Raw genomic sequence first — 72,089 nt, forward strand, 5'->3', positions numbered from 1 at the left:
AGTGAGTGAGAACCCCCAAAACAAAACTCCAACCTTAACAGCTTATATACCTTGTTCAGGGTCAGAGGGCATCACAACCATGTGACTCAAACCCTCCCGTGGCTTAAGCAGGTCATCAAAGACTCTTGATCCAACCAAAGACTTTTGATTGAAACAAAAGCAAGACTCATCAAAGGCAAACAAAAGACAGCAAAAAGTCCACTTTGCTTGCTATTACATTTGAAAGGCAAGACTAAAAGGTACTTGATTACCTCAAGGCTGAGAAGCACTCAGAGAAGACAAAAAACGAAAGGTCCCACTTTACCTGTCTGATTCAAAGGCAAAAAGTCCCACCCTGCTTACCATCCGAGAAGGGAAGGGGCATCCCTAGGATCATATAACTAGGAATTGGTAGAGCCAGAACTCAGGCTGGGGTCTTGTGACTCCAAGCTACAACATGCTGCTTCTCAGTGGTGCAACTCCATTGGCCTGATTTTAATTATTACTAAGTAAAAGTAATTATTACTGATTAAAATCAGAGACAATAAGTTAAAGTGGAAAGCATGCTAGACTGGGAAATGGGACAGATCTGGGTGTAAATCCTGCTTCTCACACTAGAACAAGCCAATCTCATTGAGCCTCAGTTTCCCCATTTGTGCAATGAAAGGTAATAATAGAACCTACTTCACAGAGCTACTGTAAGACTCAAAGAAGATAATATACACAAAGTGCTTGCAAAGCTTACAATGGTTTATTTCCAGCCTTTTTTTAATTCCAGGCAATCTCTACAAATATCAACTAATTTGTTAATAAGGCATATGCACAGTGGCTTCCGAATAAATATGTATTTGAATTTTTTAATCAGACCAATGGAAGACAATTATAATCAATTGCCTTTTTATCATTTCCTTCAGGAGTAGAATGGCATACAAGGCAAATGTGCTTCGGTTGAGTGGTGATGGTTGGGTTACTTTTTTTCCTATTACAGAGGGATACACATGAGTTAGCAGTATCTTATTTATAGGTAATGACAGAGGCATTTATTATACATTCCCTTAATCTCCAGCCCTGCCGAATAACAGGATTAGGAATTGAGCCCCATATGTAGATGTTAGGGTGTGTGTCAAAATTGAGATGCTTCAATAAATTTACTTTCAACTACAAGAATGGGTCCTTGATGTACCTGTTTGATTATTCTCAATGTCTAGAAACCGAATCTCAGGAATCACTTTAATGGCAGTCTTAGGAGGCCTTGCCTATGATTACATCACATTTGTACACATCTGCTATCTCCTAAGAAAACAAATCAGCATTGTTATCTTCTTAGCTCCCATCTTCTTAAATGAACAATATTTTAATTAATGACACAAAACCCAGCTCTCCTCAAAGATAGGATATTTGATATATTTTAGAAATATATTTTTACAAGAGGACCAGGAACGACCAGTGATTGTATTGTTTGTATTATTATCGTTGATAATGATAATGATTGGCTTTAGAGACACACTATTGCCCAGGGGATAGAGATCTAGCCTTATAGCAAGGGACACCCAAGTTCAAGACCTGCTGAAGAAAAAAAATGGCAAACCGCTCCAGGATCTTTGGCAAGAAAATCCCAAATGGGGTCACAAGGAGTCGGACATGACTGAAACAACTCACAAAAACAACATCATCTCTATTCTAGAGCCGGTATGCTCTTTCCACCAGACTATGGCATCCTGTCTCTTACTAGTAGTACCTTCTAGTAATTGGTAAGTGGCAGAAATTAATTAATTAGCCTTTGAAAAGATTAATATGGTTATTCACAGCTTCAAGAATGTAGAGCTATGTTCTGTTTTAGCTATATTGATCAGTGAACACCTGGAGGCAGAAGACATGAGTTCAAATCCTGCCTTAGATTCTCACTAGTTATATGACCTTTGACATGTCTTTCTTAAACTCTCTCAACCTTTAAAATAGCATCTCCCTTACCAGGTCAGCGTAAGGATCAAATTAGATAAGATACATAAAGTGCTTTGCAAACCTTAAAGTGACATACAAATAGGGTGCTGTATAAATAAAAGTTATAGTTAGTTGTTTTTAATGTTATTATTATCACATCAACTCGACAAGCAGTTATCAAGGTCTTACTCTGTGCCAGGCCCTCTGCTGTCTTCTGGGGATAGATCAGTACAAAAAGAAAATTGTTAAGCCTGTGTAAGGGGCATTGTAGGGCATCTGCCATCTCTTCCATCCATACTGGACTCTTTACCTGGCATCAACAGTCACAAAATGCACATGCTATCTGCAAATCACAAATCCCAGATCTGAACTCCAGCGATTGCCCAGAGAGAAGTGCTGGTGGGCTCAGAGTGGCCACAGCAAGACTTCAAAGAACTGAGGAATAGGAGGAACAAAGAGGGCTGCAAATGCCTTGGAGCTGAAAATAGCCAGGAGAGAAAAAAAAAATCACCAGCTTCTCCATCATTTCTTTAAAGGTCAAATTTTTTGTAGGTGGATTGGGAGAGTAGTGGATTGCAGATACGTTTAACAGCAGGGTATTTTCCGCTGCCATGACCAGTTAGGGAAGATTTTCAAAAACATATCTGCTGGTAAACAGTTTGGCCTTACTCTGGGTCACCTGCCTGATCTGGGCTCTTTGCCTCATGGATTCTTACCTGGATAGAGTCCCAAACCTCACATCTATCAAAGTTAAGCTTTCAGTCCAGTCCAGCACATTTTTGAGAGAGCTGCCTTTGTGATGATTGGGGAAGCTTTAGGAGGCAGGTTGAGCTTCCTGTCCCAATGTATGAAGCACACATGCGAGGCTTGCTGGTCAGACTCTCCCGTTTCCTCTACATGCTGCTAGTTCCCAGGAGAGGATGCCTCAGAATCCCAGGGGAAGGTAAGCAAAGGCAAGGGAATTCTCAGGGACCACAATTACAATAAAAATAATAATGGTGATGATACCTGCTAGAGTTTATATAGCGTTTTAAGGTTTGCACAACACCATACACAGGTTATTTTATTTGAATTTTTTTTTTAGGAGGTGGGGGTCAGGACCTGTGATTTCATTAGTGGAATTCCCAGTGTGGAAATTCTTTCCATTGACTCAGTTTCTCTTCTGTCACTACAGTCTTAAAATTGCCAGTGAGATCAATGGGGACAAGTGAGGAGGCAAGCTGCCATTTTGCTGGCTTGTAGAGGTTGTCTAAATGTTTTCTATTTCTCACTGAAGTCAAGCTACCTCCACCCCACCGAAATAGGCAGTCCCTCCCTTCTTCATCCTTTCAAGTAATCAATCAATCAAGCACATACATTTATTAAGAATCTAACAAGAGCCAGGGATTATGCTGGGCACTGAGAATAAGGATTAGGATGAAGAAAAGGGTAAGGATGGTATTTAAACAGTGTCTACCATGTGCCACACATTCAGATAGTCTGTGATTCTGAGCTTGTCAGACCAGATGAGCATTGAGAACCCAGAAGTCTCAAGTTAACAACAAGTATTTATTAAAGCATTTATTATGGGCCTGATACTGGTAAGCCCTCAGGATAAAAAGGGAAAAAAAAAGTCCCCAAGAAGAATATCCCCTGCCACGTTTAAGTCAAATGAACCTAGGTAGACAAGTCAGTTATAGGATCTTTCCAGGGATTCCAGTCTAGGGAAAGGAGAGAAAGAAGAAATACTAGGTTATCGTGGAGCTCTAGACCTTCCTTCCCAGTGGATTTGGAATATCTGAGGATTCCAAAAAAAAAATCTGTTCTGTACCCATATACCTAGCAATTGAATAAGAAATAGCCTATGGCTTGCTGGAACACCTACTGTACCTTTGAATCACCTCCTTGCCCACAGCTAACCCAATATGAACCAACTACTATCGACAGTCCCACATCTGCCAACCCTGAAGGAATGGTAGGATGCCGATCTCTTTTACAATTAATTTGTGGATGCCATGCAAACGAGTAATATCAATTTATCCTTTCACAAAAAAGTTAACAAGGATTTTGTTTTTATTTGGGTAGAGAGATGTTTTCCTTATGAATGAATGAAAATGAATGAATGAATGAACATTTATTAAATGCTTACTATGTGCCAGGCACTGTGCTAAGGTATAACTAGGTATATAATTACAAAAGCAAAGCAGTCCCTGACTTCAGGGAACTTACATTCTAATAAGGGAATATAATTCAATTCAATAAATATTTAGTTAAGTGGTTACTATGTACCGGGTGCTGTGCTATGCTGGGGATACAAATAAGAAATACACAAAGAAGAAAAAGACAGTCCCTGTCCTCAAGGAGCTTAGAATCTAATGGAGGAAGACAACACATGAAAGGCAGCTGGAAAATGGGGGGAGAGGCGGACGCCAGAGGGTACCATGGTCAGATGCATCTTGCACCTTGGACTTGCAACCAAGCATGGTTGCAGAATGGAGAGTTGGATGAGCTGAAAATCCAATTTCTGCCCTCTATAAAGGAAAGCTTTGGGAGGAGTTTCATTCTCCACCCTCCAGCCCTCCAATCAGAGAGGAAGGGAGGCGGCTGGAGGTGGTGTCCAAGGCCTGAGTTAGCAGCAGCGTGATGAGATTATAAGGGATCAGCTTATCCTGGGAGGCATTTTGTCCCTTGGCGTTGAAACCAAAATGAAAGAGTGATGGTTATGGATGGATATTTTAGGCTGGGAAATGACAAGGCTGAGTCTAAGGAGTAGTTCCTAGTGAAGAATCTCCTTCCACCAATGCATATCAGTACCTACATGACAGTTTGTGGAGTCTTAGAGAATTAATTAACTGAAACAAGTAGCAAGAAAAATATCTTTCAGCCGTACTCTGTAGTCCAGGGTAGAGATAGTTGACGTGGGGCGGGGGGGGAAGAGGGAAATGGGTCGGGGAGAGGGTGCAGGGGGAATGCAGATTTACAGAGAAAAGAAATCTCTATCTGCAACACCAAGGACCCTTGCTTAGTTTCCTCTGTCCCACCTCACCCCATTCTAGTGACCAGGAAGATCTAAGGTACAGTGACTGGGTAGGGGAAGAAGGCAGTTCCATCAAGTGGTGATAGAAGAAAGACTTCAAGTCCTATTACAATCCTATACACACACACACACACACACACTCATTACAGTTATCTACATGCATGTATGCATACATATATACGAAAGACATAATGCTGAATGGACAAAAAACTGGCCTCAGACTCAGGAAGTCCTGAGTTCAAGATCCTGTTTCTGACACATACTGACAGTGGAATCCTAGGCAAGTCATTTAACTATTTAATGCTCCCGGTTAACATCCAAGAGGAGAAGTGACAGAGTAAGAGTCATTCTACATTTGCAGAGGGAGAGTCTTAACACTAGTTAAATCACAAGCATGATCAAATGTTGTGTGTATCCATGCCAATCTATATAAATGGACGTATATGTATATACATTCAGCCCTTATACTCACCCCTCAGGCTGCCTGTTGTTTTCTGCAATTTCTCTTTTCTCCATCAAGGGGGCTCTTGATGTTTGCTCTAACCTGGTTTCAACTAGATTAAAAGGTTAGAGGCTGGAGGAGAGCCTTGCAATGTGCTTTGCTCCAGGCCTACATCCCCAAAAGGATGGCCCCAGGCCTTGTAATCCCCTAAGGAGAAGTTCCATCTAGCAGGAAAAGCTCCTTCTTGGCTTACTCTGCCTTTCTGGGGACATAGGAGGCACTTTCTCCCTCTCCTAACACTCACCAATTTCACCTCTTCCATTTGTCAGGGAGCTAAAAAAGGATGAGAGTTTTAGAAGAACCATGCACATTTTTGCCTCAATTACTGGTCCTTCACACGCAGATGTGAAAAATCATATTCAAAAGGCATGAATTAACACAGCAGAGTTCTGCCTGGGTTTGGTCTCTAAGCAGTAATGACAGCTCAGTAAACCATGCTGATGGGTGATCATTGGAAGGAATGAAGGAATCTTACCACCAAAATATTCTAATTTCTTCAAACGAGCTAGAATCATGTAGAAATTTTAGAAAACTTGCCAATTGCTTGAATAGCTCTGGAATCCCAAGACCAAAAGGCTACTATTCCAGTCATTCTAGCTAAGCAGACACAAGGACACTTTGGACCACACAAACCGAAAGTCCCCTTCAGACGTCAAGAAACTCCTGAGTAGGTTAGCCAGCCAAAGGAGCTTTGAGGAATTTGAAAAAGACTCAAGCTATTTATTGGAGTTAGGGTTTTGTAAACTTCTTGCTAATAAGGATTTTTTCATTTATTTTATTTGTTCTCCATTCCAGCCCCCACCCAGCTAGAACCTAGAACCTATGGCCTTGGGACACATGTGGCCCTCTAGGTACTTGTTTGGATTCAGTCAAAGGGCTCCACTTGAGTACCTAGAAGGCCACATGTAGTCTCAAGGCCCCAGCTTCCCCACCCCTGGCCTAGCACAAATCTGGCATAGTGTATGTATCTAGCACATAGTAAATGCTTGATAAATTCTTGCTGATATATTGATATGAGCATGCCTCTGAAATCTTCTAAGTTTGCCCAATAGTTGCAGAAATTCTAGAACTCTCCAAAGTTGAGTCGCACATTATCCCTTTCATCTGGAAGCACAGTGTAGTGGAAAGAGGGCTTAGAGTCAGAAAACGAAAGCTCCAATTGCTATTCTGCCTCAGTGGACCTGGAAACCTGACTGACAGACACATAGCAAAGTATAGGTGAACATCTCTAAATTGGGTGTCTTTGCACAGGTGAGGTAACAATCTGCTAGCAGCTACTGCAGCTGTGTAAAACCAACAACAACCAGCACACAGAGGGCTGCCAACACAGGTTATTTTGATCTGCTTTGCTAAGGAAAGTAACTTTAAGGGGTTAACAATCTCACTTTAAGCAAATATACATATATAACTCACTTAGTTCAGGAAGGAAAAGCCAGCAACCTGAACTTCAGAACAAATACAAATAAATTACAATCAGAGACAATATAAACAGACCAAATCACAATTCATAGTTACCAAGGAGCCAATGGGTCTAACAAAGTCCCAACATCTTGGTTTACAAGCTGGGGGCTCTTAACAGTGGCTGCCCAGAGTCTCTTTGAGTCACACATCACTCTTCCAGTGAGTGAGAGCCCTAAGGGAAAACACTAACCTCTGGGTTTATATATTCTGTTCAGGGTCAAAGGGTGAGACAGCATGTGATTCACCCACAGTGACCTAAAAGCAAACCCATGCAAACTAGGCTTTCCCTTGAGGCAAGGAGGTCATCAAAGACTCCTGATCCAAACAAAGAAATGAAGGCCAGACTCTTCAAGGGCACTTGATTAAATAAGCACTAAAAGAGAAAAACAGTAAAAGAAAGTCCCACCTTAATTACCAATACAAGAGGCAAGCTCTCTGCCTGGCAAACATCCTACCTCACCTCTGCCTCTTAAAATCCCCATTCTCCTTGAAAGCTTGAAATAAATGCCACCTCCTATATAAGGCCTCTTCTAATCCTCCCAGATGTTAGCACCTCTGTCATCTAGGGTAATACAGTGGATAGAGTGCTAGGCCTGGAATCAGGAAGCTCTGAGTTCAAGTCCAGATTCAGACACTTACTAGCTGTGTGACCCTGAACATGTCACTTAACTTTTGTTTGCCAATGTTTGTTGTTTGCCAATTGTTTGCCAGTGAGGATAATCATAGGACCTGCTTCTTCATGGTTACTGTGAAGCTCAAAAGAGATAATATTTGTAAAGCTCTTGGCACATAGTAGGTGCTTAACATATGCTTGTTTCCTTCCTTCCCAAAGTATCAAGTATTTATTTTGTTTGTGTGTGCATACAGGCACACCTTATTTCATCGTGCTTTGCTTTCTTGTGCTTCACAGAGATGGTGCATTTTACAAACTGAAGGTTTGTAGCGCCCCTGGATGGAGCAAGTCTATTTGTGCCATTTTTCTAGAAGCATGTGCTTTCATCATGTGTCTGTGTCACATGTCATTCTCACAATATTTCAAACTTTTTCATTATTATTGAATCTCTTATGGTGATCTGTGATCAGTCATCTTTGATGTTACTATTCTAACTGATTTGAGGAACCACTAACTGTGTTCACATAAGATAGCAAACTTAATCAGTAAATGTGGTATGTGTTGAGACTGCTCTACCGAGTGGCCTCTTCCCCCAACTGTCTCCTATCCTCAGGCCTCCCTTTTTCACTGAGACAGAAAATATTGAAATGAGGCCAATTAATAACCCTACAGTGGCCTCTAAGTATTCAAGTGAAAGGAAGAGTCAATCAATTGGGTACTTCATTGTTGTCTTATTTTAAGAAATTGCCACAGCTACTCCCAGCCTTCAGCAACCACCACCTGATCAGTCAGCAGCCATCAACATGGAGGCAAGACCCTCTCTTCTAGCAAAAAAGATTATGACTTGCCGAAGGCTGAGATTATGGTTAGCATTTTTTAGCAAGTAAAGTCTTTTTAATTAAGATATGCATGTTGTCTTTTTTAAAGGCATAATACTATTGTATATTTAAGGGACTATAGTATAGAAGAAACATAACTTACATCAACTTGGGAAACAAAAAAAAATTCCTCACTTTATTGTGATAGTCACTTTATTGTGGTGATCTGGAACCAAACCCACACTATATCTGAGGTATAACTGTATATATGTACATGTTGTCATTTGTCTCTCATTTTCAAAAAAAAAAACAATGCCATCATGGGGTGGTGACTTGAGTGTGAATTGGATCTACGTGAGGGAGTGTTGTGTAAAGTCATCGACCTCACTTTCTCTTCCATGGTCATCAAAGTACAGTGGCAAGACAAAAGTCAGGGTGACTGGCTATGGTCCAGGATGACGGTGGTATCTTCGATGTCTCACCAAGTTCTACGTTCCACAGTGCCTGCTTCAGCTGCCTTCGTGGCTGTTGGAACGAATTGTTTTCACCTGTCCATTCCCATTTGGCAAGGGGAAGTCTTCACACACATGGGGTAGACGGTCTCCTAATTCACCAATGAGTTTGAGGTCTGTCAATTACCCTCAATGTATGCATATGCATATAACCATAAGATATGTATACTTATACATATGAATCTCTGGACAATTCTGAGGATGCTCAGACAATAGCCACCTCTATGTCTGATGGGTCCTGTCAGTAAAGTCATTAAACACATTCGAATATCTGATGTGTAGGTATGTTTGCATGTGTATATACATATGTGTATATGTATATATATACATATACATACATATACACACATATATTTTTATATATTTATGTACATATAAAATATGCATATATTTTATATACATTGTTATATACATATAACATATATATATGTATGTATGTGTATATATATATATATATATATATACTATATATATATATGTTATTCCCCACCCTTCCAGCCTCAATCAAATCAGTTAGCAAGAATTTATTAAGCAGTTTTCTCACTGATGCAAGGAGGCAGTTGGGGTTAGATCCAATGATCCTTAAGGTCCTTTCTGGGTTTAACTCTTCCTTTGATTGTATGGTTATAGATCTGTAACTGGAAGAGGTGTCAGAAGCCATCAAATGTAATTCCCTCATTTTACAAACTGAACAAAGTGAGGCCCAGGGGGTTGGGTCACTTGCCAAGGTAGTCAGCAGCAGAGGCAGAATCTGAACACAGGTCTTCTGACTCTATAGCCAATGTTGTTTCTCAGCTCATCAGTGCTTCAGAAATACAGAGACAAAAATCAAACAGGTTTGATGACTTTATGATAACTGGACCCCTTGGGCATAGAGATGGCTATTATCCAAGCATCCTCAGAAGAGTCTGGATGGTTCCTGGATGACTCCTCAGAGGATGGAGAGTTAACAAGGACCCGTTGCTCAACTTGAGCTTGAGCACCTCGAGTATCAATTTCTACCACTGGCCATGGTCAAGGCAAACCAGAAAGTATTTGAAGAAGAAAATATTCCATACATGATGAAGAATTCTATTTGGAATTGTTGTGCCTTCTTCTGCCGCACTAGAGAAATGTCCTATGCTAAGCAATACCTTTGAGGTATGAGACAATGTGCCCATTTTCACAGGCTTCTCTTTGACTGCTACCCTGGATAATGCTAAGACCCTGACTCTTAAATGAAAGCAAGAAATACCATTATATAAAAATAATAAAGCTATTTGAAAGCAAATGTGTGTAATGGGGAGGCTTTAAGCAGCCAGTGATGTCATTATGTTCTTTTCTCAAACAGACCTGTCTCCTGGTGACACCAATCAAAGAAGTGGGTCATCTCCCAACAGTAATTTTCTTGGAGGCCATGAAATTTTTGAGTTGATTTCAACCTCCTCTCCCTGAACATGAGCTGGAGAACAGAAAAGCTGGTGGGGGGGGGGTTCATCCAGACTAGCGTGCTTGTCATCAGCTCCATCTGAAGAGTTTATATCCTTAATGGGATCAGAGGTCTCATCAGCGATCTTTCATAACTGCAACAGAGAAAATATCTTTCTCTCACCATGGATTCCACACCTGACATTTCTTCTGTTTATCAGTTAACAATTATTGTCTGAAAGGTGGTCAATGATGAGTGAAATTTATGAAGTCCTTAACAATTGAGAGTGAGCTCAGGGACGCCTAGGTGTCTGTGATATTCGGCAAACAAAACTATGTCCCTGCCTCTGAGTAGGAAGCTGTGGCACAGTGGATAGAGTTCTAGGCCTGGCGTCAGGAAGAACTGAGTTCAAATCCATCTTCAGACATTTACTCTCTGGGTGACCCTGGGCAAGTCACTTCCCTTCTGACTACCTCAGTTTTCCCATCTGTAAAATGGGGCTAAACAGAGCATCTATCTCCTAAGGTTGTTTTGAAAATCAAACGAGATATTTGTAAAGTACTTAGCAGAGCGCCTGGCACATAGTAGGTACTTAATAAATCTTTAGTTATACAGGCAGTAGGCTCTTTCCATATGCAATGGAATTTCAATGCAGTTTATTATATTAGTTTGTATTTCCAAACATATACTACCTGTATGACCTTGGGTAGGTCAATTAAGATCTCTGGACCCCAGCTTCCTTTTCAGTTGGTTGGGCTCTGTGATCTCTGAGTTTCCTTCTAGTTCTAAATGTTATAAACACCAGTTCTTATGTTCCTATGTCTCATGAAACATTACCAGATACAAACAAAGCTCAGCATAATGCTACTACTCCAGGGTCGCTGTGAGGAAACCATTTTGCAAATGTTATTACTCAGTCAAATACATAGATGTAGGGGCTTGAGCTCAGGATTTCTGAACTGCTAAGTGGCTAAGTTGATGGGGATGTTCACATCAGGGAGTGGGATGCCACCAGGCAGCCTAAAAAGGAGCAAACTAAAAGCAGGAGGGCAGAAACAGAGATGCTCCAAGGTCCAATGCCAGTCAGTAGTGAGATTGGGCACATGAGTGGCCACTGAGTTTCCAGACTGGGTGAGATAGGGAATCTCAGTCTCAATTTTTTTTTACATCTGGAGGGGGATTTAGATGCTAATGAGTCCAGCCCTCTGATTTTACAGATGGGGAAACTGAGGCAGGGAGAAGTTAAGACATTTGTCCAAAGTCACACAGTTGTTAAGTGTACTAGGAGGGATTTGAATCTAGGTCTCCTGACTCCACATCTAGCACTGTCTCCATGATTTCACACAGCTTCTTTAAAAGGGGATGTTCCCTCTGATGCTGGGAGAATGAACCCATTCATGCCTGAGTATTTTGTGGTATTCTTGTCAATATACTCCCATAAGTTCTCTTTGGGGCTTTTAAAGCCCTTCACAATATGATTCTAGCCTACTTTTCCAAGTATATTGTACTTTGCTCTCCTTATAGAGGATAGCTAGGTGGTGCCATGCATAGAGCCAAGAAGAGTCAAGAAGACTCATCTTCATGAGTTCAAATCTGGCCTCAGACACTTTCCAGCTGTGTGACCCAGGGCAAGTCACTTAACCCTGTTTGCCTCAGTTTCCTCATATGTAAAATGAGCTGGAGAAGGAAATGGCAAACCACTCCAGTATCTCTGCCAAGAAAACCCCAAATGGAGTCACAAAGAGTCAACCATGACTGAACAACTGCTTTGTGCGCTCTATGTTCCAACCAAAATGGTCCTGAAGCATGACATTCCATCTGCCACTTCCAAATAAGCCTTTGCTTAAATAGACCACCCCCCATTCCTGAGACATGCTCCCTTTTTTGCTTTTTTTTTGTTCTCCCTCTCAGAAACCCTGGCTTTCTTCAACACTCTATTGAAAGGTAACTTCCTAGATAAGACCTTTCCCTGATCCCATCAGCTGCTCTTGCCCCCCAGAATCACAGAACGTTTGAGACCTCAGCAGCTGAGCTGTAGAGGAAAAGAAATGATCGCTACCAAAACACCAAACAAATGGTTGCCAAACCTCTGCTCAAAGGCTTCCAAGGACGGGGGGGGCTTACCCCTAGTAGTAACAGGTGGTCTATTCCATTTTGGGTTTGCACTAATTGTTAGCAAGGTTTTCCAGGTTTCGAGACTAAATTTGCTTCTTTGCAACTTCCACACTTGGAATCACTGTCACCAAGAAGAACAAGCTTAAAACTTCTTTCACATGGCGGTCCTATAAATACTCAGAAAGGTAACTATCGAGTCCTCTCTAAGGTTTCTCTATTCTCCCGTTCTCTGGGTGAGTTCAAAGGATTGAGTGTTCACTTAAAGCAAGTGTGCTGGAGCCATCTTGAATCTTGCTTGAGAGCCAATGGTTAAATTTTCAGTGGCAGCATTTGTACCTCAAAAATCAGCAAAAGCTACAAATCATGGCTTGGTTTACTGTTTCGTTGATTGTTTAGACATAAGAAAGTTATCAAGAAAATATTAATAATGCTGATAAAATTTTAAAGTGTGTTGGGCATATAGAGAGCTGATTGTTAAATAGTTGTGAAAATATGCTATGTATAGAGCTTGCTTTGTATATATTTGTTTGCATGTTTTCTCCATCATTAGACTGTAAACTCTTTGAGGGCAGGGACAGTCTTTTGCTCTTTTGTTAGATCTTGAAGAGAGGACTCATTTTGAGGTAGCAGTCAGACTGGCGGTATCTTCCCTTACCAGGACCCTAGGAAGCTATAATTATGCACTGTCAACCTGGACTCCCATTTGGTGAACCTAACAACAAATTGTCATTATTCAATTGTTCCAGTCGTGTCTTATTCTCTGTGACCCCATTTGGGGTTTTCTTGGCAAAGACATGGGAGTGGTTTGCCATTTACTTCTCCAGCTCATTTTACAGATGAGGAAACTGAGGCAAACAGGGTGAAGTGATTTTCCCAGGGTCACATAGCTGGTAAGTGTCTGAGTACAGATTTGAACTCAGGTCTTCCGGACTCCAGGCTTGGTGCTCTAGACAATGTGCCGCCTAGCAACAAAAGCAAGATATGAATTATATTGTAGCCTGCTGGCCAAGACTCAATGCAATGCAATTTAAAATTGCTTTGTACTTATTTTTATATAACTTGTATCTACTCTTGGGAACACTTGTTTCCCTTAGTAGAATGTCAGCTCTTTAAGGAGAGTGGATATTTCATTTTTTGCCTTTGCATCCCTAGTACTTAGTCTACTGCCTGGCACATAGTAGGTGCTTAGTAAATGGTTATTGACTGATTAAATATACTCATTGGACTATGCTTTCTTTTATAGTTTTGGGTCCTATTTCCCCTACTAGATTACAGGGTTCTTCAGGAAAGGGAGCATCTTTAAATCATCTTCTTAGCATTCTCCTAATTCTCCACACCCATTAAAGGGTTTTACACATAATAGGTGCTTAATATCTACAAAAATAAATGTTTTCTAAATTGAATAGAAGATAATGGAATGGTGGTCTGTATAAATAAATGAGTACATGTATAAATGGTAGGCACAAAATACATTGTGGTTGTCGTTTCATTTCAGATTCTTCATAACACGATTTGGGTGGTTTGCCACAGGGTTAAGTGACTTGCCCAGGGTCACACAGCTAGTAAGTGTCTGAGGCCAGATTTGAACTCAGGAAGACATAGCCTCCCTCACTCCAGGTCTGGTGCTCTATGCACTGCGCCTCCTAGCTGCCCTTACAAAATATACAGTAGTGTGATTAATTTCTCTAGAAATTCCTGTTACTCTCGTCTCTTCTACCTCTGGCTTGGCACTATGGAAGTATTTCCAATAATTCAAATGAACCTGCAGCCCCCTCCCCAAATGATCCACAATCTTTCTAATTCACTCTGAGCCCTTGAGAAAACCTAAAGGAAGTGTCCCTATACCAAAAGTTTCCAAAAAGGTAAGACTATGACTCTGTTTTTGTAGTTCAAGGATGCTCTGAGCCAATACCTTTAAATGAGCTTCCTACATGTCTTCAGGCACATTGTCCTCTGTGTTTTCTGGGCTGTCTCCCAATGTAGCGAGCCCATCCCCTCTGCAGGGGTGTTCAAGGAGATTGGACAGCAACTTATCAGGGATTCTGCTAAAAGGATTCTTGGTAAGAGACAGATTGGCTGGCCTCTGTGGTCCCATCCTACTCCAGGATCCCAGGATGCCATATTTATTCACTGTCAACTCAGGCTCCCATCGAAGGACCTCAAGCAAGAAACGGGCTTCATTGTGGTCTAACTCAAATCAATTTCACTGTGACATTATGTAAATGTTAGAGGCTTCAGAGTGCTGAGTTCTTAGTGACATTTTCTCTCTGGCTTCCTAGGAGAAATGAATCCAAGACATCACTGCCGTTAATCAGCCAATCACAAAGCGTTTCTTTCCTGAGTGCCCTGTCTCCATTGGTGGGGGGAAAGGGAAAAAGGAATTGGCTTGTCGGGGGACCTGGGTTCCACTTTTCACTTCAATTGAACAAGCATTTATTAACCATCTGCTGTAAGATGCTGAGGAGGATCAAAGAATAGGTACAGCATGATTCTTACTTCATGGAGCTTACACTCCAAAAAGAGGAAAAGACATGTTCAACATATAAAGCATTCATGACAGTGCCTGACACACATTCTTCTTCAGTCGTTCACTCATGTCTAACTCTTTGTGTCCTCATGGACCATGGTGCACCAATACCATCTATGAGGTTTTCTTGGCAAAGATGCTGGAGGGGTTTGCCATTTCCTTCTGCAGTGGATTAAGTCAAACAGAGGTTAAGTGACTCACCCAGGGTCACACAACTAGTAAGTGTCTGAGGACTCAGGTCTTCTTAACACTAGGCCCCACCTAGCTACCTACGATGCTTACTTAGCATAGTACCTGGCCCATAGTAAGCACCATATAAATATTATTTATTATTACGTATTTATTATTATTGCTAGCTCCCAGCTAGCTGTCTCTTCCCCTCCTTGAGCTTCTCTTTCCTCACCTACGAAGTGAAGGGAATGAATAAAGATGTCCAAAGTCCCTTCCAACACTAAAATTCCATCATCCTATGACTCACACATGACAATGGGGACAGTGTAGTGTAGTGGGAAAAACACTGGTTTAGAAATAAGAGGATCTGAGTTCCAGTCCCAGTTTCTCCATTTGTTAGCTGTACAACCTTGAACAAGACTTTTAATTTCTATGAACCTCACTATACCCCTCTGTAGTGGGGGTTGATTGCAGGGGATATTGTTAAGACAGGCACATAAAGATTTCCAGGGTGAACACTCCCAGCTTCAGAAGAGGTGCCTCAGACTGGCAAATCCCCTGATCATCCCTGTTGTACTATTATCTCATTTTTTTCCTTTAAATTAATTTATTTACTTTTAGTTTTCAACATTCACTTCCATAAGCTTTCAAGTTTTGAATTTTCTCCACCTCCCTTCCCTCCCCCTCTCCCCAAGACAGCATGCCATCTGATAACAGCACTACATATACATTCTTATTAAACAATATTATTTCATGTTTTTAAAAGAACATGAGCTTTATTATCTCCATGTCTTTTATAGATAGGAAAAATGAGATAAAGAGGGTCCCTCAAGACTCAAGATTCTATGAATCAGGAGCTGTCCCAAAGTAAAAAGGGTTACCTTGGAAGGGTGTGAATTCCACCCCAAGCAGAGGCTGGGTGACCACTTATTGATTTGTTTCATGTTTGTGCTGGGCTCAATGGCCACTGAGGTCCCTTATAGCTCTCAGCTTCTGTGAGAAATTTGGCTATCCCCTCCCGTGAAAAATTATGGTTTGCTTTTACTTCATAGACTTATTTTAAAGGCATTCCAATTTGTACACGAGAAGCAGACAGTTTTAGAAATTCACCCTTGATGCTTATGAAGGAAAAATGAATAAGTTTTCCTTTTCAAGGACATGCATCTGACTCTTTTAGGATACTGTATATGAAAATGCATCTGAAGCACAGAAAAAAATTGTTTTGAAGCTCAGCTGATGTGTGTGATGGAGAGAGACAGTGACAGAGATTCAGAGACAGAAAGAGAGACAGAGACAGAGAGAAATAAAGGAGGAAAGGAGAAAGGAAGAAAGAGAAAAGAAGAAAGGAGGGAAGGAGAGAAGGAAGGGAAACAGAAGGAAGGAAGGAAGGAAGGAAGGAAGGAAGGAAGGAAGGAAGGAAGGAAGGAAGGAAGGAAGGAAGGAAGGAAAGGGAAGGAAGGAAGGAAGGAAAGGGAAGAAAGGAAAGGAAGGAAGGAAGGAAAGGAAGGAAGGAAGGAAAGGAAGGCAGGAAGGGAAAGGGAAGGAAGGAAAGGAAGCAAGGAAGGAAGGAAGGAAGGAGGAAGGGAGAAGGAGGAAGGGAGGAGGAGGGAGGGAAGAGAGAATAAATGTTCTTTTCCATATGCATTTGAATACTTGCAACTTTTGAGGATGGCTAGCCAAAATATTTAAGGTAGACAGAGAAAATGAGATGACTTCCAGTTTTCTCCTTCACTTTCAGAAAAAAAAAAAGCATGTGCTGATGCTCAGAATTGTCATTTTTCTGGCTAACCCACAAGGTTTACCTTCAAATAAGCCAAACCAAAGTGATGTTACTTACTGAATTTAAACAACCTAGAACAATAGATAAGGAACCAAGATGCCTGTATTGAAGTCCTAGGAACATAATTTGCAATTATAGCTGCATGGTCATGGACAAATCACTTAATGTTTCTGAAATTACATTCCCCCATCAATAAAATGATATGGCTGGTCTAGATTACCTGAAGAGTCTCTTCCAAAGCTAATATCACATGCTTCCTAGGCAGCATGGCAGAATAGAAAGAATGCTGAGAATAATAGAGAGAAATCAGGGTCAAATCCTATCACTCACATTTACCTGTGTGATTTTGTGAGTCACCTTGTGTGTTACCTTCTTAGGGCCTCAGTTTTCTCATCTGTAAAATGAGAGGATTATCTAATGGCCTCTGAGTATCCTTCTAGTTCTCAATCAATATTTCCCAGAATCCCCCTCTCCTTCACCTTGAATCCTGCCTTCTCCAGGAAGCTTCTTTTGATTTTTTGAAATGAGACAAGCATTCTCATTTGTGTTAATCACTATAGGTAACTACGTTCCACACCTGTAACAAAAAACATAGGGAGAATAAGCCATCGAGTTCTTAAGTTTCCTTGGATGAAAATGCCTGGAACAAAAGAGGGAGGTGTTTGATGTTGTTCGTTCTGGTATGAACTGGTTGTACTCGTACTGGTACTGTTTGTAATGGTGAGGTGAAGCCTCAGTTTCCTCATCTGTAAAATGGAGGTTGGATTAGATGGTTTCTAAGGTCATATCCAACTCTCCCTATAAAACTAAGAAATTTATCTGAGACCCAGTTTTCTCATATATAAAACTGAATCTCTAAGGACATAGAATCGTAGATTTAGAGCTGGAAGGAACCTCAGGATTTTCTCTGTTGTACCAGCCTGCTCCCTCTGAAGTCACTAGAGATCACGTATCTAGTAAGTATTCAAGGTGGGATATAAGCCCAGATTTCTCCTGATTTCAATCTGTTTCCATTGCACCATGCTGAAACAGGAAAGTCATACACACTCCATGGCAAGTGTTTGTGATAGCAATCTCCTCACTATCTTTTCTGTGACTATCAGTGGAATGTCCTACCCTAGTTCCTCTTCTCCCAGAGAGTAAGAATGGATGTCGATGGTGCAGATTGAATTATCTGTTTCATATGACTCTGCCACACATCCCAAAACTCAATAGGTTCTTCTCTTGACCCTGGGCCAAACTCAGCTGCAGGGTCCCCTCTTTAGACTTAGCCCAGCTTCCACCAATGACATTGCAGTCCAGCTATATAGATTCTAGGCTCTTGTTATGGAATGCTATGAACTGTGGCACTCTGAGTGCTTCAGGATGGATTGGATACATGAGCCTCAGGGTATCACTTAAAGACCTAGTATAATGTAGACCAGGGAATAAAGTTCTAGACTTGGTTTCCAAAAGACCTATGTTCAAATCTAGCCTTTGATACTTGATTTGCTATGTGGTAAGTAATTATTTTGTTGAGTATGAACTGGACTGAAATTCCATAATTCTGTGTGACCATGGGTAAGTCACTTCATGTCTCAACTTCAATTTTCTCATCTGTAACATAATAATAATAATAATAATAATGCCAGTATTACCAACCTCACAACATTGTCATGAGGCTTACGTGAGATAACATATGTACAATAATATAATACAATGAACATTTATTAAGCACCTATTTTGTGCCAGGCACTGTACTAAACACTGGGAATATGAAAACAGGCAAAAGACAGTCCTTGCCCTCAAGGAATTTACAATTTAATGGGGGAAAATATATGTAAAGTTCTTTGAAAACTTTTAAATGCTTTATAATATCTATAATTATTATATTATTATTCCTTAAATATACACATTAGTACAGTAACATTAGCAGGCAGCTGCATATATTTCCATGTCCTAAACCTTCCAGAAAGTGTTGAAAAGTATTATAGTTCAGGTCAAAAAGCTGAACAGTGGTTCTGACTCTAGGTATGATGATGAGTAAATGTGGACTTTTATTCTTACAAGCCACTGGGAAGCCAATCCTGCCCTTCGTTCCAAGGTCTCCCCCTTCCCTGTACTCTAAAAGGTTGGGGGAGTTAATGCACCATAAAAAAATTGAATAATTTACCAGTAAGATCCAGCTATTAAAATGAGAGAGAAAGAAACTTCATATCTTTTCATCCTCGTCAACTTTGACTTGTCCTCCTCTTCAGTCAGGCTTAAAGAAAAGTTAAGGGCTTCATGCAGAAGTAATGCTTCCTTCTGAACTCCCATGGGGCTTGGAACTTCTCCTATGTGCATACTTTATATAACAGTTCTTTGTAGGCATTATTCTTAGAGAGGTCTTATCCCCTTTACCAGACCTAGAGCCAGGGAGACCTGAGTTCAAATCCAACCTTAGACATTTACTAGCTGTGTAACCCCTCAATAAGTCACTTAACTAGTATTTACCTCAACTTCTTCATCTGCAAAATGGAAATGATATTACTATATATTTCCTATGGTTGTTGTGAAGATAAAGTGAGATGGCATCTGTAAAGCTCTTTTCAAGGCATGATATAAATACTATCCATTATTATAATCTCTTGAGGCTAGAGACTGTGTCTTGTTTATAGTTACCTCTCTATCAGCACCTAGTATATATGTATAGTGAGGAAAGAAAGGAAAGAAGGAAAGGAGGAAGGAAAGAAGGAAGAAAGGAAGGAAGGAAGGAAGGAAGGAAGGAAGGAAGGAAGGAAGAAAGGAGAGAGGGAGGGAAGGAAGGAGAGAAGAAAGGAAGGAAGGAGAGAATATTGTGCACACATACACACTTCATTGTCAGGGATCTATTTTTTTTTAAATCATCTGCCCAAAGAGGATGCCCATAGCTCTCCTAGCTGCTTTGACTTATCTCTATCCAACTTGAGCTCTCACTCAAATCCACGATATCTAACTTATCCTGTATTCCTGAAACTCTCAGCCTCCTGTTTGAGCCACAAGTTGTCTACTTTTACTCCAGATTTTACTGGGTTGGGAGGAGCGGGGTAAGCAATAAATTCTTAATATCTCACATTTCTCTGGCAAGGTTTAAAAAGTGCTTTCTTCACAATCTTGTGAGCTACATGATGCAAATCCCCCTTGAACAGACAAAGAAACCAAGTCCCAGAGAAAGTAGTAAGAGTCACAGTCAGGATTTGAACTCATATTCTGACTCCAAATTGAATACTCCTCCAACTTTACTAGAATGCATTTTTTTCAAATATAGTAGGGTGTTTTTTCTCCCCTCAAAAACCCTAAAATCTGCCTAGTTTGATTGCTTGGTCCTGAAATCCAATTAGAAGGGGAAAAGAAAAAACAAAAAAAACCTTCCTCCTGCTGTGTGTGAAGAGGAACCATCCTTGCGAGGCTGCCGATGCAATCACCAGACCAGAGAGCAGGATAAATATGACTAAGACTTCAAACAAGTCTGAGACTCTTCTAAACAAAGCTGAGTCTCTAATTCCCTTCAGCGTCCCTTATCACCAGAAGATAATGAAGACATGTTCAAAATGTTTCTAGAATTTCATCATCCCAGCATTGACTTTTCCAAGACTGATGTGCTTATAACTAGAACAGAACTAACCACAGAGTCCCAGACTCACAGTTAGGTCAGCTGGTTCAACCCATTCCTAGAATAAGAATTCTCCTTCCCCTCTGCCCATACACAATGTGACTGACAAGTGCTCATGAGCACTTCTGCCTAAAGACCTACAGTGAGGACAAATCCACTCCCTCCCCCCAGCAGCCTGTTCCACTTTTGTGTAGCACCGATGATGATGAGGGGCAACTAGGTGGTGCCATAGTGCATGGAGTGTTGGGCCTGGAGTTAGGAAGACTCATCTTTCTGAGTTCAAATCTGGCCTCAGACACTTACTAGCTTCGTAACCCTGGGCAAGTCACTTATCGCTGTTTGCCTCAGTTTCCTCATCTGTAAAATGAGCTGGGAGGAGGAGAAGGAAAAGAGTCATGTCTTTGCCAAGAAAACCCTAAGTGGAGTCATGAAGAGTCACATATGATGATAATAATAATTAGAAAGTTTTCATAGAATCATGGGGTCATAGATTTAGAACAGAAGGAACCTCAGAAGTCCATTTAATCCAACTTTCTCATTTTACAGGAGAAGAAACTGAGACTCAGAAAGAGGAAGGACTTACCCAGGGTCACCTGGGTAGTATATAGCAGAGCCAGGATTTAAACACAGGTCTTTTGCTTCCAAATCCAACTTTCTTTCCACTACAACATGATGCATGTTGTATCGATTTTCCTTCTAACTTTCTTATTACACACACGTGTATATAGGCACACATGCAAGCAATCATGTCAGCACACAGAAAAATAAGTTGAAAGATATGTGGATATTTTAACAAGAAAATATTCAAATTACCAAAAAGGAAAAAAAAGAAGGAAAATATTTGTATTTTGTTGTTGGTGGTGAACACAACAGAGGACCTGAATTCAAAACCCAGCTCTGCCATTTATGACCCACATGACCTCAGGCAAATCACTTAACCTCTCTATCCTCAGATTCCTGATCTATCAAATGAATGTTTGACTAGATAACTCTTGAGGTCCCCCCAGCACTGTCTGTGAAACTTCTGAACTCATCAAAGTTATAGCATGAATCAGCAGGGAGTCAAGTTACTTCTGCCACCGATACTCCCTCAGCTTGGGGCTTCCCAGCAGGATTTACAAAGAGATGCAGCTCCCTATTCTCTGAGTAAGATATATGTTGTTGCCAATCATTACTATGCAAGTGAATGGAGGTCCCTCTACACCCCCCCCAAAAATTCCCAAGGGAAAAGTTTAATATTTCTTTTCAATTTCAGGGACAATCTCACATAGGATTCATTCATTCCTCCAATAGTTATCAAATGCCTATGTGGAAAGCACCACGCCAAGAAGTGAAGGAGAGGAATGAGGTTTCTCTTCTGCTTTATGCTCCTTAAAACTCTATTCTCTGAACACATGCAGGGCTTTCTGGGCTCTGTGCCTTTTTGCTCACATCATCTCCAGCTTCCAGAAATAAGGAGGTGACAGTCCTCCTGCACTCTGCCCTTGTCAGAACATTTCTGAAGTGTTGCATTCAATTCTAGCTGCCATATTTTAGAAAGGCCACTGATAAGCTTGAGATGGTCCAGAGAACAATTAAGGATTCTCATTTTAAAAGTTGCAGTCTAATAAATGAAGATAGGAGAGGTTTGCCTGGACCTACAATTCAAGGATAATTAATGCATAAGCAATAAAGAGGAGGTGCAAAGTTTAGGGGAAAGAGAGATTGGTTCTGTCTGGCACAATCTCAAATGACTTCATGGAGGTGGTGATATGTAGCAACTTAGAATTTCAGGAGGTGTAGCTGGGGTAGGCAATTGGGTTATAGGTAATGACATGATCAAAGGCACAGAGAGGCAAGAAAGTGTTGTACACATTCAGAGAACTAGGAGTCACCCAGTTTAATGGGAGGACAAGATTGATGAAAAGGAACAATATGAAACAAAGCTAGAAAGAGGAGAGGGAGGGGAGAGAGAGAAACAGAGAGAGAGAGAGAGAGAGAGAGAGAGAGAGAGAGAGAGAGAGAGAGAGAGAGATGGTGGAGGGCCTTGAAATCCAGACATAGAAGTTCATTTCATTCTTTGTACTTGTATGCACAGCACCTAACACAATGCCTGGAAAATAGTAGCACTTAGTAAATGCTTGTTAGCTGATGTACTGTTTAATTGCCAAGAAGAACTGAACAAAGAGTAGTCTGCCATGTGAGGTGGTAAGTTCTGCCTCCTAAGGTCTTTGTGCAGAGGCTGAATGAACGGCCACTTGGTGGGTAATGCCAGAGATGGCACTCCATTCTAGGTGGGTTGAACTTGATGGCTGCTGAAGTTCCTCCTAAATCTTAACTTCTGTGATCCTGTGATTTAGAAATGACCTGACAGTGATTTCATTTGTTGAATCCAATGCTCAGTTTGAGTCTTATTTCAGGAAGAGTGAGGATGATTAATGGATGGAGTTAAGACATGATAAAAGGCATTTCACCTCTATACAATTTTTTATTTTGTTTTCAAAAGAGACAATGTTTAACATCCAAGGGCACCAATACACCTTGGGCATTTGTGTCATCAATTCATTCTTTGTAAAGTGTGGGTGGTATTTTCTACTGTGTGATCCGTAGGAGAGGGCAGTGCTTTTGTCTGAGAGTGTTAAATTTTAAGTCATGTTGATTGGGACAAGCACGAAGCTCCCTCCTTTCCGTCTAGTTCCTTTGCAGTGTGGGAAAACTGGATGTTCAAAGACAATGTTACAATGTCTGTCTGGCATTTGCCATCCTTGACAATATTCAATTAGAAAAATCAATCAGAACAAGGCCCTGACCCTTTCCACTTCTACAAAACCCATTTCAACAAAGTAAATCCTTGATAGTCTCACTTTCATCCCCATTCAATGGAATTTAACAACCATTTATTAAGCACTTACCCAGTCCCAGGAACTATGTCAGTTGCTGTAGATACAAAAGACAAAGAAATAAAACAGTCCCCACTCTCAGAGTTTGCTTTCCCTCAACGGATGAAACATGGACAGCATCAGTCAATAAACATTTATTAAGCACCTACTATGTGCCAAGCATTGTACTAAATGCTGTAGATACAAAAAGAGGCAAAAAGAGTCCTCAGGGATCTCCCAGTTTATCATCAATCAACTAACAAGCATTAAACTTATAAAATATGTAAAACAACAGTACAGTATAACATGATAAAGCTTCTCTCCCTCCTCTACCTATTGAAACCTGGCCCAACTCAAAGGCTGACTCCTCTATGAAACCTTGATTGCTCGCCATGTTCAGTACTAACTTTTTCTTCATCTGATTTCATATATTTCTTTGTATCTTTTTATGCACTTATCACACACCATCTTGTATGATGGTTATTTGTGTCTGTGTTTCATCGTTCTTCTAGACTGTAAACTTTTTGAGGGTAGGGACCTTGCATCATCTAAATGTTATGTGCTCTAACACCTGCTTAACAAATATTTGATAAAAATATTGAAAGCACATAGTAGGTACTTAATAAATGTTTATTGACCAACTGACTGATGTTGTCCATGTTTTGTTCTAGAAACTACAGCTTCTTGCTGACTTTAACTGGACACAATGGAAGTTTTTTACTCAAATAAGGCAATAATCATATTTTAATTCTAACTTCAGCAACGCCATCAGCCCATGCATATTGTGACTACTCTATGCCTTGGTGAAAAATCTTCATAAGCTTCTATTGGTGAAAAGAAGCATCATTCAGGAACTAACGGTAACTTAGATAAGATAAACAGCTTGGTAGGAGCTGACAATCATAGTCTTTGATATCACAAGACTTGCTTCATATAACAATGAAAACTTGTAGTGAAGGCCTTTAGTAAAGGAAATGAGCTTTATTGGGATGGGGGTAGGGTAGGGAGAAGGTGAGGAGGGCAGGGAATCAGTCACCCAATCAACAAATATTTATTAAGTATCTACTATGAACCAGGCACTTTACTAGGAACTGGGAATATAAAATTAAAGAAAAATCAAACAGTCCTGGTCCTCAAGATGCTCACATTCTATCAGATAATAACACACACACACACACACACACACACACACACACACACACACACACGTAAAGTAGATACAAAATGTGTACAAAGTATATAGAAGGAAATTTGAGTAGGGCAGGCACTAGCAGCTGAGGGCAGGGGCAGGGATGGAGGATAGGGATAGCTATAACCTCACATAGTAGGTGGCATTAGAGCTGACTTTTGAAGGATGCTATGGATTCTAATATGTGGAGGTAAGAAGAGAGTGCATTCTAGGTATGAAGCATATTCAAAGGCATGGAGATAGGATATGGAATACCACATGCCAGAAACAGCAAGTATGCCAATTTGGATATACTAGATAGGGCAGGTAACATAAAACATCTGGAAAGGTATGCTGCAGCCAGGTTACTAAGGTTTTAAATGCCAAGTAGAGGAGTTTGTATTTAATCCTAGGGTCAAAAAGGAACTACATATTGGAACATCTTGAGCAGGGGAATGATACGGTCAGACCTATGCTTTAGGAATGTAATCCCAAATCCCAAAGCCCATGGGTATAGGACTCTCTCCTCACTGATGAAGAGCAATGCCCCACACCTGCATAAGGGGAAGGGCACAGTTGTCTAGAGCAGGAAAGAGAAGAGCTCCAGGTTCTTTGGGTTCTTCAGTTTCTTCAGGCTTCAGGCACTTCTGGCTTCCAGCTTTGCGAGAGAAGACGGAGGATGCCAATCCCGCTTCAGGTTGTTGAAGGAAAAATAAGACTCTAGGGAAGAAGCTAACATAAGGAGAGCTGGCAGTTTCCCCCATGTTCCTATCCCTAGCTTGCTACTGGAAAGATTTCAAGGAATTTCCCCCTGGATGAAATCTGGGGCTCTCCCTCTTGGTTGAACTGAGTTACCTCATTCCCAAAGGGAGAGCTCTTTCACTCTGTATCCTTCTGTTATCTGTCTATCTATCTATCTATCTATCTATCTATCTATTCATACATATATGTGTGTATATAATTCTGTTTTGCTATCAACTTGAATAAATAAATGAGTTTCTTTTCTAATTTCTATGTGTGTTCATTATGTAACTAGGATTTGAAGGGAAAGGAGTCAAGCCTTGGATATAAAGCTTGGGGTCCTACTTCCCCCACAATGAATAGCAATCAGAAATTTATCCTGAACCTGAAAACCACATCCCCTAAACTAACAATATTTAAGGGAGTAGATAGATATAATTGTATCCCAGTACCCCCTCTCTCTAAGGAGAGCAGAGTGACTTAAGTTTCTGTCTCCAACCTCCTGCTTCCCCTCATGGAAGGATTTAAGGCCTCCTTTGGAGAAGAGCAGAGGAAAAAGAGGCTAAAGATATCTATTCTGCCTCCCTTCAGGTCACACAATGACACTTCCATGCTACATGCAGAAGGAAGCCTCACTACAGGAAAATCACTTGACACTTGTATGGAGGATGAATTAGAGAGGAGAAAGATTTGAGGAGGGCAGCTGGGTCATGCAATGCATAGAACACTTGGTCTGGAGTTAGGAAAACCTAAGTTTAAATCTGACCTCAGACACTTATCAGTTATGTGACACTAGGCAAGTCACTTCACCCTATTTGCCTCAGTTTCCTCATCTGTAAAATGAGTTAGAGAAGGAAAAGGCAAACCATTCCAGTATCTTTGCCAAGAAAACCCACAAAGAGTCAGACACAACTGAAATTACTGAACAACAACGAGAAAGATTTGAAGCAGAGAAACCAACTAGAAAGCCACTGCAATGATCCAGATGAGAGATGATGAGGGCCTGAACTATCTTTTACAAAAACCTTTTGGTTGATCTCCCTGTCTAAAGTCTCTCCTCCACTCAGCTATGAAACTGATCTTCCTGAAGCAACATCTAACCCTGCCATACCACTTATTCATTAACTCCCCATTACCTCCAGAATCAAATATCAGATCTTGTTTGGCTTTAAAGTCCTTTGTACGTGAGCCGCTTCCTACCTTTTCAGGTTTCTTACAGATTATTCTCTCCTACATATTCATCAGTCCAATGATGCCTGGCCTCCTTGGTGTTTCTTCCACAAGACAATCCATCTCCCAACTCTGGATATTTCCACTGCCTGTCTCCCATGGCTGAAATTCTCTCCCTTCCTATCTCCATTCCATGGCTTTCCTGGCTTATTTCAAGTCCCAGCTAAAATTTCAGTTGCTACAAGAAGCCTTTCCTAACTTCTGCTAAGTCCCTACCATTTTTGTCTTCTTCATGCCCATTTTTGTATGAAAATTCTCTTGATAATCTCTAATTTTCTTGTCTTTCCCACTCTCTTCTTGTATTTCTTTGCATTGCTCATTTAAGAAAACCTTTTAATCTCTCCTTGCTGCTCTCTGGAAGTTTGCATTCAGTTGAATATATCTTTCCCTTTCTCCTTTCCCTTCCACTTTTCTTCTTTCCTCAGCTATTTGTGAAGCCTCTTCAGATGCCATTTTGCTTTCTTGCTCTTCTTTTTCTTTGGGATGTTTTTTGTTGCTGCCTCCTGTACAATATTGTAAGCCTCTGTCCATAGTTCTTCAGGTACTCTAGCTACCAAATTTAATCCCTTAAATGTATTCCTAACTTCACTTCACATTCATAAGGGATGTTATTTAGAACATACTATATGGTCTGATGGTTTTCCCTACTTTCTTCAATTTAATCTGAATTTTGCAACAAGAAACTCATGACCTGAGCCACAGTCAGTTCCAAGTCTTGTTTTAACTGACTGCATAGAGCTTCTCTACCTTTGGCTGCAAAGTATATAATTAATCTGATTTTGATATTGACCACTTGGTGATGTCCATATGTAAAGCCACCTTTCGGGTTGTTGAAAAAGTGCTTGCTATGACCAGCAAGTTATCTTGACAAAACTCTATTAGCATTCTGTCCTCAGTGCTTTCAGAACAAAGCAGTACTTGTTCTCAGGGAGCTATTCTGGTTTTGCTTTATCCAACCCAAAGCTTTCTCATAGTTCGGAGACACATAAACTCTGACTCTTCGAATCACATCTGTCTTTTGTTTTTCATTTGCATTGGCCCTGGCTGAGAAGTAAAGCAAAGTCTGGTACTAAAGCAAGATGTATCAGGACTTCCTTCTTTGGCTTGATTCAGTCCCAAGCACTCACCTCCTCTGAGAAATTACTTACTTGTCTGACACAGAAATGTGGCCATCAGAGGCTTAGGGAACATGTCTTCCTCTTGGGCAGGTGCTTAATTTCTAACTTCCTCCTAATCTGCAGATTTAGCTGGAATTGTTCATAAGTAAGACCACTGTTTAAGAGCTAAAGAATGGCTAAGTTTGAAAATCCACACACAGAAATCTCTTCTCATTCATTAAATCACTATCTTAATAAGCAATCAAGGGTCAGTCATGTTATTGGTGACAATGGAAGACTTTCACTCTACAGTCATCCTTGCTTCCAAGTCTAACGTGACTCAGGGACACTGTCTCCATGGTTCCACGTCCAATCTGCATGTTCCTTCCATTGCCATCTGCCTCTCCTTTCATAATCAGGAATTATAAGAACCCATTTGAGTTAATAACATGGCATTTGTGCTCGTTTTTTATCCTCCCCCCCAAAAAATCATTTCTTCCTTTTGTCTTATTCTCACATTGCCAAATAAACTGCAAAGCTCAGTTGTAGGAGCTTCCTAATGATAATTAAACAAAGCACATGTGCCTACAAATGCATTAAATATGCAACCCATTTTCCTGGCTATTTGAGTTATGTATTAAGGATAAGGTGATCCCAGTCTTTCCTTTTAACAGACTGTCAGATTTGGCTCAGGGTCCCTTCTGAGGAATGACTTGCAGGACACTTACCACTTAAGTAGACGTAACTACATCTGCAGAAATACTGTTGACTGGTGTCCTCTGGAGACTTGTTCATTACCTGTCATTAAATGTTTTAAAGTTTGCATAATTGATCCATCCAATAAGTCATCATTGATTTATAGGGGTCTGGACTGAAGAGTTGGTCTTTAAAAATTCATAACACTGGTATGTGTCTTTACAATCCATTAGCTGTTTACGTACCCACAGTCCTAGCATTGATTGACCTTGGACTGAGATTCTCATGGACTGTTCTTTCTTTCAGTCTTTTCTTCCTTTCTTTTTTTTTTACACAAGTCCTCAGTATAGGAAAGCAATACTTTAGTCTTCTCCCTTGACAGCTGTACTTTGATTTTTCCCCTCCATCAAAATGGAAACTTTATTTGAAATGATGAATAACCAAAGCAAATCTCACAAACAGGCTCTCCGCTTGGATTTAAGCTCTTGGGCTAGGTTGTGTGAGTCCCCTTTCCCCACTGCCAGATTCAAGTGTGTAAATGTTCTAAAAGGTTTTGAATGTTTTATGATGATTTCAGGGACTGGAGGAGTAATCGCCAAAGAGTGAAGCTATTAGTTTTAATATTTATATTGAGGGCTCTGAAACATTAATGTGACAGGATGTAAGATCAGAGCAGGGGGAGATATTTACCGCACAACTCTTGCCACGTGGCAAAAAATATTTATTTTCCAAAGCTCTGAGGCCAAGGTTCACATGTGGTTTGTCTGTGTGCTGGTTTGTTGTGTGTTTTGTTTTTTACTTTTTTCTACAAGATTTAAAGTTCAAATCGACATATGAATTAGCTTTTTGGGAACCTGAGTTATTTTTAGGAACCAAGACTGGACTTACTAGTGGAAAATGAGAATGTGGATTACTTATCTGGGCAAGCCTTTATTCAAATAGTTCCCAGAGCATGACTGGGTTGAAAAAGATTCACAGGAGCTGACCACATTAGTTATTCACTTTTGGCCTTCCACACAGTTTAGTAGAAAGAGCCCTGGGTTTAAAGTCAGAGATTCTGAGTTCAAATCCCAGCTCAACAACTTACTAATTGGGTGAATTTGGGCAAGTGACAACATCTCTGGGCCTCATTCTCTTCATCTAAAAAATGAGAGGTTTGTATTAGATGGCCTTCAGGGCCCCTTCCAACTCTAGAAATCAATGTTTCTGTAAACTCTATCTGGGAGAAGCTGCAAAAAATGATTCCCATAAGTCTGTGTACTGAAGAAGGGCCATAATAAAAATGTTCTGACTTGCTTCATATCAAAATAAAATCTAACCAATAGATATTTATTGAGGGTGAAAGACACTGTAATGCTAAAATTGATATTCCTAAAGCACAGGTCTGACCATGTCACTCCTGTGTTCAATAAATGTTAGTGGTTCCCCATTGCCTTGAGGATAAAAGACAAGGCTCCTCCGTTTGGTATTTAAAGCCCTTCACAGTCTGACTCAAGCCTATTTTTTCTAGGCAGATTACACATTATCCATACCTTCACACACACCCAAACTCACTCTATACTTTAGTCAAATCAGCCCACTTGGTGTTCCTCATACATGACATTCCAAATCCTGACTGCCTTTGTAGATTTTGTACATATTGTTCTTCATGCCTGTTTAAGGGTGTAACCCATTAATGGAGTGATTCTTGATGGTTCACTTATCTTAGACATATATCTGTTCCTGAGAAAAACAGTTCCTCTGTTAAATGTCTTGAAAGTTCATTTTTTGGGGTCATAGGTCTAAGAGAAACAGTTTCTGGAGTTGTCAGAATTTTGAGAAAGCAATAGCTCATCTCACTGTGACAAGCTTTAGAGATATTGCAGCAAATGGAGAACACCACAATCACTTCAGTGATTTGAATATAAAGATTTTAATTTGGTTTCCAACGATAAACTAAGGTACAAACATTCACAGAGAAGACCCAGAGCTAGAAGCCAGAAGAATAAGAGTTTCATCCCAAACATCCTTTGAATTTCGTGCTCGGTCATTTCCACAGACTATGTAACTACTCTTATTGTAAGCAACCCCCCTGATTGCTTTCAAGATTAAACATGTTCACCCAAGGTACAAATTTGCCCAAGAGCAGGAAAGAACAAACACAAAAGTGACAAAGCCAATGACGGTATACTAGCTTCATGACAATGAGATAGAGACAGTCACATCTTTCCCCATTTCTCACTGGTATCATATATCACTACCTGGAAAATAGTAGACAAAAGGCCCAGGTAGTGTCTCCTTTTGTTAAAAGGTAAATTGAGTCATCAGCCAATAAGGGGACTCTTGATTATCCCAAGGTATAGTCCATTAGCCCTGAATGATGTGAAGTGAGGCTAGTGAAGAGTGCATTTCAAGCATGGGGGACAGCCTATGCAAAGGCATAGAGAAGAAAGATGGAATATTACTTGTAAGGAACAAAAAAAAGGCTAACTTAGATAGAAGGGACTCTAATATCTGTGTTTTACATGGGAAGAAACTGAGAGCTAGAGAAAGGATAAGTGCCTTGCCAAAGATAATGTAGGTAGTCAGTAATAATAGATGGTATACATACATACACACATACACACACACACACACATATAACCCAGGTTTTCGGCCAAGTCTTCAGTATTTTGAACAAGGATCTCTTAACTGATGGAGAGAATTATGTCTCAACTCTGTTTGCCTATGAGGGATAGAGTTACTGAGAGAGCTTTGGAGAAAAAGGAACATTCTTGATTCGTACTTCAAGAGAGGACATTTGGGAGCCAAGATGGCAGCTAGAAAGCAGGGGCTTGCATGAGCTCCCCACCATGTCCCTCCAAAAACCTATAAAAAATGGCTCTGAACAAATTCTAGAACTGCAGAACCCACAAAATAGCAGAGGGAAGCAGGGATCCAGCCCAGGACAGCCTGGATGGTCGCTGGATGAGGTCTATAGCACACGGAGTGGAGGGGAGCAGAGTTCAACATGGGCCATGCAGACCAACCAGACCAGGAGCCAGGTGGAATGGTCCCTAGAGCCCTGAATCAGTGAGCTGTGGCAGTTACCAGACTTCTCAACCCACAAACACCAAAGACAACAGAAAGGTTAGTGGGAAAAGCTGCGGGGGACAGAGTTCTGTGGTTTGGCCACCGCCCCAGGGGCAGCGGGGGAGGTGCAGCTACAGAACTACAACTGCAGTTGCTTCCGGCCCCAGGCCCACATGGTGGGAGGAATTAAGTGGCGGATCAGAGCAGGGGTGCAGAGCCTGCTTAAGATTTGCATCAGGTCCGGGTTGGTGTTTCTCGAGGAAGGAGGAGTGCTGGTGTGGCAGAGCTGGCTGTATAGAAATAATTCTGAAATCAACAGCACATCCCCTCAAGCTTGGAACAAAGTACTCTTTGCTCTACAAGCAGTTATACCCCACTGAAAAACTCAAGGGTCAAGTAAGTTGGCTGAGAACATGGCCAGGCAGCGAAAACAGACTCAGATTCAGTCTCAGACTTTGGAATCTTTCTTTGGTGACAAAGAAGACCAAAACATACAGCCTGAAGAAGTCAACAAAGTCAAAGAGCCTACACCAAAAGTCTCCAAGAAAAACAAGAACTGCCCTCAGGCCATGGAAGAGCTCAAAAAGGAGTTGGAAAAGCAAGTTAGAGAAGTAGAGGAAAAATTGGGAAGAGAAATGAGAACGATGCAAGAAAACAATGAAAAACAAGTCAATGACTTGCTAAAGGAGACCCCAAAAAATAATGAAAAAAATATTGAAGAAAACAACACTTTAAAAAATAGACTAACTCAAATGGCAAAAGAGCTCCAAAAAGCCAATGAGGAGAAGAATGCCTTGAAAGGAAGAATTAGACAAATGGAAAAGGAGGTCCAAAAGACCACTGAAGAAAATACTACCTTAAAAATTAGATTGGAGCAAGTGGAAGCTAGTGACTTTATGAGAAATCAAGATATTATAAAACAGAACCAAAGGAATGAAAAAGTGGAAGATGATGTGAAATATCTCATTGGAAAAAACACTGACCTAGAAAATAGATCCAGGAGAGATAATTTAAAAATGATTGGACTACCTGAAAGCCATGATCAAAAAAAGAGCCTAGATATCATCTTTCAAGAAATTATCAAGGAGAACTGCCCTCATATTCTAGAACCAGAGGGTAAAATAGAAATTGAAAGAATCCACCGATCGCCTCCTCAAATAGATCCCAAAAAGAAAACTCCTAGGAATATTGTTGCCAAATTCCAGAGCTCCCAGGTCAAGGAGAAAATACTGCAAGCAACCAGAAAGAAACAATTTGAGTATTGTGGAAAAACAATCAGGATAACACAGGATCAGGATCTGGCAGCTTCCACATTAAGGGACCAAAGGGCTTGGAATACAATATTCCAGAGGTCAATGGAGCTAGGATTAAAACCAAGAATGACCTACCCAGCAAAACTGAGTATCATGCTGCAAGGCAAAATATGGATTTTCAATAAAATAGAGGACTTTCAAGCTTTCTCAGTGAAAAGACCAGAGCTGAATAGAAAATTTGACTTTCAAACACAAGAATCAAGGGAAGCATGAAAAGGTAAACAAGAAAGAGAAATCATAAGGGACTTACTAAAGTTGAACTGTTTTTTTTTTACATTCCTACATGGAAAGATGATGTGTATGATTCATGAGACCTCAATATCATAGTAGCTGAAAGAAATATGCATATATGTGTGTATACATATATATACATATGTGTGTCTATGTATGTGTCTATGAAGGTATATATATATATGTATATGTGTATGTATATATATGTACATGTGTATGTATATATATATGTATATACAGAGGGTATAGGGTGAGTTGAATATGAAGGGATGATATCTAAAATAATAAAATCAAATTAAGGGATAAGAGAGGAATATATTGAGAGAGGAAGAAAGGGAGAAATAGAATGGGGTAAATTATCTTGCATAAAAGTGGCAAGAAAAAGCGGTTCTCTAGGAAGGGAAGAGAGGGCAGGTGAGGAGGAATGAGTAAATCTTGCTCTCATCAGATTTGACCTGAGGAGGGAATACCATACACATTCAATTGGGTGTCTTACCCCACAGGAAAGAAGGAGGAAGAGGATAAAAAAGGGAAGATGATAGAAAGGAGGGCAGACAGGGGGAGGAGGTAATCAAAAACACTTTTGAAAAGGTACAGGGTCAAGGGAGAAAATTCAATAAAGGGGGATAGGTTAGGAAGGAGCAAAACATAGTTAATCTTTCACAACATGAGTATTGTGGAAGGGTTTTACATAGTGATATGCATGTGGCCTATGTTGAATTGCTTGCCTTCTTAGGGAGGGTGGGCTGGGAGGGAAGAGGGGAGAGAATTTGGAACTCAAAGTTCTAAAAACAGACGTTCAAAAACAACAACAAAAAAAAGTTTTTGCATGCAACTAGGAAATAAGATACACAGGCAATGTGGCATAGAAATTTATCTTGCCCTACAAGAGAAGAAGGGAAAGGGGGATGGGAGGGGAGTGGGGTGAGAGATGGGAGGGCTGACTGGGGAATGGGGCAACCAGAATATATGCCATCTTGGAGTGGGTGGGAGGGTAGAAATGGGGAGAAAATTTGTAATTCAAACTTGTGAAAATCAATGCTGAAAACTAAATATATTAAATAAATTAAATTTAAAAAAAAAGATTCTATAGATATATCAGAGGTTTCCTATGAGGATCAAATTAACAATGTATGTTACCTTATTAAGCATCTACTAAATGCTAAACACCATGCTAAGTGCTAGAGATACAAAAAAGACAAAAAACAGTTCCTGTTCTCAAGGAACTCACCCATCTAATGGCGGGAGACAACATGCAAAGAACTTCATACAAACCAAGCTATATACAGGAAAAATTAAAGATAATAGAAGGCACTTAGCATTAAGGGGGATCAGGAATGGTTTTTTGGAGAAGATAAGACCTTAGCTACTCTGTAAATGTGAACCATTAGTATTATTCTACTCAACTATTTGCTGAAGACAATACTGATTTGTCTTTCCAAAAATAAAGAAGAAAAAAAATTAAAGAAATAGGTTTGCAAATAAAATGCCTTGTGAAGAAACAAAAAAAAAAATGATCTTTCTTGCCTTGTTGTCAAACATAAATTAAAGCACAAACACTGATAAAAAAAAAGAGAGAGGACATTTGTAGATCCAGACTCTCTTTAAGACTTACTCCAGGGAGGAGAAAGAGAAATACTCTCACAGTCACGTAAGAGGAAGCTGACTCTTCAACATATCCTGCTTTCCAGCCTCCATCCCTAGAGACTTTGGGGGATGTCTTCTTGGATGAGATTGAGGTCTTTTTATTGTTTGAACCAAGTTTCATCTCACTCCCATTTAAAGGGCTCATTTACTTACATGTGTTTCCTGGTATTTTCTAATTTTATTACTTCCTTGAATTATATTTGCTATTCACTATTGGCTATGGTCTTTTTTTGTAATTAATATTTGGTAAGAATGGAGTAAGATGGTGGATGCAAGCTTGGAATATGCTTCTGCTTTAATATGAGGCATACAATGAAGTGGCTTAAACCTAAAATCCTGCCCCTAAACCAACAATATTGGAGGGGAAGGTGATGGACATTATTCTAATCTAGTACCATACAAAGAGACTAGTCTTTGGTCCCTTCTCCTGTTCTCCTCAAGGGAAGAATCACATTCTCCCTTAGAGAGGGATGGGAAAGATTCCAGAGATAGCTATTCCTCACTCCCCTTAAACTGCCTATCTATACATTCAGATACTCCATGTGAATATACTCATCTTACATGAGCAGCACACACTCTATGCATATATGGTAGGTATAGGGACTAGACCTGTGATATGACTGGTATTAGAGCAAGGAAACTCTCTCTAATAATGCAAATCAACACCATCTCTATAATTTAGAGTTTTAGAGAGATGCCTAGAACATTGAGTGGTCAAGTGACTTATCCAGGGTCATATAGCCCCTTTGTGTCAAAGGCAGGATTTGAACCCTGCCTTTGAAACCTACTGTCCACCATGCTATACCATACTGTCTCAATATGTTGTTGCTTTTTGTTTGTCCTTCATTTTCAAAGGGGACAAATGACATCACAGGGTGATGTCTTGACTTGTGCTTGAATTGGATTTAAGCGAGGCAGAGTTGCACAAAGACCCCAGCCACATTCTCTTTTCCAGAATCATCAAAGTCCAGCGGCAAGACAAAAGTCAAGATGACTGGTGATGGCCTTGGATGCAGCGGATGACCTCAGTGTCTTCTTTGTCTGACCAAGCACTAAGCATTCCACAGCACCTGCTTCAGCCACCTTTGTAGACATTGGGTTCTCATCTGCCCATTCTGCTTAGGGAAGTCTTCTCATGCTTAGGTAGACACCCTCCCTAACTCGTTGACAGGTTTAAGGGTCACTGTTTACCCTCAACCTGTTTTAGCTTGTCTGCCAAGATGGTTTACTAGAGTGTGGCTACAACTCCTTGGAGCCACAGGTGAGAAATGAGTGCTGGGTAGACACCAAAAGGGGCTGAGCAGCCCTGAGAAGGGCTTGGCAAGCCCTCACATCAGAGGGTCTAGTCCTCCCTGAACGCCCCATACACCCAAATATGCATATGATACACAAAGTAAATATATATATATATATGATATACAAAGTATCCTACATATCTTATCTCATTTAAATCTGACAACAACCCTGAAGGGTAAATTCTAGATATTATGATCCCCATTTTATAATTAAGGAAACAAAATCTCAGAAAGAAGTGATTACCTGGGCTTACCTATCTAGCACGAATCAGAGGCAGGATTTGAATCCAGGTCATCCTGACTCTAAGTTCACCACTCTATCTCACTTATCGCCCTCATAGTATAGAGCCACAAGATAGCTCAGAGCTCATCTGGTCCAACCGCTTGATTTTCCAGATGGAGAAATGGGCCTAGAGCAGAGCTCAGATCCAGATACACAAGGCCCATGGATGTGTGTGTTTTTTTTTCCGTGTCTGGCTCTGAATCCTTTTGTGTAAAGGTTACAAAGCAAATATTTGCAATCCAAAATGTCAAGATGGCTGTCAGCTACCCCAAGGGGACTGGTTTTTCAAAACCCCGTGAAATCAGGTTGGCAGGGTAAGGACGATGTCCTGCTGCCACTACACACATCCCCTGCCAAACTGCAGGAAATGAAGGCTCACTGCCCTCACAGTCACACTAAAGAACAATCCAAGATGGAATTCCCAGGGAATACAGCACGCAATCCAGGCAGTGAGCACCTACCACTCTCTCCCTAGCCTTCTGGGCAAAAAAAGTATAGCTTGGAGGGTTGCTTCTTTTAACCACCAAAAAAAAAATATGTGTCAGATGAATCTACCCACTTAAAGTGGATAACTACATTTGAACGATCCTGGTAAGGAAAGCAACATTTTAGCAACTCATTCCAGGAAGCAAGGGGGGTGCCGCTATGCAGAAGCTCTCACCATTTGAAAGTCCTCCCAGTAGCAGCTCTCCTATAGGATGTGTAGGCCTCTCACTCTGAGACAACATGGTAGAGAAGCTAAAGTGTTGGGCCTGGAATCATAAGAGTTCAAATCTGGCCTCAGATACTTACCAGCTGTGTGACCCTGGACAAATCACCTACCCTTGTTTACCTCGGTTTTCTTATCTGTAAAATGAGCTGGAGAAGGAAATGGCAAACCACTCCAGTATGTTTGCCAAGAAAACCCAAAAGGAGTCAGACATGACTGAAATGACTGAATAAAAGGAACAACATATTTTATAACTAATCAAACTCGAACACTAAATCGTGAACTATAGAGACAAAAGAGAAGTGGGTCCAGGGTAGAGACTTGGGAGACCCACAGTTAATGGATATGGCATACTAAAGATCTATCAAAAGAGCTTTCAGACAGGTAAAAGGCAAAAAGAGTTTGTATATATATAATATATATATATATATATATACACATACATACACATGTACATACAGATATGTGTGTATGTATACACACATACATTATATGTAATGTGTGTGTACATACATACAAGGCTACCCTATAAGACTTGAGAAGCAATGTAGGACTGTTGTAAAAGTGGTGGATTTGGAATCATAAGACCTGGGTTTGAGTTCTAGCTCTGCTACTTGCCTCCTGTTTGACCTTGAGCAAGTCACTTCACCTCTCTCTGGGTCTCAGTTTCCTCATTTGTAAAATTAAGAGATTATACTAGATGGTCACTAAGGTCCATTCCGGCTCTAATTCTGTGATGCTACAACCTTGTACAAGTCATTCTCCCTCTCTATGTCCTCATTTTTTTCATATGTAAAATGAGGAGATTGGACTAGGTCACATCTAAGACCCAGCTCTAAATCTATGGTCCTGTGTCCCCAAGTGATAGAAAAGGTAACTAGTCCTCATGGATGAAGGAAATTTACCTGATGGGAGTTCCCCACCCTTACAAAATTATAGACCTAGACCAAAGAAAAAATTCATTATTATATGCATATTCTTTGATTCCTAAACTAGACTGTAAGCTCCTCAAGTTTAATGATAGCCTCTTAAACTTTCTATAATATCTGTTAGTCAGGAAGTATTTATTAAGTGGTCACTACCACAATCCTAAGCACATAGTAAGCATTAGGTTCACACTTCAATACCTGAATGTCTCTGTGAGCTCATTAATATGGGTATTTCTTCCAATCAGATAAATATCTATTAATAAATGTTGTTGAAAAAGTTAAGATCCTTCAGTGTTTGTCAATAGATTTAAATACATTATCTGTCTTTGACTATATTTTCCTTTTGCCACCTGTATAATGGAGCTATTTCTTATTTTCAAAAAGCATGATGAGAACAAGAGATGGTGTCATCTAGTTCATCTGGAATGTAGAATGTGGGAAAAGGATTGGTATAAAATTCAGGATTCCAATTAGTGGTGAGTTTCTGAAATTATGGCTGCTGCCTGCTTATCATGGCTTATGGTGATGTATGTTGGTGGACAGCAAGAAGTAACTTGGCCCATTCCTTAGTAGTAGTTAAATAATATCGATTCCTTTTGTTGTTATTATGCTATTATACAACAGTATAATAATGCCAATTCCTACCTGCCCATGAGACCCTGAGTGATAAAACATAACCGCTGCTGCTGATGGGAAGATCAGAGATTCCAGAGCACAAGGCTGGCCTGCAGCTGCCTGCGTAGACATTCTTCTTGCCAATCCCCAAGTCAAAACTGTTCATGTTAATGAAAAAACTCAATTTCAGAAATATTTCACAATTTGTGTGCAGTGAATAACACATCTTATTGGTCAGATACTTCTGATGGTTGCACTGAGGAAAATGAGTGCCATGTAAATTAACCTGGGTTTAGAGGAGATGCTGCCGTTGAAAAGCCAGACTTATATTCTACTTCACCTGCTATGAATATGGAATAATGTAACAAATCCAATTCGATTCAACAGACATATATTATGGACCTAATTCATGCATTCAACAAGCAAGTAAGTAAGCTTTGTAGGATTAGGGACAGGATCTCTGGTTTCCTTAACCTAGGAAAGTTCCAGATGAGGAAATTCTCTCCACCACTGCAGATCAACATGTTCTTGGCAACTTACAAACTTAGAGAATTTCCTGGAACATTGAAAGGTGGAGGAATTTGCCAGCATGTGTCAGAAGCAGGACCTAAACCCAGGTGTTCCTGGCTCCCAGGCCAACTCTTTATCTGCCATGTTGCATGACCTCTCAAGAATTTAGTAAGGGACACAAAGTTGGAAAATGGCACAGTTCTTACCCTGAAGAAGTTTGCACCTGAATGGTGGAATAGGTTGCTTAGTCAAATTTATTCTTTTCCTCTGCCATATCTGTCTCCTCTTAACTCTCTACAATCCTTTGAGTTCAAGACCTCATTTCTTTCAGCCTACATTACCATAATGGATTTCTGACTGGCATTTTTGTGTCTAATCTGCCTATCCAATATTTTACACTACTGAATGGATAATATTTTTAATATATTGGCTTAAATGTATCATTCCTCTACTCACAAACTTTCAATGGCCCCCCATGGCCTATCATATAAAGTTAACATTTCTGATTCTGAATTTATTTGTACTTCCTTCATCCTTTCTACATTCCAGACAAAATGCATGATGTTAAGTTCCATGTTTTCATCATGATCTCTCTTGTGTCTTGGCCTTTCCAATGTCTTGAATGTTCTCCCTTCTTCTGCCTTCTCATCTCTATTCCCTTTTCCTCCAAGGTCCATTTCAGTCTTTGCTGATACTCCCTAGTCCCAGACTGAAGGTCTCTGACCTCATGTCTTGTAGTACTTTATCAGTACCTGTGCTTTTTTTTATTTATCTTATCCATCCAGATCATAATTATTTTCATATTAACATTACATATCTTTCACCTTTTTGAGACTATAAGCTCCTTGAGAGCACTATCTGGCCTTGAACACAGGAGGTACTCAAATTACCTTTTTTTGGCTATTTGATTTAAATAATAGGCATGCAACTAAGTAGGGTTTAATATATAATGTAATGAGAACTGCAGAGAAAGTATTTCAAGAAAGTTGAGGAGGGAAAGATTACTTTTAACTGGAGGAATCCTGAGTAAAAATGACAGAATCAGCAAATTTGAGAATTGGAAGGGACCTCATTGGCCATCTCTATAAAGCCATTACCAAAAAGAACCCCCATAATAATGTGCCCCTCATAAGTTGTCTTTGAGCCTATATGGGAAAACCTTCAAGGAGGAAGACTGTCCAAGGAGCTGTCCACTTTGGGATAGCTCTAATTATTAGGAAGCTTTTACCTGATATCAAACCTAAATTGACCTCTTTATAATTCTCCCCTTTGCTTCTAACACATTGGAGCCCATGTGAGCTGGACCTAGATATAAAATATACTCTAAGCAAGGAGGGTGGTCTATGCAGGATCATAGATTGAGAGCTGGAAGGTCAGAAGGGTCCACCTCCCTCCATTGTAGTTGTATTCCCGGTGCTTGTTGTCACTGATCCTTTGTTTTGAAAAGGACCGATGACATCACACAGTGACGTCTTAACTTCTGTGTGAATTGGATTTAAGTGAGGCAGAGCTGAACAGTCATTAGTAAGTCTCTCTTCCAGAATTATCAAAGTCCAGTGGCAAGACAAAAGTCAGGATGACTGGTGATGGCCTGGGATGCAGTAGATGAACTTGGTATCTTCAATGTCTGACCCATTTCTAAGCACTCCACAATGCCTTCTACAGCCAACTGCCTGGCTGTTGGAACAAATTGTTCTCATCTGCCCAGAATAGAAGTCTTCACATGCTTGGGGTACACATTCTCCTAACTCACAAACAGGTTTGAGGACTGTTGGTTATCCTCAGCCTGGTTTAGCCCATCTGCCAAGATGATTTTACAAGGGGGTTGCCACTGTGCATGCTACAGCTTCTTGGAGCCACAAGTGAGAGTACCTAGCACAGTGTTAGGCACGTAATAAGCACTTACTAAATTGTACATCTATTTCTGTGTATCAAACCACTAGGCACTGGGAACCTACTAAAGATTTTTGAGCAGGGGAGCAACCTGGGCAGACCTTCACCTTAGGACATTTGCTTTAGCAGGTCATGAAGGCCTCATGCAAAAGGCAGGAGACTAGAGGTGGAGAAAGCAGTTAGGAAGTTACCACAGATGTCCGGGTTAGAGGCAATGAGGCCCTGAGCCAGAGTGGCTACTACAAATGTGAAGAGTCCCACATAAGAAGTAATATTCTTTTTCACTTTCTTGGTTTGTGGCAAGGACTCATTTCAACAGCAATAACGGACAGCCATTCCTCCCCATTGGCCTCCTAGCCTTTTTGAGCTTAATTTCAGAAAAAGAAACTTTTCAAAGCACACAATAGGCCCCAGCACCCACTACAAATGCTACTTTAACAAGGAGAAGAGGCATGGTGCATTAGTATTGCCTAGGTATTCTTGCTTAGAGATCAGGGGGAATATGCCAAGCACGACTCCTATTATTGTGATCGCATATTGCATTTGGCAATGATAGGGCAGAACTGGGAGTGTAGATCCTTAGGTATTTTCACTTCATACATCTGGCATTGATATTAGTTGCTGCCTTGAAGATCCATAGTTCTATCTCTCCTGCTTGCTGCTTCCTCACACAGATGATACTAACCATTGAAAGGGGTGTTTGATGTTACAAATTATCGAGCTTGTCTGTCCCTCATTCTCGCTTTTACTGTGCAATTATTTGTTTGGTTTTACTGAGCAAATGAAATTTCAAGGACATTTCAAGGAAAATAAATAAGAAGAAGAAGAAAAGAAGGAAGAATGGAGCCCCCAAAGCTTTTGTGTTTATATTCAGGACCAGCCCTGAATCATGAATATGTATGAATCAACAAAATCAGGTTAGCTAAGAAATTGGAAACTACCCTCTGCAAGAACATTTGTCTTGCTCTAGAGATCTTTGTTATGGATTTGAAGGACTAATAAAAAAATCACCAGCATGACTGGAACAGATGTTTTTTATGGACTTGGCTTGTTAACAGTCTCTTTAGCTTCTCCTAAGGACTTAAAGAGATCCCTCCCCTTTCCGGAATACCTGAAATCTTGTTAGCATTGTCCGGAATGCATGCTAACCACCAGAGCAGAATAGGGAGACAGGGGGTTTCTGCCAAGTGGAATGGATTCCAAAAGCAGTGACCAATAATACGAAGAAGAACTGATATTTGCATATTGCTTTAAGCAGGGGTGGGGGACGAGGAAGCAAAAATGCCTTATGTGTGCATTACCTCATTTGATTCTCACAAAACCTTCATGATATAGGTGCTATTAGCATACCTGTTTTGTGGAGGAGAGAATCAAGGCTCATAGACATGAACGGATTTGCTCAGTGTCTGACATGGTAAGTGTCAAACCCAGATTTTCCTGAATCCAAGACCAGTGCGTTCTCCATTATCCCATACTGCGGCTAATAATAGATGTGGATATGGTGCTAAAAAGTTTGCAAAGCACTTTACATATCTTATCTCATTTGAGCATCCTAACATCCCTGTGACTTGGGAACTATAGATCAATCAATAAACAAACTTTAATTAAGTGCCTAATGTTTGCTAGGTACTACACTAAACATTTTGAATATCAACACTTAAAGGAGACAGTCCCTGCCCTCAAGGAGTCTGCACTTCATTTTAGGTGTTATTTTCTCCATCTCCCAGGTGAGAAAACATTCTCCAAGCATTTAAGTGATATGTTTAGAATCACACAGCTAGTAGGCATCTGAGTCAGGATCTGATACATGGTCTTACTAATTCTAAATCCATCATGCTACCTAGATAGGACAGACATTAAAGAGTGATTGGCATAAGGCTATAAAGCTATGCATATCCTTTGACCCAACAATGCCACTACTAGGTCTGTATTCTAAAATGATCAAAGAAAATGGAAAGGGACATATATGTATGATAATATTTATAGCAGCTCTTTTGGTGGTGGCAAAGAATTAGAAATTGAAGGGATGTCCATCAATTGGGGAATGGCTGAACAAGTTGTGGTATATGATTGTGATGGGATACTATTGTGCTATAAGATGTGACAAAGGGGATGGTTTCAGAAAAAGCTGGGAAGACTTACATGAGTTGATGAAAGGTTAAGTGAGCAGAAACAGAACACTATATACAGTGATAACAATATTATAATGATGATCAACTGTAAAACTTAGCTACTCTGATCAATACAATGATCCATGACAGTTCCAAAGAATTCATGATAAAAATGCTATCCACCTCCTGAGAAAGACCTGATCAATTCTGAGCACAGATTAAAGCATATTTTCTTTTACTTTCTCTATTTTTCTTGCTTTTTTACAACATGGCAAATGTGGAGATGTTTTGCATGACTGCATAGGTATAATGTGTATTATATTTCTTGCTTTCTCAATGTATGGGGGAGGGTAGGGAAAAAGAAAGAGAAGTCAGAACTGTAGGTAGAAATTTAAAAAAAAATTTAAAGAGTGATAGACATTACAAAAAGTGAATTAGCTAACTTCTGTGCTATTCTGAAGGAAAAGAGTGGTAGTCTCCTGCCACTTGATACCTTGAGCAAGTCATTCAGTCTCACTGGGTCTCATTTTCCTTACCTATAAAATGAGATGGTTGGGTTGGATGATCCCTAAGGTCCCTCCCAACTCTAAATCAATGATCCTGTGATCTTTGCACACACATTGTCACCAGTATTGGTGAAACCCTGCCAAGTGAGGAACAATAAAATCTCCTCCTCTGATGTTAACCTTCACATTTTGCTGAGACATGTTTATGCAAAAATTCCTGTGCAGTGTTTAAACACTTCTCTGCCCAGATCATAGCATTGGAGACTTAGAACTGAAACAAATCTCAGAAGTTACGCGATTTGAACTTACCTAATCTTACAGATAAGGAAACTGTGACTTAACCAAAGTCACTAAGTCAGAGCCAGAAACCAAACCTAGGAATAAAGGAATAAATTAATAATTTCAAGGCCCTTTCTATGGCTTTGGAAGGGAAGTATATATAAGATCTTTTAAACCAAAGTTGGCATCAACTGTCATATCTTTCCACTTAGCAAGGAGATTAGATATTTGCTAGATAAGACATATTCTTGGGTCTTTTGGTGTCCTTATACTGGTGCTTAATTTACATTTGTTAAACTTCCTCAGGAAAATGTGATTGTGTAAATCCTTATTCTTGCATCAATTTCCCATTTTCTGTGCTGAATAGCTTGTTTAAGTAGGTTAGACAAGGGCTGACCCAATTGTGTGCCATTCTTATTTTTGTTATTATTTCTTCTAATTTGATATTGTCTTTGATCTTTGCTCTAACAAGTTGGTACTTTGATAATACACAGGTAGCTGATTCAGAAATTATGCCCACATCAGTAATCTTGCATCCATCTGTTAAAAGAGAAACAATTTTATTTTTCTATGATGCTATTTGACTTTCTCCTATTCAGTTTCTACCAACTTCTTTCTTAAAGAAAATATTAATGATACAAAGGTTTTTACATAGATTACAAGTCCTAGTTCTCCTCTGAATTGTATTTTCTAATATCTTTGCTGTCCTAATCTAACCCTACATTTGATTTGAAGTATAGATTGGCTTAATTTGGTGAGTCTGATCAAGTTCTATGTAGAATTTCTCTACCTACTCATCCCCACTAAAAGATGCTGATACATAGGGGCCAGTCACGTTATCAATGGCCTACTTGCAAATACTTATCATGAGAACTGTAAGTCAAGATGATCAAGTGTCCCATGAAATAGTGTTTTTAGTTGCTTTGGGAGGCAAAATGAAGACAATTCCCTTATTCACTTCTCCAAGGAGTAGCAATGGATTATCTTTCCTTTTATCTTTTAGCTCCACTTAGAGAAAGAATGCCAAGAAAGCTATCATGCAGTTAATCAAGTAGTTATATCAATTCCATGGTCACTGGGCACATTTAGAACACCACCAGCCAAGCTAATGTTACTCTAAAAATTGTATGATTCTTTGTACCCTTTGCCTTTTTTCTCAGTACTCTGCCACCATCACTGCAGAGCCAGAAAGTGGCTATATAAGACTAAGACATCTTGTATTTTCATTTACTTCATGGGTTGACATGGCCAAAGAATTCATTGTCAAGTGCCCAGCCTAGCGGTAATGGGGACCATCAGAAATATCTTTCACCATGCTACAATGAGGTATCAAGTAGAAATCTAGTTTACAACTCAGATATAAAAAAAAATAAAACCAGTAAAAGCAAGGGAAAGTAATGGAGCCTGAATAGAAAAGCAGGGCACAATATTAGGGAAATTAACTTATTGATCACATTAAAAACAAAAACCACTTGATTACATCAATAGATTCAGAAAAAAGCACTTAACAAAGTACAACATTCATTTATGCTAAAAACTCTACAAATGAAAGGTGTAGATGCATCTTTTTAAATATTAAAAGTATTAGTCTTTTAAAAAACAATCATCATATCTGATGATATAACTAGAAACTTTCCCAATAAATATAGAAATAAAGGAAAGATGTTCTTTCTCTAGCATTAATTGATGTCATTTCAGAAATGATAGCAATAGAAATAGGCAAAGAGAATGAAACTAAAGATGCAAAGAGAGGAAAAAAAATCCTTATCTGTTGAGGACATGATGGTTTACTTAGAAAATCCTAAAGAATGAGCAAATATATTAATTGAGACGATTAATAGCTTCAACAAAGTAATAGACTATAAAAAATAAACCCACAAAACTCAACAGCATTTCTATATAATAATAACAATAGTACAAAGGGAAATTCCATTCAAATTAACTACAAAATGCATAAAATATTTGGGAATCAATTTTCTAAAGCATACCAAATTCATGTATGGGTTCAACTACAAAGTGTTTCTTAAATAAATAGCAACTTAAATAGCTGAAGGTATGTACACAGTGCTCAAAGACGAGACATGCCAGCATAATAGAAATGACAGTCCTACCAAAGCTAATTTACAGCTTCATTCCATAACAATAAAACTATCAAAGGAATACTTTACACAATTGGATAAAAAGACAGTGCAATTCATTTGGAAGACACAAAATATTAAGAAAAATAATGGAAAATGTAGAAGGGGAAAAGCATTTTCCCCCCTCAAACTATATTGTGAAGCCACAGCCATCTCAATCACTTGGTGTTGCTTTAAAAAGAGAGAAGTAAACCAATGGAACAAACAAAACAAGATAGAAACAGTAGAATTCAATAACACAGTGCTAAATAAACTTGAATACATAAATTACTTAGAAAAGACTTCCTTATTTGATAAGAACTTATGGGAAAACTGAAAAGAAGTTTGGTAGAAATTAAGCTTAGATGAACATCTTATATGATATTACACAATAAATTCATACATAACTTGAATTTTAAAGAGGATTCCACAAAAATTAGAAAAGAAGCAGATTACATTCCTCTCATTGCCATGGGCAGGAGATGAATTTTTAACCAAATAAGGTAAAGATTAGAGAAAATTACAAAAGATAACAGATGACTTTGATTACATGAAACTAAAAAGCTTGTGCACACAAAACTTAGTGCATCTAGAGGACATTAAAGGAATCAATTAGATGGTGGGGGAGGGGAGTACATCAAATATGTCAGATGAGAGTTTGGTATCTAATGTAGAGGAGAGAGACAAACAGAGAGAGAGAGAGAGAGAGATAGAAAGATAGAGAGAGAGATAGAGAGAGAGAGAGAGAGAGAGAGAGAGAGAGAGAGAGAGAGAGAGAGAGAATAAGCAACTGACAAGTATAAATGAGAAGTCATTACCCAATAGATAAGGGGTCAAGGGACATAAACAAAAAGTTCTCAAAAGAATTGCAAGGTATTAACAATCATATGGGGGAAAATGTTTCAAATCACTAATAATAGAAGAAAAACAAAGTACTAACAGTAAGGGGAAAACAAACCAAAACTACCCTGAGGTTTTACCTCTCACCCAGAAAATCAGAAAACATGACAACAGATGGGAACAGTCAGTGTTGGATAATTTGTGGGAAGATAGGCCCACTGATGCATTATTGGTGGAGCCATGAACCAGTACAACTATTTTGGAAATCATTTTGGAATTATACAAATAAAGTGACTAAAATTAAGTGACCCATAGCTTTGGTTTTCACATCTCATCAGTACCCTCAGCACCATCTGCCCTTCTGATTGGAAGGTCTAGTAAAATGCCCCTCCCAAAGGCCCCATTTATGGAGGGTGCCCAGGCCAGCCAGCTCTTCATTTCTTCTCTAGCCGTACTCCTTTGCATTTCTCCATTGTGCCCCCATGCCTGGTACTTCCTTGCCCTTTTCAATTTCCTTTTCTGTGTTGTCTTCCTTCATTCAATTGTAAGCCTCTTGAAGGCAAGGAATATCTTTGTTTTGTTTAATTAACAGCTCTCATTACAGTGTCTGGTGTATAGTAGGTACTTAATTTACAATGTGACTGAAAAATATTCCATATGAAGTGAAGTTGAAGGAAGGAAAATATAATAGCTTTCTTTAAGTCTTTGAAGGAATGCCATTTGGAAGGGGGTTAGACTCATTCTACTTGATCCCAGAAAGTAGAACCAAGAACAATGTGAGGAAGTTGCAAAAGGCACATTTTAGAATTGATATTTAAAAATTCCTAATAAGTAGAGCAAGAGTTGCCTCCACAGAGAGTGGGTTCCTCCTCTTTGGAGGTCTTTAAGAAAAAGCTGGAAGACTTGTTGGGTATGTTATAGAAGGGAGTTTTTGAAATTCTTCAAGTTCATGATTTGGTGACTTCTAAGGTCCCTTCTAACTAATATGGTCCCTATCAGCAACAGGAAATTTCAAAACTTAAGACGTAAGCTTCAGTGCCATAGTCTAGACAGATCTCCAGTTCTAATTATCTCATCATAGAAACAAACCTTCAGACCTTGGAGCGTGCATGGGCATATGGAGATTATGCAAATCTGTGGGCATGGGAATTTTAAAATTTCAGTCATTCTTATATAAGCTTCTCTTGGAATGCACAAAATATATCTTGATATACAGAAAAAAGGGAATCCTCTCCTACCAACCTCTCAGGAAAACAAACATTGGTGGGTTTATGAATTTACAAAAGTCATCATAACGTTGCTTTTAGAAATACTTACTTAGGAAGAGAAACGTGCTTTGTGTAAAACTTCACGTTTTTTTCATCCATAATAAGATTTCTATGTGGAAACTTCTGGGTTTTACGACACTACTTTCTTGTTGTTCTCCTGCTTGTCAAAAGCTCCATCTTGTTTGCTAGTTCATGATCTATATCATACCCCATATATGTTCTCCAAGGGTATGTCCTGGGCCCTTTTCTCTCTTCTCTCTAGATTTATTTATTTACTTAGATAAACTCATAAACTCCAATGGGTATTGGAGTATTATCTCTTTGCAAATGACTCACAGTGTGCTCGCTCTGTCTCTCTCTCTCTCTCTCTCTCTCTCTCTCTCTCTCAATCTCTTCCTCCTCCTCTTTCTTCTTCTTCTTCTTCCCTCCCTCCCTCTTCCCTAGCCTCTGTCCTTCCCTCAACTGTCAGTCCAATTGCCTATTAAATATTTCGAACTGAATATGCCAGAGTATCCAGGAACAAAAACTGGTCGCAAGAGTCAAGTGCAGTAGATAGGTTGAGAAGAATGGGGACTGAGAAAAGACCACAACACTTGACAATTAGAGATCATTGATAACTCTAGAAAAAGATGCTTAAGTAATGACACAGTAAAAGCTGGATTGTAAAGAGTTGAGGGGTGAGTGAGAGAAGAGAAAATGGAAGCAACAAATGTAGGTAACTTTTTTTCTGGGAGCTTTGTAGATAACTTTTTTTTAAAGTGTGTTTAAATATGAGAGAGACTTGAGCATGTTTGAAGACAGTAGGGAAGGCACCAGTAGATTGGGAGAGACTGAAGATTCAAGAGATAGAGGGGATGATTGAGGTTGCAATTTACTGGAGAAGATGGAAGGAGATGTAATCAAACAGAAATGCAGAGGGCCTGGATTTGATAGTGAGTGCCTCACTGTCAGAGGTGGGGAAAGGAAGCAAGAGAGGAAGATGATGTCAAAGAGAATGAGAGAAGAGGAAGATCTTGTCAGATGGCTTAAATTTTTTCAATAAAGTTAGAGGAACATCCTCAGTGAAGAGTAGGGAAGTAGAGTAGATGTGGGAAAACAAGTCATTTGAAAAATCTCTCTTACCTTTCTAATGGAAAATATGGAGAGATGTAGACTAGCAAATGTTTAATTCGATGTGTTCAGAGTTGGTTGAACAGACTCAAAAGACCAAAAGAATAGTCACTAATGGTCTGATCCTAATCTTGATCACTGTCATCAACAAGCACTTAAGTGCTTACTATGTTTTAGGAGCAATGTTAAGCAACTTGGAAGTAGATCTCCTGTGGGGTCTGTGCTTGATCCTGTGCTATTCAACATTTCTATGGGGGGTATAGAAAAACATTTAGATAGTATCACATGAACCTCAGTTTCCTCATCTACAAAACATTGATAATATTTTTACTACCTGCCTCCCAGTGTTCTTCTGAGGATCAGATGGGATAATGGGTATAAGTAACAAAATCAAAGAATCAAAAATTGGAAAGAACGTCTCCTGCCTTGTAGTAGAAATTAAGCTGCTTTGAGGGCAGGAATGCTTTCATATCTTTTTTCACATTTTTTGTCTCCAGCACCTGACACAATGCCTTAAACATTTATAATAAATGCCCTAAATGTTTAATAAACATTTGCTGAATGGAATGGAATTTTTAAAAATTTGTTTAGTATTTTGTTTTTCACCAATTACATGTAAAAACAATTTTTAACATTCCTTTTTAAAACTGATTTCCAAATTCTCTCCCTTCCTCCCTCCCCTTCCCCTCACTGAGAGCGCAAGCAATTCAATATAGGTTATAAATGTGTAGTCATGCAAAACATATTCCCATATTAGTCATGTTAGGAAAGAAAACAAACTCAAGACAAAAAAAACTCAAGAAAAATAAAGAAACTTTAAAAAGTCCTCTTCAATATGTATTCAGAAATCATCAATTCTTTGTCTGAGCATGGATAACATTTTTCACCCTAAGTCTTTCAGAGTATTCTTGGATCATTGTATTGCTGAGAATAGCTAAGTCATTCACGGCTGATCATCTTACAATATGGCTATTACTTTGTATGTAGTATATTTCACTTTGCATCAGCCCATGTAAGTCTTTCCAGGTTTTTCTGAGAGCATCATTTCTTATAGCACAATAGTATTCCATCACAATCATATAGCACAATTTGTTCAGTCATTCCCCAGTTGATGGGCATCCTCCCAATTTCCAACTCTCTGCCACCAGAAAAAAAGCTTCATAAATATTTCTGTACATATAGGCCCTTTTCCTTTTTGTTTTTTATCTCTTTTTGGATACAGACCTAGTACTGGCATTGCTAGGTCAAAGAGTATGCACAGTTTTATAACCCTTTGGGCATAGTTCCAAATTGCTAGAGCAAGAATGGTTGAATCGGTTCACAACTCCACCCACAGTGCATTAATGTCTCATTTTCCCCACATCCCTTCCAACATTTGTCATTCTCCTTTTCTGTCCTATTAGCCAATCTAACAGGTATAAGGTAATACCTTAGAATTGTTTCAATTTGCATTCCTCCAATTATTAGCAATTAAGAGCACCTTCTCATATGGTTATAGATAGCTTTGATTACTTCATCTGAAAACTGTTCATATCTCTTGGTCATTCATCAGTTGGGAAATGGCTCCTATTTTTACAAATTTGACTCACTTCTCTATATACTTGAGAAATGAGACCTTTATCAGAGAAATTTTTTTCAAAATTTTTTATAATTATGATTGATAAATGTATTTCCCTCCATCCTATTCCCCACCCTCATTTATTATATTCTCCCTCTCCTTTCACCCCATCCCTCCTTAGAAGTGTTTTGCTTCTAACACCTCCCCCAATCTGCCCTCCCTTCTATCACCCACCCCCATCTCCTATCCCCTTCCCTTCCTATTTTACTGTAGGGTAAGATAGATTTCTATACCCATTTGAGTGTATATGTTATTCCCTCTTTGAGTCAATTCTGATGAGACTAAGGTTCACTCATTTCCCCCATCCCCACCACTTCCCTGTGTTGGCAACCAAAAATGGGCTCCTTAGCACTTAGTCAACAAGTGCCCTTGACTAGTTTGACTTTTTCCCCTGAACTGAATGCTGTTTGTATGTTGGACTGGAGTAAGCTTGTTGGCCCCTTCACCTTGCTTCCCTTGCTTAAGCTGATGGAAAGAACCTGTGCTTTCCCGGTCAACCCCTTCACCTTGCTTAAGCAGATTGAAAGAACCTGTGCTTTCCTCAGCATACCTTACACCCCCCGCAGAAGCTGGATGGTTAAAAACAGTTTCTATTGGAGCCAGAGGCTGCTATAGCTACAGCCACAGATGAAGCTGAAGCAGGAGCTGCCAGTAGCAGAGCTGACCTACGGGAGGAAGCTGAACAAGGACTTGAAGCCAGTGGGTAATCTTTTTTACCATAGAGGGGGAAACATGATTTTGTTTTACACCATCATGCTTCTCTGTAGCCTCCTGGTTATTCTTGTAAGGCGTACTTATTGGGCCTGGAAGCTTTTGATTAATATGTCAAAATGGGGATGCTGGTTCATGGGTTGGTTACTGTGGAGCCTAAACATATGCTTTGATTCTTCTGCCTCCTACTTTGAGAGTTTCTTATATCCAGCAGTTCCGAACCTTTCAGACATATATATATGATCCTCTTTGAGATTATAAACTCTGCCCCACCACTTCCCCTATCTTCCCCTCCACTTTAAAAACTTTTTTCTTGCCTGTTATGAGAGATAATTTGCCCCATTCAACCCCTCCCTTTCCTTTTCCCCCAGTACATTCCTCTTTCTCACCCCTTAATTTTTTAGATATCATCCCTCCATATTCCACTCACACCTGTGCCCTCTGCCTATATACTCCCAATACCCTAATAATGAGAGTTTTTTGAGTTACAAATATCATCTTCCCATGTAAGAATATAAATTGTTTCACCTTATTAAGTCCCTTATGATTTCCCTTTCCTGTTTATTTTTTATGCTTCTCTTAGCCTGTATTTAAAAGTCAAATTTTCTATTCAGCTCTGGTTTTTCATCAAGAATGCTTAAAAGTCCTTTATTTCATTGAAAGTCATTTTCCCCCTAAAGGATTATACTGAATTTTGCTGGGTAGGTGATCCTTGGTTGTAATCCTAGCTCCTTTGCAGTCTGGAATATCATATTCCTCAGATCCTTTAATGCAGGAGCTGCTAAATCTTGTGTTATCCTGACTGTGACTCCATAATATTTGAATTGTTTCTTTCTGGCTTCTTACAATATTCTCTCCTTAACCTAGGAGCTCCAGAATTTGGATATAATATTCCTGGAAGTTTTCATTTTGGGATCTCTTTCAGGAAGTGTTTGATGAATTCTTTCAATTTCTATTTTACCTTCTGTTCTAGAATATCAGGGCAGTTTTCCTTGAGTATTTCTTGAAAGATGATGTCTAGGCTCTTTTTTTGATCATGACTTTCAGGTAGTCCAATAAATTTTAAATTACCTCTCCTGGATCTATTTTCCAGGTCAGTTGTTTTTCCAAAGAGAAATTTCACATTGTCTTCTTTTTTGCATTCATTTGGTTTTGTTTTATTGTTTTTCAATTTCTCATAAAATCATTAGCTTCCATTTGCTCAATCCTACTTTTAAGGAGTTTTTTCTTCATTGAATTTTTGAACCTCTTTTTCCATTTAGCTAATTTTGCTTTTTAATTCATTCTTCTCCTCATTGGCCTTTTGTACTTCTTTTACCCTTTGGCCTATTCTGTTTTTTAAGATGTTATTTCCTTCAGTATTTTTTGTATCTCCTTTACCAAGCTGCTGACTCTTTTTTAATTATTTTCTTGTGTCACTCTCATTTCTCTTACCAATTTTTCTTTTACCTTTCTTACTTAATTTTCAAAATCCTTTTTGAGCTCTTCCATGGTCTGAGGTTAGTTCTTATTTTTCTTGGAGGCTTTGGATGTTGGAGCTTTGACTTTGTTATCTTCTTCCGAGTGTGTGTTGTGATCTTCCTTGTTACCATAGTAACTTTTTATGGTCAGAATTTTTTCTTTTGCTTGCTCATTTTTCAGGCCAATTTCTTCACTTTTAACTCTCTGTTAAAGTTGGGCTCTGCTTCCAAGGTGGAGGGTGCATTGTCCCAGGCCTCAAGTGTTTTGTGAAGCTGTTTTCAGAGATACTTCCAGGGACTTGTAAGTTTTCAGTTCTTCCAAGGTGGTATGATCTAAGGAGACAGTGTTTAGTGTTCTCCTGGCCCGTACTCTTGTCTGTGAGTGACTACAAGCATTCTTTTCTGCCCTGGCATTGTGAGGAAGGTCCCTGCTGCACAGCAGTGGCAAGCTCTGGTGTGCTACAGCTCCTCTTCACTCTGGGACTGCCACCCAGAACTGTGACCTGCATCCAAGTGTGGGCAAGCAACAGGGTCCTGCCTCAGTGCTACCAAAGAGACCCCTGTAATCTCCTTCTGACCAGTTGTTCCACCCCCTTATTGTCTGTGGGCTGAGATCCCTAGAAGCAGCCATAGCCACAACCACTGCCATTGTCACTGCTAATTCAGTGGCCCCCAAGGCTTGCTCCTGGTTTGCTGGGCCAGGCCATGGGGGACCCAGCCTACACTGAACTGTGTTCCACTCTCACCCAGCTGTGATAGACCTTTCCTGCTGACCTTGTCAGTTATCTTTGGTTGGAAAATTAACTCACCCAGTCCTTTTGTGGGTTCTGCCACTTCAGGAATTGTTTGTGGCATTGTTTAAAGGTGTGTAGAGGGGTTTTGGGAGAGCTCAGGCAAGTCACTACCTTTTCTCCACCATCTCGGCTCTGCCTCCTGGAATGGAATTTTTTTGGACAAAATATTAAGAGCCCCTTGGACAGATGTCTGTCTTGTCTGGAATTTTTTCTAAGTTTAGGTTGAATGAAAAGTTAAAACTTTTTATATACATTGGCATATGAGGTGATTTTTCTTGGCAACATCACTTGTCTCCCTTATGTCTCATACACAGTTTCTTCTCTTCACATTCCAGTACTGAAACAAATCTTTTCCTTATTTCTTCCATACATAGTTCGTCTCTCTGATGTTGCCTCGATTGAACTTGTGATGTTGACAAAATTGCACAATTCATTTCTAGTGAAGGCTGAACCTTGAACAGTTACTGAAGATCTGAGCAGAAACAACTTTACAAGATTCTCTATTTGACAACACCAGCATCCCATCTTTTCTGAATAATAATTTTGCCAATGCAAACTCCTCCTTCCCTTTTATTCTGTTGGCAAAGCAAAAATGTAGCAATACTCCAACCTGGATGTTTATCTGAGAAGAACTCAACTAATTTATGCCCAGCCCCATTAATCTCTCTTAATTCATATTTATTCATTGCATTTGATCTCTGACCATTGATTTCCACTTTGGCACGAAAGTCTTCTCTGAGCAGAACCACCCCATACTTTGGCAGTTATTCCCTGGCTGCTGCCTAAAATATTTCCTTGTTGCTGGCCATAGATGTGTCTGTGCTTCCGTGCATATTCTGGGATGATAAGTTTTGATCAACTCATTTGAGAAAGGACAAACGAAACATTACCAGCCAAACCCGGTAGAAAAGAAAAGATAAATTCCTTTAAAAATAACTATAGAATACACAAAATACTCAATAGTCTATCTACCAAGACACACACAGCAGCTACAAAATGCTATTTATGGAAATAAAGACAGGCCTAAATGATCGGAAAAGTATTAATTACTCTTGGGTAAACTGAGCCAGTAAAATAAAAATGGCAATGCTACCAAGATTAATTAGCTTCAGTGCCATACCAATTTCAAAAGGATTACTTTATAGAACTAGAAAAAAAGATGAAATTAATCTGGAAAAAGAAAGGTCAAGAATGTTAAGGGAAATAATAAAGAAAAGTGGGCAGGAAGGCAGAACTAGTAGTACCAGATGTTAAACTATGCTACAAAGTAATAATCATCAAAATAATTTGGTACTGGCTTAAAAAAATTAGAGTGGTCAATCAGCAGAACATATTAGGTATATAACATACATAAGCAAGTGGACCTAATAGATTTAGGGTTCAACAATTCCAAAGATTAACCTTCCTGGGTTAGTATTCATTATTTGTCAAAAACTGCTGGGAAAACTGAACAACTGTCTGACAGAAATTTGGTTTAGACCAATACCTTACACCATATGCAAATAAAAGTCCAAATGAATAAATGACCAAGTCATAAAAGATAACATTACAAATAAAACAGAGGGACAAAGGAGGAATTCTTCTTTGGATTTATGGATAGGGAAGAGTCATAACCAAACAAAGATAGACCGAATCACAGGAAATAAAATGGACATGAAATTTAAAGGTTTTTGCACCCCCAAAAAATACAACTAAGATTACATGGTAAGCAATCAATTAGGGGAAAAATTTCCTTTCAGCAAGTTTCTCTGCTCAAAGTCTCATTCCAAAATATTATAAGGAACTAATTCAAATTTAAAAGAATAATAGCTGGTCCTTAATTGATGAATGGCTATAGGATATAAATAGGTAATGCTTGAGAGAAAGAATGCAAGCTACCTATAACTATATTAAAAACACTCCAAATCACTAAATAATTAGAGAAATTAAAATTAAAACACTTCTTAGGCTCTATTTCACATCCATCAGATTGATAAAGTTGAAAAAAAGGAAAATGATAATTCTTGGAGGGGCTTCAGGAAAACAGGCACATTAATGCACTGTTGTTGGAGCCGCTGTAGAAAGCAATTTGAAATTGTGCTTCAATTTTTTTTAATTTGTATATACTTTTGACCCAGAAACATCACTACTATCCATATGCCTCAAAGAAATTTTAAAAAAGATAAAAAAGACATACATACCCCAATATTTATAGCAGCTCTTTTGTTGTAGCAAAGAATTAGAAATTAAAGGAATGCCTTTCAACTGGGGACTGACTGAACAAATTATGGCATATTAGTGTAATAGAATACTATTTTGTTGTAAGAAATGATTGAGGAAAGGGCATCAGAGGAACCTGAGAAGACCTTATGAAACTGATGCAAACTGAAGTGAGCAGAACCAGAAGAACAATTTATTCTCTAACATCAACATCATCAAAACAAACAACTTTGAAAGACTTCAAAACTCATCTAATTAGATATCAGTTGTGCTTCCAGAGGTTACATGATGAAAAGAGTTACCCCTACTCCCTGGGGGGGGCGAGGTGTGCAGAATGAGAAACACATTTTTGGACGTGGCCAATGTGAGCATTTGTTTTGACTGTGTTTTGTTGTTATTGTTGCTACAGAGAGTTTGTTCTGCCTTTTTTCCCCATGGGGAGGGGAAAAAACATAAATGCTTGATAATTTTTAAAAATTAACTTCAAAGAAAGCAAAGGATAAATGAAGACTTCTATTAGCTGAATCAAATCTCTGAAGAGATCATCTTTATCACTGAAGTCACTAAAGATGGGCAGTAATGGAAAGAGGGCAGGGAATCGTGAATTTGAATCAGGAACCACGAATCTGAGTCTCAAGACCCAACTTGTGTATTTTTTGACAAATCAATTCATTTTTCTGGACCTTGACTTCCTCTCTAGAAAATTGAAAAGGATGAACTAGATAATGATGATAATTGACATGTATATGGTGCATTCGTTTTTGCAAAGCTTTACATCTATTATCTCATCTGATCCTCACAACAATCCTTTGAGATGCTATAAGCATTGTCATCTCCATTTCACAGATGAGGAAACTGAGTCTCAGAAAACTTAAGTTATTTACCCAGGGTCACACATATAGTAAGTTCCCAAGGGAAGATTCAACCTTAGATCCTATTGACTCCAGTCAGAGGTCTACTCACTAAACAGATGATTGCTTAAGCTGTAGAATCATATGAGTTAAAGCATTAAGAGAACTCAGAAGGGCAGCCTGTTTGGGGGAAGGGGAACATCAAAATGAAACATATGATCATGGGTGGCAGCTATCCCTTTCCATTTTGTGCTAATTGTGTACAAATTCATTCCAAATAATAACTATGCCTTTATTAAAAGCACAAATACTCATTGCTCATATGAATCTGCAATCTCCTTCTTTCAACTAGTGGCAACCCATTCATACCTGACAATTCTGTGTGACTCGTCCATATTCTCCGTTAGTTCACTACAGGGAATCAACCCAGTGTGCCAGAGGCCTCACTTTCTCTTGAAATCACATGGATAACAGTGGAAAACCCAGTCTTGCCCACCCGTCATCCCTGGCCCTTGACCTCATCTTCTCTTCTTATCCTACATTTCCCTGATAGGCAGTCATTTTTCTCACTGTGATTATGAAATCCTTTAACTGCAGACTCAAAGGAGTCTTCAGATTCAAAAGAGTTGAAAGATTGTCACTGTGGGAGACTCTTGGTATAGAAATGTCCCATACCAACACAGAAACTATGTCTTAGTAGACAAATCCTAAGGCAAGGGTTCTTAATATTTGGGGGAGGAGGAGTCATCGACCCCTTTGGAAGTTTGGTGATGCCTCAGGATAATGTGTTCAAATGCATAAAACAAAATACATAGGATTACAAAGGAAATCAATTAGAATGAAATAGTTACAAAAAAGGTCTCAGACCCCAGGTTAAGAACCCTTATCTAGAGAGCTACTTAAGGCACAGGAAGCTTGAGTGGCTTGCTCTGAGTGACATAGTTAATAAATGTCAGAGGCAGGATTAGAACATAGGTCTTCTGCCTCCAAGCCCAGCACTTCATCTCTTACACCATGTTGCCTGCATTGAAATAGACTCCCAATGTAAAAAAAATGAGCTGGATATTTCCACAGGGCAATTTAAAGTCTCCTGTGCTGACTGTAATCTGATTGTTCCTTCTTTCTTCCTCCATTGGTCATGCTTCACATCATAACCGGCAATGAATCAGCACACAATCATGCCTAGCTAAGGAATAATACCCAGCTGATACCACTGGGCCCTTGAAGGGAACCAAACAAATGGATATTGAAATACAGAGAGGCAGCTATAACTTACATTCATGCCTTGCCGCATTTGTAGTGTGACTGTTCGCGGACTCCAGAATTTATGCAATAGAAGCCCTCTATGCACTTCTCTGCCTTCATTGTTCATATTAATATTTCGTTGACTTCATTCTCAACCTCCACAATTGATTCCTTTCTCTTTATATGTCCCATTGATTTGGTTGGTGAGTGCCTATTGGGTTAGCCTAGCTAAAAAGAAGCAGCACCTGGCACTCAGATGTGTTCATAGAAACATAGGCTGGAAGCCACAGGTAGGTGGACTGACAAATTTCACACCCAGCCCCAAAGTGTCTAGAGTTGACATTCTTCCCCTCTCATCTTCATTCAAAACACAGTTCAGGTGCCTCTCCTAGGCAGAGCCTTTGTTGATCTTTTGCTGTTGGGAGTTGCTCTCTTCTCCTTTCAATTACTTTATATTCCTTTTTATGCACTTGATATTTGCTTCTCTGTATTTATGTTGGATTCCCTCCATCATCCCTCCCCCCACAAGGAGAATGTAAGACCTTTGAGGTCAGGAACTGTTATCTTTTTTGGAGTTTGTGTCCCTGGTACTTAACCCTATACCTTACAACAAATAGGAATTTAATTAATGTTTGTTGCTGTTGTGTTTAGTGATAACATAATGATAGCTGACATGTACAAGGTGCCTCAAAAGCCTTAGTGTTCTTTTAAACTTTAATACCTTACATAGCTTAACATGGCACTGAAACATTTAGGACACCCTGAATATGTCATGGAGATTCAAAAGACAGCAAGCAAGGCGTAGTGATATAGAGTTGATCTCAAGAAGATTTGGATTCAAGTAGCACCATGGACAGAGACTCACAGTGCCCTGGGTCAGCTTTCTAAGCTTTTCAGCTGCAAAGACGAAAGAGTCTCCTTTCTGTGAACTCCTTATCCAATGCAATCACAATTCCTGTCCAAGAAAAAAAGCTTAACCCTTTCACTCCAGAACTCCTAGCCCGAGGTCCACTGCCCTTATTGGCGGTTGTCTCAATCACCTAATAATAATGGTGATGATAAGATGATGATGATAGAACTCATATTTATATAAAGCTTTAAGGTTTGCATGAAACCCTAGCCCCAGCTGTTTCACTTCACTCTCACCCATGTTCTCACCAACCTTTATTCCTCTAGAACGTAAACAACACCCATGAGAATTTAACCCTTTCAACACTAGAAAACCCTGTCCTAGGGCCCTACTGTCCTGGTTGGAGATTATCTCATTCCCAATCAAGATACCTCTCCCCTGGCCACTATTCCTTTGCATCTGTGGTCTCCCTGTTAGAGTATAAGGTCCTTAAGGGCAGGCACTGCTTTACATTTATATCAGTATCCTTAGTGCTTCACACAGAGTAATCACTTAATAAATGCTTTTTTTCTTTCATTCATACAGACAAAAATCCTTAATGCCCAATCTATGACTTAACCAACTGGCCCAGTTTATCCAGCCACAATTTTTCCATAGAGAATCTTTTTTGGTCCTTCTGCCTTTTTGTCTTTTATTCTCACCATCCTGTCAAATAAGATCATAATTTTATCAAAGTGATTACCTTGCAGCTCTGAATTACTTTGCATAAAATGGATTCATTCATTAATCATTCATTCCTGCAGCCAAGAAGGTAAGACTGTCAGCTCCTTCTCCTGTCTGATAGCTAATTGTGAGGGGGTGCCTCGTTCAGCGGCTTACCAGCTGCCAACTTCCCACAAATCTCCCAGGGAAACTGGAGCTACCAGCACACAAAGGCCCTTCTTGCTTCCTGTGTACCTAGAGTGATTCCAGAAAACTCAGGGCAAAAAGACCAGCAGAAACAATGATCCGGGAAATTTTCAGGGAAAAAAAATGTGAGTTTCCAAAGAAAAACATCTTTCTTGTATTCTCTTAGACTTTGTCCTACAAAGTCTAAGGACTAGGAATGTCACTCTGTGAGTTTCTAGCTATCATATTGAAGGACAATTAAATTACAAAAGAAACATACCAGAAATCAGTATGCTTTCCCCTCTTACCAACCAAAGAAAATTTCTCACTCTTCTCAAGAAGAGAAATAACAATAAGCAATTTTTTTTTCTGAGATACATTTAGTGGATGAGTGTGCGTGGGTATATGCATGAGTGTGTGTATATGTGTGTGTGTCTGTGTATGTGTGCTGAGGGGAGGATGTCAAGTAGGGGCTTCCTAGAGAATTCTAGAGAATTCAGCCCATGCCCCGTGACATAGCTGAAGATCACTTGACCACCACTGCCCCAACTCCTGGGTAAAGGGGCAAAGGCACCAGGCATGAAGTGGTGAAGGAGGTGGATCCAAAGTGAGGAATCTTGGAGGGTCCTCTCACACCACACTCCTTTCCATGCCTTTATATTGGCTTTTCCCATGCTTAGAAGGCAATCCTTCATCAATGCCACCACTAAGAATCTTTTGTTTTCCTCCAGTCTCAGCACAAATGTCTCCTTTGTCATAAAACCTTTCCTCATTCCCCAGCTGCTAATATCCACTCCCCAAAAAATTTGGTTTTGTATTTCCAGTACTTAGCACAGTGCCTGGCACTTAGTAGGTACTTAATAAAGGTTAGTTGAGTGGTTAGTGTATGTCTATATATGTATGTGTGTTTCTACTGCAGTTAGGTTGTAAGGTTTTTGAGAATATGAATGGTTTCACTTATTATTTTATCTGTACCTACTAAATCTATATTTATCTATCCACTTAGCACAGTGTCTGACATAGTAGGTGTTCATTACTTATTCATCTACTAATTAACTGATAAATGTCCTAAGGACAAGTGATGGAACAGGGCCTTTACATGGGGGCAAAAAAAGGGGTGGATATGGTGCAAGAGCAGCAGAGCACTTCTGTGGGAAGAAAATCTTCAACTGCCCCATCCACTTTTGGTACCCTATATCTAAACCCTAGTTGTCCCACCCTGGTTATGGTTTCAAGGAAGAATATCACAGCTCTTGACAACTCTTCTTCAGCATTAATTATGCCAGATATTTTGCAAATCTCCATCTAGGTGTGTTTTTTCTCCCCGCTATTACGTAAGCACTATGAGGGCAGAGATTATTTCATATTTGTCTCTATATCTCCTACATCTGGAACATAATAAGCTTTCAATAAGCGTTCTTTGAGATGTTTGTTGTATTGTCACCCAACAAAAAGAGAATAACCAATAGCTAATTCATGTACAGATATAAATCTATGCTCATGTATATATATGCTATATATACATATATGTATATTCATGAACATGATATGTTAATCTGTTAAGAAACTTCAGAAAAATCAGTGACAATGAAGACAGTGATATTGATTACTATTGTCCCAAGTAACATGAGCATTTCTCAGATGATACTCTTACACAGTGGTAGAAAGTATGATTATAAAGCTCTTGGATATGTGACAACTAAGGAAATTAGAAAATGCCCTGAGGTAAATTTGATCTTAACCTATGAGAACTGGGGTAAAATTAAATAACCTCTACCTCTCATTTCCATTAAAATTCAATTTAATGAAACTTGTTTGAGCTTTTCTAAAGGCCTGGGTGCACCAAGAACAGTAGAAAGCGGGATGGAGGGGAAATTGGAAGCCTCATCAATCCCATGACTATGACAGCTATACCTTTATCAGTATCTACGTAGGAGGCCAGTTGCATGATCTATACACAAAATCAGTCTCGTATGTGTATATATACATATATATATATACACATTTACACAGCTATGTAAATATATATATATATTTTTAGCTAGTACATGTTCTAATAGAGATAGAGAGTAGAGGAGGGAAAGAGAGGGGAGAAAAAAGGAGAAGAGAGGAGAGAGAGAAGGAAAGCAAAGGGGAGAAAAAAGGAAAAAGAAGAATAAGGTAAAAAGTCAAGGGGGGTGAGGAGAAAGGAAGGAGGAGAGAGGAGGGAAAAGAGGAGAGGAAGGTGAGAGAGGATAGATGAAGGTAAGAGAGAGAGAGGAGAGAAGGGGAAGACAGAGACAGAAAGGAGAGAAGGCAAGAGGGAAGAGGATGGGGAAAGAGAGAAGACAGGTGGAGAGGGAAGAAGAGAGAAAGACGAAGGAAGAAGAGAGGATGAAAGAATGAGAAAGAAAGGAAGGAAGGAGATGGAAGAAAAAAAGTGAGAGAGAAAAGGAAGGGGAAGGAAGCATATAAGAGAGGAAAGAGAGAGAGAGGAAGAGAGAGGAAGAGAGAGAGAGAAAAATGGAGGGGGCAGAGAGACAGCCTAGAACCCCTGTGTTTAGATCCTGCCTCTAATTCTTACTAGCTATGTGACCCTGCCTTGGGCTACTCACTAAGATTTATATACTAAGTGATAGATAGGCGGCTGCATCGATGAAGAGAGTTTCTACACCAGAAATTCTCAATATTACTGAAACCACATATCAGTTGTTTAGAGATATAGCTACAAATGGCCTTCTTGCCTCGAAACTTTACAAGAACCCCAATTGTCCCTTAGCATTGTTTTTATTGTTCCATATATATATGTATATATACATATAAGTGTATATGTGTATATGTGTGTCTGTGTGTGTGTATATATACATATACATACATATACACACATGTCTTTGTACACTTCTGTAATGATGATATTGATTCTCACATGTGGCTGGAAGAACTAGTCTCAAATATAGAGATGGAAATGCAAGACAGGAGGAAGGGAGGAGATGTGCACACAGCCTCGAAATATAGAGAACATCTTTGTTACATGAAGAAATATTAAAATTTAGTACTGGTACTTCCTGCTATTATAAAACTGTACTATAAAGTCTGTGGGAATAACAAACTGAAAGACACATATTGTGCCCAACATGGCTATTGAAAATTGAATTTCCATAATTGTGTCTTTTAATGACATCCCTTAAGCCCCAGGGCCCAGCATTGTATCTTTTACTGCTTCCTGAGAACTAGGCAGCAAACACAACGCTCCAGTAAATCTGTGATCTCCTCCATAGGCATGGTCCTGCTAATGATGAAGGTTACCACCCTTCCATGATCGATGCCCATTTTTGCTGATTGTCCTCTGTCCCACCATCCGTCAACCATAAGTCCAGCATGGTCAATCCAACCTGTATCTTGTCTCCTGTTCTCTCAACATTTTTAAATTATGAAGGGAGCACACAAGCTCCTACCTGATCACCCTTTACTCTTGCCACATGATCAGGTCCTATATCATTTTTTTAGCACACATATCTGCCCATCTCTTGTCTCCATGACTTTGCACTGACTGTCCCCCATTCCTAGAATGTTCTCCCTCCTTATCTCTGCCTCTCAGATTCCCTGATCTCCTACAAAGCCCAGCTCAAGGGCTTCCTTCTCCATGAAAGCTTTCCTGACTCCCTCCAATTATGAATGCCCTCCCTCCTATAGCCAGCTTGTATTTGTTTTGTATTATATGTATATTTCTACATTTGTATGTCTTCTGCTCATTGGAATATAAACTCCTTGAGGTCAAGGACCAATTTCCTTTTTGTCTTTGCAGCCCCAGAGCTTAGCACAGTGCCTCGCCCAGAGTAGGTGCTCAATAAATACTTATCAATTGGTTAATTTACCACTTCTGTGTAATCTTTTCTTTGTAAGGGGTTACAGTCTGCTCAGACCTACTGTGTGCTTCTCCATGGCTCTTCATATGATCTTCAACTTTAATTCTTTGGAGACTAATGTGTCGTGGTTCACAGTAATAGATTGTCACCTAAAGAATGCTGGTATTTAAAAGATGGGGTTGGAGTCACTTAAAGAATTTTAAAGTTTCCCAGAGACAATCTAGTCTTCTCTCTTCTTCCCATTCAATTTTGGTCTCAACTCCTGAATTCAGTCAACCAACAACCATTTATTAAGTGCCTCCTGAGCATGGATATTGTGCTAAGCCCTGGGGTTACAGAGGGGAAAAGTACTTAATACATAAAACGATGATAATAAATATAAATTATAAAACATTCCCTGGCTCCAAGTAGCTAGGAATGTAATGGGAGAGGCAACAGTTAGGTGTATATAGATATAGATATATAGATATAGATAGATACATGTGTATGTGTGTACGTATGTGCATATATATACATACGCACATATATGTATATATTGTATATGAATGTATTTATATGTACATGTGTGTATTGTATGTGTATTTATATACAATATATAAATAAGATAAATAAAAATTAATTTGGGGGAGGAAGCATTGGCAACTGGAGGAACCAGAGAGTACTTCATATAGAGCCTCATTCTCCGTCTGCTATATCAAAGACATATGCACTGATGGACAAGCGCTGTCAGTGGAAATCACCCATTTATAGGCCAAAACTTGTTGTGCCAAAAGCCACATGTGTCCCTCGGAAGGAATCTTGTCTTTAAAAATTAAGTTTAAATACAATTAAATATCACTAAATGCTAAAGAAACTGATAACATTTTATGTGACAGAATTATGCCGATAGGTTGTCTCGAAATCCCCCTCTGACTTTGGCACGATATTTTATAGGTAAATCCTGTTTTACTCCTTTCTTTTGTCTCAGCTCACACCATATTTCCACCCTTCTTTCCCTGTCATATTTACAGTGATTGAAGGGCTCAGAGGGTGAAGAATCAGGACCTGGGGGAGGGCGGGGGAGATGGGATGTATGAGGGAATGGTACACCATTTCTTCTGCTCTGCTATACCGGTTTGCAATGTTTCTGCATCATCTAAAAGAGAACAGAAGTGGCATGTTAAGAATGGAAGGGCTGTTGTATTTGGATTCAGAAGACTTGAATTTATATCTCAGCCTTGCTACTTATGACCTGAGTGACCTTGGGCTGCCACAGGTCTCTAGGCCTGAGTTTTGTCATCTATGAAACGAGAGTTGTTGTTGTTCAGTCATATCTGACTTTGTGATCTCATTTGGGGTTTTCTTTGCAATGATACTGGAGTGGTTTTGCCATTTCCTTCTCCATCTCATTTGACAGATGAGGAAACTGAGGCAAATATGGTTAAGTGATTTGCCCAGGGTCACACAGCTAAGAAATGTCTGAGGCCAGATTTGAACTCATGAAGATGAGTCGTCCTGACTCTAGACCCAGCACTTTATCCACTGCACCACTGCCTTTAAATCGATGATCCTATGATAACATCCCTTACCTCATGAACTCTTTAGTCTATGCATCAGCGAATATAGCATATTACTCATTGTGGGTTTTATTTTCCTTTTAGTCCAGAAGAGGAGATGTTTGAGGAAGACAGTGGAACAGAACAGAAAAATCAAAGTCTCTGTACAAGGCATACTCTTTTCAAAGAGCTATCATGATAAGGGTCTGACAGTCATAGTTATTTTTATGCCTTGTACCAATGTATAAGGATGTGGCTAGGTGGTACAGTGGATAGAGCACCAGGCCTGGAGTCAGGAAGATCTGAGTTCAAATCCAGCTTCAGACATTTACTAGCTATGTGACCTTGGGTGAGTCACAACTTCAGTTTCCTTAGCTGTAAAATGGGGATAATAACATCAACTACCTCATGGAGTTGTTGCGAGAATCAAATGAGATAGTATTTGTAAAATGCTCAGCATAATGCCTGGCACATTGTAGATACTAGATATATATATGTATGTATATGTATATGTGTGTATGTGTATATATATATATATGTATATGTATGTGTGTGTATGTGTATATGTGTATATGTATATGTGTGTATATGTATGTTTATGTCTATGTCTATGTCTGTGTGCATGTATACTTATTCCCTTCTCCTTCCCTATGCCTTCTTTTAAAAGATTAAAATTTACCTTGTAGGAAGTTTCATTGAAAAATTATCCCCCAATACTTAGTTCAGTAGAAATACTAGGAATCTTTGATTTTCGATTAATGTGAGAACTCCCCCTACTAATATAAGGAAGGAGTGGCTCTCTGCAGAGGTGTGCTGGAGCCAGCTCAAGGTGTCTCTAGAAAACCAGCTGTTAATTTTTCAGGGTAAGTATTTCTACCCCCAGAAATCAGCAAATGCTACAATTCGGGGTTGATTTATTGTTCAGCTCATTGTCTAGATTTAAGAAAGTGATGGAGAAAATGATATATTTTCTTCGGTCATTTATTAAACACAACACTGGCTGTCTGAGAGGTGGGAAAGAAAAGAATACTGGGGGAAATCTAGGCAATGTAAAAACAAGAGATATCAATAAAAAAAAAAGATTTTAAGGCAGTGGGGGTTAAGTGACTTGCCTAGGGTTACACAGCTAGTAAGTATCTGAGGCTAGATTTGAACTCAGGTCTTCCTGACTCCAGGCCCAGAGCTCTATCCACTGAGCCATCTAGCTGCCTCCTTTTCATGGCTGATGACCACGAAGTAGGGTGGAAAAGTTGAACATGGGAACATAATTCCATTTGTGCCTTTTGTCCAAGTTCCTTTTGTTTTAAATTCACCATTTACATATGAAAATTCGAAATTTATTCTTTCCTCAGCATCCAGCTCTCCTGTCTCCTGTTCTTACTCTCTGTCACTCTACTTGTGAGTCATTTGGCTTAGTTGGATGTCCTGGGCTCTTTATTCTCCGAGTTGAGGAATTAATGCATAGATCTGCCATTAGCACTAATGGGGGTTACACACAGAAATCCTCTACACAGGGAGAAGAGAATAGTCTCTTCTGGTTCATACATAATAGATCTGTAGAAAAATTAGCATGTACACTTTTAGGAGTTGAACTCTAAAGATGTACCTTTTATGAGAAATATGTAAATAAGGAGCGAGGATACACTGAAGGACAAGCGCTGTAATGTGTTCATTTTCTGATGCCCAGGCACCTTGTCAGTTTTGCTGCTGAATAAAATAGGACAAGTTTTACCTCAATGGAGAGTCCCCAGTGTATTCCTCTACCAGGAGAAATGTTGCAGAGTTCACCCTAACAAAACTTAATTTGCCCAATTTACCAATCCCACTCTGAGGGTAGGAAAATCAACCAACCAAAGAGCAAGTGTTTATGGATTACCTGCTTTCCTTCTAGGACCTGGGCCATGCAAAAGTCCAGTGATATCAGTCAGGCTGCATGATCGTCAAGGATATTCTTGGCAGTAAAGCAGTTTTTAGGGTTTAGTAAAGTCCCACAAGCCCATTTAAATCTATATTCAGTCAGTCAGCCAGTCAACAAATATTTAGTGAGCATTTACTATGCAACAGCATGTTACAGTGAAAAGAGCATTGGAGTCTAAATGACCTGAATTTAAATACCATTTCTATCTTTTAGATGGGATCCTAAGTCTCTCTGGGACTCAGTTTTATCATCTGTGAAATGAGAGAGTTGCAGAAGACGACATCTATGGTCCCTCCTAGTTCTAAATCTATGGCCCTATGCACAATACATATGCTTTCACTCTATGGTAACATATTTGGTGATCTCATCATTCCCATGGGTTCATTTATCTCTACACAAATGATTTCCAGATCTACATATCCAGTTCTACTCTCTCCTGAGCCATGGTCCTATATTACCTACCGCCTCTTAGAAAATTCAAACCGGATATCCTGTAGGCATCTTGAACTCAACATGTCCAAAACAAAACTTGTTATCTTTCCCCCAAGATCCTCTCCTGTTCTGTATTTCTCTATTGCTGTCAAGAACATATCTATCTTTCAAGTCACCCAAAATGACTAGCGAAAGTCACATCCTCGATTCCTCACCCTCACTCACAACATATATCCAATATTTCTAAATCTTGTTTCTACTTTCATAATATCGCTTAAATATGTTCCCTTCTCTCCATTCACACAACTGCAATCCACCTTCCATTCAGTTGGTTAGGTGATTGTTCTGAAGTATAGTTCTAACCATGCCACCCCTTCACCTCTGTTCAATGAGCTCCAGTCTTTCCCTATTAACACCAAGATCACATTTACACTCCTCTGCTGGGAATTTATAACTCTTCATGACCTAGTCTTTCCCTACCTTGCCAGGTTCCTTGTACTTTACTCCCTTCTACACACATTATGATCTAGCTATATTGGTCCACTTTCTAGTCCTCAAACACTACTCTTCATCTCTTCTTTCTATGCCTTTGCAGTGTCTATTCCTTGTGCCTTGAATGCTCTAGTCCCCTCATCTCCACTTCCTGATTTCTTCAAAGATTCAGCTCAAATACTACTTCCTACAGGATGCCTCTCCTGGTTCTCCTAGATGGGAATATTGGGAGTACTTTGGCTCAGGCTATTATGAATTAGAATTGTACTGGGCCTATAAGAAGAAACATACAGACCTGATCATCTCAGTTGGAGAGACCTAGAGACATCTGGGAATAGGAACTAATATCTGAGAGCAGTTTGTGTTCCCTAGAGGATGAAGCCCACTTAGCTCTTTGAGACCAACCTTCCCTTCATAGAACCCAAGAGACAGCAGCCACAGAGAGGTAATGGTGAAAGTTCTCAGGCCAAAAAGAGAAAAACGGTGGGGACAGTGGTAGGATTTCTTGGCAAAGACATTACATTGGTTTGCCATTTCCTACCCTAGTTGACTAAGGCAAACAGAGGTTAAGTGACTTGCCTCAGTCATCCAGCTAGAAAATATACGAGGCCAGATTTGAACTCAGGTCTTTCTGACTCCAGGCCTACTGCTCTATCCACTGAGCCACCTAGCTGCTAAGGTGCTGGTACATGCTAGTTAGTATAGTACTTATTGTCATTTTTCAATGTGAAACCATGACCAAACTATTCTCCCGTTGATTCCTTTCCCTTCTACCATGAATTGCAATTACCAAAACACAGACTTATTATACCTGTCTCATCCTAAAAAGTTGAATAAATCATAAAGTTGACACCTAAAAATAGCTGGAAAATGACTATAGAATTATATACAAATCTATTTAAACAGTCAACTATGGTGTCTTCATCACTACAGGTTTTTCACATTAGTTGACTTTGTTCTTGGAAGGCAAGAGTTAAAGAAGAAAAACAGGGAAGAAATTGAACTGGGATTGCACATGCAAATGAATGCACTACGGGTAGTGGGTTTTTTTCCCACTGAATAAATTTACATTTGCAACAGTTAGATCCAATATAATTCTACAACCAAAGAAACTTAAATGTAAATATGTACATATATTTAAAATATAGAAACATATTTAGAATTTTTAGAAATAACTATATTTATATTTACATTTAAGTTTCTCTATTTCTGGGAAAGTCTTCAGAGCCATAGCTTTGGATTTAGAACTATTGTTAAAGGAAAAATAAATTTCACTCAACCAATTTTGGACTTGACAACTTTTATTACTAGTTTTACCCAGAAGCCCTCTTTAAGTGGTACTTCCCCAAAATGCAAAGGAAGAATTCGGTCTTTGTTTTTGTGTTAATTCCCTAAATTTTCTCAAAATTCCCCTAAATGGCTGAAATTTTGTAAACTCCCACCATAAATAATGAGGACCATAAAACACCATTTCCTGACCAACGATCTGCTTAGCGTATAGGGCTACTATTTTCATGTTCTCAATACAGTGAATGGAAACCAGTCCTTCTACAGGATCCCCCCCAATTAAATTAATAGAACAAAGTAGATATGAAAATTTAATCCACCTTAAATCGTTGTTGTCACATCCCCATTGCTATGCAGAAGCTGAATGGAGGGTTAGTAGCCAGCTGGTCTTGCCCACTAGGTCAGTATGACTGCATCTGGAGAAACCAGATGAAACAGGAGTGATGGAACTGGGCCAGCAAAGCTGAGAAAGCTTTTGGAGATAGAGACAGAGAAGTAGCTAAATGCAGATGGGAGGAAGAAGAGAAACCAGAGGAGAAACCAGGATTCCACAAAGATCAGAAAGGTCTTAAGGAAAGAGACAAGTTGACAAGCAACAGCCAGCATTTGGGTTGGGGCAGGGTTGGGGATGGGGTTGAAAGGTAGAAGAAGGTGGAGAGGTAGGACAACCACAGGCCACCAACCTTGGATCTTAAAAGGAATAGCTCACCATGGTTTGAGGACCATAGAGCAGCAGACCCAAATAGTCTTCTGTTTCTTGTTTCTGATAACTACTGTGCTAAATGAGTCATCACCTGCATCCCGTTAGACAGTTTTCTCTGTTACCTGAGAGGGTCCTGGGTGACTGCACAAATTCTGCAGTACAGGAACCAGCTAAAGCTCCTGCTAATGTTGATATACTCTCTCTCTCTCTCTCTCTCTCTCTCTCTCTCTCTCTCTCTCTCTCTCTCTCTCTCTCTCTCTCTCTTTCTCTCTCTCTCTCTCCACCTCTCCCTTTTAAAAAATATTTTATTTGTAGTGGGAGGCAGCTAGGATTCGGGACTCATGAAATATAGCCATACATAATGAGATTTTAATATGTAAATACCACCTTGCAATCTCTTTATTATATACACATCTCTTGGATTGGGTCATGAAGGGGAACTGTGATTGGCTGAACAAAAGCCGTAGGAATCCTTTAATAGTTCAGGAATTGAGGGTGATGCTTTGAGTGTTGGGCCCAGAAGTGGAGGAAAAACTAAGCCACTGGGATAGAATTGTTTGTTGAGGCAAACAGGACTTTCTCTCCTCTGCCCACCACTGGCTATGATTTTTTATTTACACTCAGTCAGGAGTGGAAAGATACTGAGGGTAGATGAATGTAGATAAGATACCGTGATCCCTTGAGAGAAAAGCCAGCTATTGACTCAAGAAAGGAACAGATCCTTGGAGCCCTGAGAAACCACCTCCCTAGTAGAGAGCTGTACCCAAGGGGAACTGTCTGAGAATCATACACAGGGAAGGATTTCCAGTACTAGTTGTGTTTCCTCCTTTGCTAAGTGTATTCCTACATGTGAGCCGCATTACCTTTTTGCTTTTAGTTTGACCCCTCTCTGCCCACTGTCTCTGTGTATATTTAGGGTGGGATGTGCTCCAGGATTTGAGAAGGGCAGAGATATTTTGCACCAACTGTCCTTACTATATCATCTTAATGAAGATCTTTACTGAAAGCTGATCAAGCCTACTAGTTGATTGTTAACGGGAAACATACTGATGGGGATTGGGAGCTATCGTGTTGGTACATGTGCAAAGAGTTACCTGGAGAGCCCAAGCCACCATCTGAGGACCTACCTCATTGCCTGGAGTGCAAGCCAGTAGAAAAGTCTAGAGATGTTATATATTGAGGATTTTTAAAGCATCAACATGTAACATGTATTAACAACTTAGACATGCAGTGGAATCAGGCCTGGAGTCAGGAACACCTGAATTCCAGTCTGGCCTCAGACACTTCCTATCTCTGTGATACTGAGCAAGTCATTTAACCTCTTTCTGCCTTAGTTTCTTCGACTATATAAGAACGCCTACCTCCCAGGGGAGGGAGAGAGAGAGAGAGACATAGAGACAGAGAGAGACAGAGATTATTGTGAAGATCAAATGAGATATTTGTGAAGTACTTAGCACAGTACCAGGCACTTAAAATGCTAGTTTCCCTCCCCCCATTAAAAATATTTTCCATTACTGTCATTTTCTAATAATAGCTGACATTTATGAAAGTTTTCAAAGCACTTCAAACAAGACACTCACTGATGCTCACAACAACCAGATGAGGTGGGCTCTCTTATGATCTCCATTTTTATAAATGAGGAAATTGAGGTTCAAGTGGTTGAAGTGACTTGCCCATAGTCACAGAGTAATTCATTTCATAGATCTAGAGGCAAGACCTCAAATGTCATGTAATCCAAATTTTACAAATGAGGAAGTAGAGGTCAGCAAGATTAAGTGTCTGATGCAGGATTCAAACCCATGGCATTCTGAGACCAAATGCAGCACTCTATCCACTCTGCTGTAGATCCCTCTCTTATAAGAAGGAAAAAGAAGTTAAACAAAACCAACTGACACAGTAACAGAGTGTGCCAGTGAATGTAACAATCTGCACCCCACTCAGTCCACTCCCTCTCAAGTCAGGACAGTGGGTTCCATCATAAGTTTTCTAGAACTTACTTAGGTTTTCACCACACATTCGATTTGGCTAATTGAATGAAACAGAGTTAAGAGAGTTTTACATATGCAGGGCTATATCCAGAATGATCTTCCTCTAAGTCCTCATTTCCATTTTCCTGCAGTGGGTGACTGCACGGAGCTGGAGGAAATCACAAAACCATGTTGATACAGTCCACTAAAAATTTATGCTACAACATTTGTTATAAGGGATTTATTTTTTTATTGGAGGGGAAGGGAGAGGGAGGAAAATATATTTGTGTTCATTGAAAATATTTTAATTTAAAAAATAAAACAAATTTGTGCTTCATAAT

This window comes from Trichosurus vulpecula, chromosome 4, assembly GCF_011100635.1.
Source record: "Trichosurus vulpecula isolate mTriVul1 chromosome 4, mTriVul1.pri, whole genome shotgun sequence".
Taxonomy (NCBI): domain Eukaryota; kingdom Metazoa; phylum Chordata; class Mammalia; order Diprotodontia; family Phalangeridae; genus Trichosurus; species Trichosurus vulpecula.